The sequence below is a fragment of the Hyla sarda genome, chromosome 2 (genome assembly GCF_029499605.1).
Source record: "Hyla sarda isolate aHylSar1 chromosome 2, aHylSar1.hap1, whole genome shotgun sequence".
In the NCBI taxonomy this organism is placed as follows: Eukaryota; Metazoa; Chordata; class Amphibia; order Anura; family Hylidae; genus Hyla; species Hyla sarda.
Genome location: NC_079190.1, coordinates 122,561,662 through 122,633,750, shown reverse-complemented (window position 1 = coordinate 122,633,750; position 72,089 = coordinate 122,561,662). Strand labels below are relative to the sequence as shown.

At 41.8% G+C, this 72,089-nt stretch overlaps 1 protein-coding gene across 4 annotated transcripts; it reads left to right on the top strand.

Annotated features, from left to right (window-relative positions):
- The first annotated feature begins 17,873 nt into the window (after positions 1–17,873).
- DNAJC15 (DnaJ heat shock protein family (Hsp40) member C15) lies at positions 17,874–60,273 on the top strand. 4 transcript variants are annotated; one of them, XM_056555438.1, is made up of 8 exons: positions 17,874–18,856; positions 43,536–43,587; positions 44,566–44,639; positions 44,789–44,865; positions 47,476–47,546; positions 57,467–57,486; positions 57,556–57,621; positions 59,648–60,273. In XM_056555438.1, the coding sequence occupies exons 1-8, from the start codon at positions 18,752–18,754 to the stop codon at positions 59,663–59,665; spliced, it is 483 nt and encodes a 160-aa protein (XP_056411413.1). In that variant the 5' UTR covers positions 17,874–18,751; the 3' UTR covers positions 59,666–60,273. The 4 variants fall into 4 exon arrangements, 3 of the variants coding, with proteins under 3 accessions (XP_056411413.1, XP_056411415.1, XP_056411414.1); XM_056555440.1 differs by lacking the exon at positions 57,556–57,621 and having other exon boundaries at positions 17,887–18,856; XR_008888492.1 differs by lacking the exons at positions 57,467–57,486; positions 57,556–57,621 and adding an exon at positions 56,226–56,371 and having other exon boundaries at positions 17,891–18,856.
- The last annotated feature ends 11,816 nt before the right edge of the window (positions 60,274–72,089 follow it).

Genomic DNA, 72,089 nt, shown 5'->3' with positions numbered 1-72,089 from the left:
GCAGCCACTGACCCGCCGATAATGGCGGACATCAGCGATCGCGCTGATGTCTGCCATTAACCCCTCAGATGCTGTGATAACGGCGTTTAAATGGATGATCGGATAGCCCGCGGCAGTGCCGCAGGCATCCGATCATCCAACATGAGGGCCGGAGATCCTGCTCCGGCCGTCATCCTGGGGTATTCTGCTCTGGTCTGACATTGAGCATACCAGAGCAGAAGATCGCTGATAATACTGATCCGTGTTATGCCTATGCATAGCACTGTTCAGTATATGCAATCTAATGTGTTAAAAAAAAATACTATAAAAAAGGTTAAAAAAAAAGTGAAAAAGCCCCTCTCCCAATAAAAAGTTAAATGGCCCCTTTTTCCTATTTTATCCCAAAAAAGTGTTAACATTTTTTTTATAAACATATTTGGTATCGCCACGTGCATAAATCAAATTATAATTATCCCGTATGGTGAACGGCGTAAATGTAAAAAAGAAAAGTCCAAAATTGCTGCTTTTTTGTCACATTTTATTCTCAAAAAAAAAGTGATTAAAAAGTTAAATATAAGCAAAAGTGGTACTGAAAAGTATACGGAAAATGTTATAGGTTGTCAAAATATGGCAAGTTTACTATACTAATTTTGTTTTAAAAGTTTGAGATTTTTTTAAGCGGTAAAATTATAGAAAAGCATACAGTCATGGCCGTGAATGTTTGCACCCCTGAAATTTTTCAAGAAAATGAAGTATTTCTCACTGAAAAGGATTTCAGTTACACGTTTTGCTATACACATTTATTCCCTTTGTGTGTATTGGAACTAAACAAAAATGGGAGGAAAAAAAGCAAATTGGACATAATGTCACACCAAACTGCAAAAATGAGCTGGAAAAAATTATTGGCACCCATAACTTAATATTTGGTTGCACACCCTTTGTAGAAAATAACTGAAATCAGTCGCTTCCTATAACCATCAATAAGCTTCTTACACCTCTCAGCCAGAATGTTGGACCACTCTTCCTTTGCAAACTGCTCCAGGTCTCTCTTATTGGAAGGGCACCTTTTCCCAACAGCAATTTTAGGATCTCTCCACAGGTGTTCAATGGGATTTAGATCTGGACTTATTGCTGGCCACTTCAGAACTCTCCAGCGCTTTGTTGCCATCCATTTCTGGGTGCTTTTTGACGTATGTTTGGGTTCATTGTCCTGCTTGAAGACCCAAGATCTCGGATACAAATCCAGCTTTCTGGACTGTACTGGGCTGCACAGTGTGACCCAAAATCTGTTGGTAATCCTCAGATTTCATGATGCCTTGCACACATTCAAGGCACCCAGTGCCAGAGGCAGCAAAACAACTCCAAAACATCATTGAACCTCCACCATATTTTACTCTAGGTACTGTGTTCTTTTCTTTGTAGGCCTCATTCTGTTTTCGGTAAACAGTAGAATTATGTGCTTTACCAAAAAGCTCTATCTTGGTCTCATCTGTCCACAAGACATTTTGCCAGGAGGATTTTGGATTACTCAAGTTTATTTTGGCAAGATGTAGTCTTGCTTTTTTATGTCTCTGTGTCAGCAGTGGGGTCCTCCTGGGTCTCCTGCCATAGCGTTTCATTTAATTTAAATGTCGACAGATAGTTCGCACTGAAACTGATGCTCCTTGAGCCTGCAGGACAGCTTGAATATCTTTGGAACTTGTTTGGCGCTGCTTATCCACCATACGGACTATCCTGCGTTGACACCTTTCATAATTTTTTTTCTTCCGTCCACGCCCAGGGAGATTAGCTACAGTGCCATGGGTTGCAAACTTCTTGATAATGTTGCGCACTGTGGACAAAGGCAAATTTAGATCTCTGGAGATGGACTTGTAACCTTGAGATTGTTGGTATTTTCCACAATTTTGGTTCTTAAGTCCTCAGACAGTTCTCTTCTCCTCTTTCTGTTGTCCATGCTTAGTGTGGCACACACAGACACACAATGCAAAGTCTAAGTGAACGTCTCTGCCCACACTTGTTGCCCCAGGTGAGTTCAAAGGAGCATCACATGCTTGCAACAATCTTATTTTTTCCACAATTTTGAAAGGGTGCCAATAATTTCGTCCAGCACATTTTTGGAGTTTGGTGTGACATGTCCAATTAGCTTTTTTTCCTCCCTTTTGTTGGTTTAGTTCCAATACACACAAAGGGAATAAACATGCATATAGCAAGATATGTATTTCTGCAATCCCTTTCTGTGAGAAATACTTCATTTTCTTGAAAAATTTCAAGGGTGTCAACATTTACGGCCATGACTGGTATAACATGGGTATCATTTTAATCGTATTGATCCATAGAACCAAGAAAACATGCCATTTGTACTGTAAAGTGTATAGCGTGAAAACAAAATATTTCAAAACTTGCTAAATTGCGGTTTTCTTTATATTTTTTTGGTTGCACCATACATTTTATGGTGAAATGAATGATATCATTACAAAGTAAAATTGGTCACGCAAAAAACAAGCCCTCATATGGGTTTGTGGATGGAAATATAAGGGTTATGATTTTTAGAAGGCGAGGAGGAAGAAACAAAAATGCAAAAATAAAATAGGCTTGGTCCTTATAGGGAACCAATAATCAGATTTTACCATATATAACGCTTGGCAAAGCATTATTCAGGGTAAAATCTTTATCCTCAGCATCCCAGGGGACACTCCTGCCCCCAGGGATGGTGAGGATATGAACTTATAAACCAGTCACCGCCGCGCCTGTAAGTAGTCCCCTGGGCAGGGAGCTCCTCTCACCAAGTCCCCTTCTTTGGCCGGCAGCGACGCCCCCTCCGCTTGATTGATGGGCTGCGTCATCGATCTGCTCACGGAACAGACGGAGCAGAGCGATGACGCGGCCTGTCAATCAAGCGGAGGGAGCGTCGCTACTGGCCAAAGAAGGGGACTTGGTGAGAGGAGCTCCCTGCCAAGGGGATTACTTACGGGTGCGGCCGTGACTAGTTTATAAGTTCATATGATCACCATCCCTGGGGGCAGGAGTGTCCCCGGGGATGCTGAGGATAAAGATTTTACCCTATATAGCGCTTTGCCAAGCGTTATTTAGGGTAAAATCTGATGATTGGTTCCCTTTAAGGGGTTAAAGGAAGAATATTCTTCACTTGTGCCAGGCTTCATTTACAGTATAAACAAAGAGTCATGCAATATTGCTTTGAAAAGGAGGGGTGGAATTAAAAGAAAAACGGTGAAATAAACAGGGCAAAAAAAATAAAATTAGAAATAGTTATGCAGCAGACAGCAGCCAATAGGCATTGCATAATGGAGCTGAGCATGGAAACCTCCTTTTCTGGTTTGGGGATGTTATGCCATGAAACAGCATGAGTAGGTGGACATTGACTTGATTTTTCTTATGGGACTTACAATGGCCCTCATCTCCTGCAGTGAGACAGAGATTGCAGTGAGCTGAGCAGTAACGTGCACAGCCTTGCACTTCTCATGCCTTGTTCTAATGATCATGGGGACTGGCTGCTCAGACCCCCACCGATCAAAACTTTTGACATGTCTCTGTAATTCGGTATCAAAGGTTTTTTCAACTGACAGGGACATTTTAAGGTCATTCATCTAATCATATACTCATCAAAACCTGGAAATACTTTACTATACATGTTAGGGGTATCAGATTTTTTCTTATAAACTAGTAAAATAGAGAATCTAAGAAAAGGCTGGACAAAATCAGTGTTGCTTTCCTGTTCCCCAGCTGTATTAAATAATGTAGGGCATAGTCTATGTTAATTTTGTGTCCTTTTTCTGATTACAGAAACTAGTGAATGGGATTCTCTCAGATCCTCAGCTGGGTTTCTGATTTTTACATTTCAGTCAAGAGTACCACCTATGAGCAGAAAAGCCAAGTGGCTTGAGACTCTGCAGAAGCAGGTATTAGCTGCCCCACAGCATTAGCGTCATCCTGAAGATAATTGTGGGTTTGTTCAGGATGTATTTGACAATTATTTCTTTGTTGTATAATACTCTATATACTACATACTCATATATAAAAAGGTATTGAGAACTAGTCACAATATCACTGAAAGAGGCAATAGCAGATGGAGGATATTTTTTCTACTATTTTGCTGGGTAAAACACGGCACACAGATTATGTACAGTGGGGATCAAAAGTTTGGGCACCCCAGGTAAAAATTTGTATTAATGTGCATAAAGAAGCCAAGGAATGATGGAAAAATCTCCAAAAGGCATCACATTACAGATTAGACATTCTTATAATATGTCAACAAAAGTTAGATTTTATTTCCATCATTTACACTTTCAAAATAACAGAAAAAAAATATGGTATCTGCAAACGTTTGGGCACCCTGCAGAGTTAATATTTTGTACTGCCCCCTTTGGCTAGTATCACAGCTTGTAAACGCTTTTTGTAGCCGGCCAAGAGTCTTTCAATTCTTGTTTGAGGTATCTTTGCCCATTCTTCCTTACAAAAGTCTTCCAGTTCTTTGAGATTTCTGGGCTGTCTGTCACGCACTGCTCTTTTAAGGTCTATCCATAGATTTTCAATTATGTTGAGGTCAGGAGATTGTTAAGGCCATGGCAAAACCTTCAGTTTACGCCTCTTGATGTATCCCCCGTGGATTTCAAGGTGTGTTTAGGATCATTATCCATTTGTAGAAGCCATCCTCTCTTTAACTTCAGCTCTTTCACAGATGGCATCAAGTTAGTATCCAAAATTTTCTAAAATGTTATTGAATCCATTTTTCCTTCTACTTGTGAGATGTTCCCTGTGCCACTGACTGCAATACAACCCCAAAGCATGATTGATCCACCCCCATGCTTAACAGTTGGACAGAGGTTCTTTTCATTAAATTCTGTTCCCCTTCTTCTCCAAACATACCTTTGCTCATTCCGGACAAAAAGTTCAATTTTAACCTCATCGGTCCACAGAACTTGTTTCCAAAATGCATCAGGCTTGTCTATATGCTCATTTGCTAAGTTGAAGACCATATTTGTACAAGTATCTCTTTATAGTGGAATAGCATACCACAACTCCAGTGTCTGCCAGATCTTTCTGGAGGGATTGTGCAGTCAAATGTGGGTTTTGAATTGTTTTTCTCACAATCCTGCGAGCTGTTCTGTCTGATATTTTCCTTGGTCTTCCAGATCTTGCATTAACTTCCACAGTTCCTGATGACTGCCACTTCCTAATTACATTCCGAACAGAGGGTATTGACATCTGAAAACATTTTGCTATCTTTTTATAGCCTTCTCCAGCTTTGTGAGCGTCAACTATTTTCAGTTTCAGATTTCTTGACAACTGCTTAGAAGAACCCATGGTGCTGATTGTTGGGGAAATTTCTGATGAGTCTGGGCATTTAAAACCTTTGAGATTGACATCACCTGATCTTCCCAGATGATGATTGAGAACAATCCATGACACTGGCAGGTCTCAGCTTTGCAAAGGGGGCAGTGCATGCTATAAATTCTGCAGGGTGCCCAAACTTTTGCAGACGCCATTTTTTTGTTTTCTGTTATTTTGAAAGTGTAAATGATGGAAATAAAATCTAACTTTTGTTGACATATTATAAGAATGTCTAATATGTAATTTGATGCCTTTTGGAGATTTTTCCATCTTCCCTTGGCTTCTTTATGCACATTAATAAAAATGTTTACCTGGGGTGCCCAAACTTTTGATCCCCACTGTATGTAACAGTGGGAGATCTTTTTTTTTTTTTTTATATATTTTTATTAAACATTTTCACAATAAACAAAAACATAAAAACATTTGAGTAAGCGGAAAGGGAGATCATTTTTAAAGGGGCTACCCTGATCGAAAGGGAGAGGCATGCCCAATGGGTTCCACAGCCTAATCTGCATACCTTTTTCAACTCAGATATCTTGTTGCTAGAGGAGTCAATTACAGGGGTTATCTAGAATTAGAAAGACATAGCTCCAGAAACAGCACCTCTCTTGTCTTGAGTTTGTGTGTGATCTTACAGCTCAGTTCCATTGAAGTGAATTGAGCTCAGCTGTTAAACCACAAACAACCTAAGGACAGGTATGGTGCAGCCATGTTTTTCTAATCCTGGATAACCATTTTGACTAATAAGAGGTCTGGGTCCAAAGTCCTATAGAAACATGCCTATACTGAAAGTTTCCTGACAAGTTCCCTTTAGGGTCTATCACACGTACAGTATCCTGTGCATATTTGATAAGCAGGAATTGAAGCTGCAGATTTGAAGCTGTGTTCACTCATTTAGTTTACAATAAATCTACAGCTCCAAATCCTGTGCATCAAACATGCGCAGCATATTGTACATGTGAATACACACTTATGTGTTACAGGATCATACTCCTACTAATCAAAAAATAATAATATTCTGCCATTTGACTAACAAAAGTGCTGGAAGATCAATGTTTACACCAAAAAACGGGTGAAAAAAGTCACAAAAAATTTCCCAACAGTCTTATTCTTTGTGCAAAACACAGAAAGATACCATTCATTTGAATGGGTCTGCAGACAGTCCTAAAATTGTTTTTTTTATAAATTTTTTATTTATTATTTTTGCATTATTGCGGACTGTCCGCTGACCCACTCAAATCAACGGTACTGTAACTCGCAGCGGGTTTCTCACAGCGGGAAACCCGCTGCTAGTAATAGCGTGTGAACACACCCTAAAAGAAGGACATATGTACAACTGAAAGCTGAATTGCTGGCACTGGGTGTAAGGGAACACTTGGCTTCCTGACTTCTGTTGAGCTCTCCCTGAGAGATGCATGCGGTGTGAGTACAGGCCTGACTAGCAGAACTCAGAGAGGTCAGCATCCCTACCTGACAATGCAGGAACTGGGATAGATGAGTATATATTGCTTGGGCAGAGTCCACTGCTAATCTCAAGGGACACAATGGCAACGTATATAAAATATGGGATACAGTATATAACTCAGTATATAAAATTCAGGGTGGGTGCATAGTATATATTAAAATGAATTGAGGGGAACATTATACAGTATATTATCGTTAATACTGGGGGCAGAGTGTATATTAACCCCTTAAGGACGCAGGGTTTTTCCATTTTTGCATTTTCATTTTTTCCTCATCACCTTCTAAAAGTCATAACGCTTTCAATTTTGCACATAACATTTCATATGATGGCTTATTTTTTGAGCCACCAATTCTATTTTGCAGTGACATTAGTCATCTTATCTTAAGTTTTGGGGGCTTCCGTTTCTACGCAGTGCATATTTCGGTAAAAATAACACCTTATCTTTATTCTGTAGGTCCATACGGTTAAAATCATACCCTACTTATATAGGTTGGATATTGTCGTACTTCGGAAAAAAATCATAACTACATGCAGGAAAATTTATATGTTAAAAATTCTCATCTTCTAACCCCTATAACTTTTTTGTTTTTCCGCGTATGGGCCGGTATGAGGATACATTTTTTGCGCCCTGTTCTGAAGTTTTTATCGGTACCATTTTTGTATTGATCGGACTTTTTGATCGCTTTTTATTCATTTTTTCATGATATAAAAAGTTACCAAAAATACACTACTTTGGACTTTGGAATTTTTTTTGCGCGCACGCCATTGACTGTGCGATTTAATTAACAATATATTTTTATAGTTCGGACATTTTCACACGCGGCGATACCACATGTTTATTTTTATTTACACAGGTTATTTTTATGGGAAAAGGGGGGTGATTCAAACTTTTATTAGGGAAGTGGTTAAATGACCTTTGTTAACTTTTTTTTTCACTCTTTTTTTTTGCAGTGCTATAGCTCCCATAGGGACCTATAACACTGCACACACTGATCTCCTATGTTTATCCCTGCAAAGCCATAGCTTTGCACAGATCAGTCAGATAGGGGCTCGATTACTGAAACCTGTAGCTCAGGCTTGGAGCAATCAATCGACGATCGGACGCCGCGGAGACAGGTAAGGAGACCTCCGCCTGCGTCCCAGCTGATCGGAACATCGTGATTTTTCGCGATGTCCCGATCAACCCGATTGAGCTGCCGAGAAGCGTTTACTTTCGTTTTCAGACGCGTCTGAAGGGTTAACAGCGCGCGGCACAACGATCGATGCTGCGCGCTGTTAGCCCAGGGTCCCAGCTATGATTACCAGCCGGGACTGACCCGGTGTGATGCGGGGTCACGGCGTGATCCCGTTTTTAAACACCGGGACCGGGCGTACAGGTACACCCTACGTCCTTAAGGAGTTAAAAGGAGTTCAGGGGGCACATTGTATATCAGTTTATATTACGAATAATTTCAGGGCCTCGATGTGTATTATTATTCATTTCAGGGGGCTCAGTGCAGATGATTGCATGTAGCGTGGTCCCTCAACATACGATGGTAATTCGTTCCAAACGAGCCATCGTTTGTCGAATCCATTGTATGTTGAGGGATCCGTGCAATGTAAAGTATAGGAAGCTGTACTCACCTGTCCCCGCCGCTCCCGATGGTGATCCAGGGCCTCCGCTGGGCTCTCCGCTGTCTTCTCCTGTCCTCTTCTGTCTTCTCCGGTCCTCTTCTGTCTTCTCCGATCCTCTTCTGTCTTCTCCGGTCCTCTTCTGTCTTCCGCAAGGCCTTACTGGGCCTGCGTAGCGACGTCATTACGCCGCTGCGTACGCCATTCCTATTGGATGGCATGCGCAGCAGTGTATTGACGTCATCGGAGATGGCCGAGAAGACGCCGGAAGACCAGCGCTGGACCCGGAGGGCACCCCGGAGCATCGTGGAGGGGTAAGTAATACTTACCGCACCACACGGGGAACATTAAGCTGCTATCCGGCAGCAGCTTAAGCATTTGGCGCTGCCGGATAGCACTTAATGCGATGGCCCCGACATAAAAAAGCATCGTATGTCGATGCTGACATCGACATGCGATGGTCTTTGAGAGGCCATCGTATGTCGATTTCATCATATGTCGGGGCCATCGTAGGTTGGGGGGTCACTGTATATTGTGTCAGGAGCAGGAGTATGGAGAAAGCTCTGAAGCCAAGCCCTTTTCATATAAGGCAGGTGCCAGCTGCTATCTGCAGCTCACACCCATTGTCTATGACCAGCATTTGAGATCTATCTGATGACAACCATTTAACTGTCTACATGCTGTGATCAATAGCGATCGAAGCATCTAGACCTTTGTATTGCATGTCAATGGTAGTTCAGAAGTGACTTATTTCCCTCCCACACATCGGTCACCCATTGCAGCATAGCCAAGCTCCCTTTGATCACATGACTTGCCTGACATAACAAGCTGTGGATCTGCATGATGTTGAATGCAAGCACATGTGCGCCTGTAATCTCCTAAAAGGCTACCTCACACACAACAGACAAAGCCCCCTTTCAGTACCTTGAAAAAAATGAACTTCCGGGGAAAGACAAGAAATACAAACACATTCGATACCAGCCATCAAACATAGGTAAGTGAAGTAAATTAGTAACTAGACTAACTTTGTTGCCCCTTTCTTACATTAAAGGAACCAAAAATCCCAGAAAACCCCTTTAACCCCTTAAGGACCAAGCCCATTTTCACCTAAAGGACCAGAGCATTTTTTTGCACATCTGACCACTGTCACTTTAAGCATTAATAACTCTGGATTGCTTCTACTTATGAATTTGATTCTGAGATTGTTTTCTCGTGACATATTCTAATTTAACATAGTGCTAAATTTTCACTGATGATTGCATAATTTCTTGGTGAAAAATTTAAAAATTTGATGAAAATATTGAAAATTTAGCATTTTTCTAACTTTGAAGCTCTCTGCTTGTAAGGAAAATAGACATTCCAAATAAATTACATATTGATTCACATATACAATATGTCTACTTTATGTTGGCAACATAAAGTTTAAATTTTTTACTTTTGGAAGACATCAGAGGGCTTCAAAGTATACCAGCAATTTTCCAATTTTTCACAAAATTTTCAAAATTGGAATTTTTCAGGGACCAGTTAAGTTTTGAAGTGGATTTGAAGGGCCTTCATATAAGAAATACACCATAAATGACCCCATTATAAAAACTGCACCCCTCAAAGTATTCAAAATGACATTCAGTAAGTGTGTTAACCCTTTAGGTGTTTCACAGGAATAGCAGCAAAGTGAAGGAGAAAACTAAAAATCTTCACGGTTTACACTCACATGTTCTTGTAGAACCAGTTTTTGAATTCTTACATGGGATAATAAGAGAAAAATCCCCCCAAAATTTGTAAACCAATTTCTCTCGAGTAAGGAAATACCTCATGTGTGAATGTCAAGTGTTCGGCGGGAGCAGTAGAGGGCTCAGAAGGGAAGGAGCAACAATGGGATTTTAGAGTGAATTTTCTGGTATGGTTTTTGGGGGGGCATGTCACATTTAGGAAGCCTCTATGGTGCCAGGACAGCAAAAAAAAACAAACAAAAAAAAAACACCTGGCATACTATTTTTGAAACTACACCCCTCAAGGAATGTAACAATGGGTACAGTGAGCCTTAACACCACACAGGTGTTTGACGAGTTTTCGTTAAAGTTGGATGTGTAGATGATTTTTTTTTTTTAAGTAAATGTTTAATTGAAGTTTAAACTGTATCAAGTACAGGCTAAATATAGGAACAACATAAAAATAAAGTCTCCATAATCAGCCGAACCACAATGAGCAAGTAATATATCACAATGAGGTCAAGCCTCCGTATGCTTCAGGGTGGAGCAAACAGAACTGTAGAAGAGGCTTGCATAGAAGTGTTAAATCAGGGTCGAGGAGGTTTGAGAAGCCTAAAAGATTAGAGCAAAAGGGGAGAGGGAAGGAAGGTGGCGGGAGAAGCAAGAGCGGAGGGAATCATGAGGGGAAGGAAAGAGAGGAGGGAGGGAGAAAAGGAGGGATAAGAAAAGGTGCAGATTAACTACAGAGGTAACTCACCGTGTAGGTCAGTCGCGTCTCTTGCGCCCCAGAGCTATAGGGAAGGCTATGTGGAAAGGGCTTGGATCGGGTCATGTAGGTTCAGAGGGAGGGGGGGGAGAGGCGGAGGGTAATACAGTCTGCGGGCAGAGCTATTGAGAGTGTAGGTTGCTAAAATCAGGGGATGAAATAAATTACTGCCAAGGGGACCAGATCCTAAAAGTGTTTGTCTACTCTTCGTTCTGAGTCCGCCAGTAGTTCTTCCATTTTGTGGAGGTTGGCCACCTCCCGGAGCCAGGAGGAGAGGGTGGGTGGAACTGTAGATTTCCACAGCCTGGGGATTACCGACCTAGCAGCTAGGAGAAGAAAGCGGATAAGGGTGCTAGACCATTTGGGCGAGGGAAGGATAGACAACAGGAGGGGTTTTGGTTCCAGAGGGAAGATGATTTTTTTTTTTCACTAAAATGCCGGTTTTCCCCAAAATTTTACAGCCCCCCAAAATTTGTAACCCCATCTCTTCTGAGTATGGAAATACCCCATGTGTGGATGTCAAGTGCACTGTGGGCACACTACAATGCTCAGAAGAGGAGGAGTCACATTTGGCTTTTGGAAACTACACCCCTCAAGGAACGTAACAAGGGGTACAATGAACCTTAACACTCCACAGGTGTTTGATGACTTTTCGTTAAAGTTGGATGTGTAAATGGAAAAAAAAAATTATTCCCAAAAATGCTGGTTTTCCCCCAAATTTTAAATTTTTACAAGGGGTAATAGGAGAAATTAACAAGCAGTACAGTGAGCCTTAACACCCCACAGGTGTTTGATAAATGTTCATTAAAGTCGGATGTGAAAAGGAAAAATTAGATTTTTACACTAAAATGCTGGGGTTACCACAAATTTTTCATTTTCACAAGTGGTAACAGGAGAAAATGTCCCCGTAAATTGGTAAATAAATTTCTTCGGCGTAAGGACATACCTCATATATACACATAAACTGCTCTGCGGGTGCACAATAGGTCTCAGAAGAGCAGGAGCACAGTCAGGCGCCTTGAGCATTTACTGAGCTTCTATGGAGCCAGAACAGCGGGACCTACCCTCAAGGAATTACATGGGGTACAGTGGGCCGTAACATGACAGAATAGGCTATGTTTCCAGAATGATGACCCAGAGTATAGCCAAAACTAAAAAAAAATATGCCCACCCCAAACCCTATGCTTTGAATCATCATTCTGGGAATGTGATGTGTGAGGCCGTCCCTAACCTGTTGCCTCAAATGCGCACCCCGCTCAGGTGGAGAAAGAGCGCTTAACTTTTTTTCCACTTTTTTTTGCAATGTTATAGCCCCTATAGGGGACTATAACATGCAGTACATTGATCTTTCATACTGTTCAATGCTATGCCTAAGCATAGCATTGATCAGTGTTTCTGCCGCTTCACTGTGTATGCCTGGATCTCAGGCACTGAGCAGTCATTCAGAGATCGGACATGGAGGAGGAAGGTAAGGCACCTTCCTCGTGTCCTTCAGCTGTTCAGGACGCCGCGGCAGTCCCGAACAGCCCAGTGAGCTAACCGGCCCTTATTAGCTTTCACTTTAGATGCGGCGATCAACTTTGAACGCCGCGTCTAAAGGGTTAAGAGTGTGTGGCACAGCGATCAGTGTTGCGTGCTATTAGCTACAGGTCCCGGTCGTTGCTAGGTGCCGGGCCCGACCGTTATGATGCGTGGCCATGCCATGGCCCTGCGTTATAGAAAGGGAAAGGACCCAGGATGTAGCAGTACGTCTTGGGTCAGGAAGGGGTTAAAGTTTTGAAACAACAAAGTAAACAAAGCTCGTGCATTCAGGTACTGGACCGGTAAATTGCATTAAGAGTATATAAAACTGAGGTCAACTCGAGTGGAGGATCAAGGTTCAGGAGCAGCCAGCTTGAAAAAAGGCATTGGTTACCTCTGTATGTGCTGGTAGTATGATCCAGGGAAGGGGGGGCCGATGGGCCACTCGACCAAGTCCAGTGTATCAAGTGGTATAAAATAACAGACAACAAGACATACAGCATTGGGGGAGGGAAGAGGGGAGTTAGTGGTAATTCCTACCTCTGCATGGAGGTTGTACATAGTAAAGTAAGGAGGTGCGTCTAAGGGGAGTTGCCTAGATACCGTATTGTCCGGCATATAAGATGACTGGGCGTATAAGACAACCCCCAACTTTTACAGTTTAAATATAGAGTTTGGGATATACTCGCCGTATAAGACTACCCCTCTGCTGTGATACGGTACCTTACCATTGTTCCCCCACACTAGGTTGTCACCATAGTTCCCCCCACACTAGGTAGGCAGCATAGTTCCCCCCACATTAGGTTGTAGTTCCCCCACATCAGGTTGTCAGTATAGTTCCCCCACATTAGATTGTCAGCATAGTTCCCCCCACATTAGGTTGCCAGCATAGTTCCCCCCACACTAGGTAGGCAGCATAGTTCCCCCCACATTAGGTTGTAGTACCCCCACATCAGGTTGTCAGCATAGTTCCCCCACATTAGATTGTTAGCATAGTTCCCCCCACATTAGGTTGTCAGCATAGTTCCTCCCACATTAGGTTGGCAGTAGAGTTCCCCCACATTAGGTTGGCAATATTTTCCCCCCACATTAGGTTGTCAGCATAGTTCCCCCACATTAGGTTGGCAGTATTGCTCCCCCACATTAGGTTGTCAGCATAGTTCCCCCACATTAGGTTGTAGTTCCCCCACATTAGGTTGGCAGTTTAGTTCCCCCCACACTAGGTAGGCAGCATAGTTTCCCCCACATTAGGTTGCCAGCATAGTTCCCCCCACATTAGGTTGTAGTTCCCCCACATCAGGTTGTCCGCATAGTTCCCCCACATTAGATTGTCAGCATAGTTCCCCCCACATTAGGTTGTCAGCATAGTTCCCCCACATTAGGTTGTCAGTATTGCTCCCCCACATTAGGTTGTAGTTCCCCCATATTAGGTTGGCAGTTTAGTTCCCCCCACACTAGGTAGGCAGCATAGTTTCCCCACATTAGGGTGCCAGCATAGTTTCCCCCACATTAGGTTGTAGTTCCCCCACATCAGGTTGTCCGTATAGTTCACCCACATTAGATTGTCTGCATAGTTCCCCCCACATTAGGTTGGCAGTATTGCTCCCCCCACATTAGGTTGTCAGCATAGTTCCCCCACATGAGGTTGGAAGTATAGTTCCCCCACATTAGGTTGTAGTTCCCCCACATTAGGTTGGCAGTTTAGTTCCCCCCACATTAGGTTGTAGTTCCCCCACATTAGGTTGGCAGTATAGTTCCCCCACATTAGGTTTAAGTTCCCACTCATTAGGTAGGCAGTGGACCCCACAGACATACAGCCTTCAGCCATATACAGCGTATGGCTGGAGGCTGTATGTCTGTGTACTGCCCCACTTCAGTGCTCCGACCACCGCTCCTCCGGCCCAGGGTCATGATCTACTGCTATGGCCCATAGGCTCTGGGACCGGAGGAGTGGTGGTCGAAGCAAGGAAGATGACGTGCTGGAAACTTACCAAGCCCACGCGTCCTCGCTGCTCCGCTGTTGCTATGGGCACACGAACGTGACGTCAATGCATTTTTAAAGTTAACGCGGCGCCGCAGAAAGGTAACTGGGACATCCCTGTGTCTCGAAAAGATCTTTTTCGGGACACAGGGGTGTCCCGAATGTGACAGTGGAAGTTAATCTCGGCTGGGACGCCCGGTGTATGGATAATCCATACGCCAGGCATCCCGGCCGGCTGCAGCACCCGGCGTATAAGACGACACCCGACTTTTGAGAACATTTTATGGGGTTAAAAAGTCATCTTATATGCTGGAAAATAGGGTACTCCTTCCATGGCAGCCAAGTAGCGTCAAAAGCTTTTTGATTATCCATAAGGATACTAGTCAATTTGTTATTAGCCATAATCCTATTCAGTTTGGATCTGATCAAGTGAAGGGGAATCGATTGAGTTTTCCAGCTCATGGCTATAGCAATTTTGGCTGCCAAGAGGTGGTAGATAAGTTTCTGGTTCCTCCTTGAGTCCAAAAACGCTGAACCTGGGGGCACTCCCACCAGATATGGAGCATAGTGCCCGTTTTGACATTTGCGGAAGCTTAATGGGGAGGCAGAGGGAAACATCTTAGCTATCCTTGTCGGGACTAAGTACCATCTAAGCAAAACCTTTCAGCCTGCCTCCTGCAAGCTCACATTAATAGAAAGTTTAGAAGTGGTGGTAGCCATTTGGGCCGAATCTTTTGGGTCAAAGAAGAGGCCCAGGTCTGATTCCCAAGCCAACATATATGAAAGCTTGTTGGACAACTTCAAGAGGACTCCATAAAGGATGGAAATGAAATCTCTATTCCCCGCTGAATTGAGGCATAGTGACTCATCACATCCACCTCAGTCTTAAGTGTCTTTACAGTGTCACTGATACATGCATCATTGAATAGGCTATTCGGCGGTAGGTAAGGGGACCCTCTGCTGCCATTTTAGCTCATCGAACCACTGTGATCATGTCCCTGGGGTCCAATAAGCGCCCTGTGCTAACCAGCACCTGTGACTTAATACTTTAGATGCCATGATCGGCATTGATGATGGAGTCTAATGGGTTAACTACAGGGAGCAATGGGATTGTCGCTCCCCATCACTACCAGTGAGTGTCCGGCTACTGATAGTAGCTGTCACTGCAGTCATTTAACAGTCCAGGGTGTACATGTACGTCCTGGTGTATTAAGTCCCAGGCTTGGATAGAAATAAGTTTACGTTTTTGAGCCAAAACCAGAATTGTATTCAAAATTAATGGGAAATATAAATGAAGGATCCACTTCGGACTTTGGTACAAAAACTGCCGTGGCAATTTTCCAAAAAGTGACATAAATATACCTATGTGGAAATCTACACATCGTGGCCTAACAATCTATATATATAAAAAACTCAATGGGGGATATTTCTCAAAACCTGTGGAAAGGAAATGTTGCTTAGTTGCCCATAGCAACCAGATTTCTTATTTCATTTTTCAGAGGCGTTGTTAAAAATGAAAGAAGCGATCTGATTGGTTGTCATGGGCAACTGGGCAACTTTTCCTCTGCACAGGTTTTGATAAATCTCTCCCAATGAGTGTATGTTCCAGCATCACGTCCAAACGGCTAAAGATATTAACATGAAACTTGGCACACATGTTACTTATATGTCAACAACAAACATATTATAGGTCATTTAACCCTTAGCGACCCCCATTTGCCAGGGTCGGGTTTTCTGTTTAAAGTCCCATACAAGTCTATAAGAAATATATGTTAATATACTACGAATAAAACACAAAACTAGACTTGGATTGCCAAAAATATGATACATTTTATTGAAAAATACATAATAAACACAAAATGCTAATGTTAAAAAGGCAAAAAAGGCACCCAACAAAAAAATGTGGGGAAAAGAGGTGCAGTCTTATAATCATATATAAGGCCAATTAATGTAAAGTGCTTGTGCTGCTGGAAAGTGCTATAATAGTGAACTGCTCGTGGGCCTAGCCTCAGCTAAGATTACCAGAGCGTCCCCTCTATTACTAACCTACAGTTCACTAAATAATAGTAACAACATCCTGCCATACAGATATCAAGGAAAAAGTGTCTTAGGGTGGGTTCACACTACGTTTTCTCCCATACGGGAGCGCATACGGCAGGGGGGAGCTAAAACCTCGCGCTCCCGTATGTCACCGTATGCGCTCCCGTATGTCATTCATTTCAATGAGCCGGCCGGAGTGAAACGTTCGGTCCGGTCGGCTCATTTTTGCGCCGTATGCGCTTTTACAACCGGACCTAAAACCGTGGTTGACCACAGTTTTAGGTCCGGTTGTAAAAGCGCATACGGCGCAAAAATGAGCCGACCGGACCGAACGTTTCACTCCGGCCGGCTCATTGAAATGAATGACATACGGGAGCGCATACGGTGACATACGGGAGCGCGAGGTTTTAGCTCCCCCCTGCCGTATGCGCTCCCGTATGGGGGAAAACGTAGTGTGAACCCAGCCTTACCCATATTGGACTGCACCGCTTTGCCTCCACAACTTTATGATGCAGACATAGTAGACATATTGTATTTGTGAATCAAAATATAATTTATTTGGAATGTCCATTTTCCTTACAAGCAGAGAGCTTCAACGTTAGGAAAATTCTAAATTTTTTCATAAAATTATGGAATTTTTCACCAAGAAATGATGCAAGTATCGACAATATTTTAACACTAACATAAAGTAGAATATGTCACGAAAAAAACAATCTTGGAATCAGAATGAAAGGTAAAAGCATCCCAGATTTATTAAAGGAGAACTCCGGAATATAAAAATTGTCCCCCATACTGCCGGCAGTAAAAAAATAAAGATGTACATACCTTCCTCCGCTCCCCCGGTGCCTCCGGTAACCCACTACGGCCTCCGCCGTGATCCTCTTCCTGGTTGCCGGTGGTCGGCGAGTCATAGTGCGCTCAGCCAATCACCGGCCGCACTGAAGTCCCGACTTGGCCGGCGATAGGCTGAGCGGCAGTGTGAGAACGTTTCAGGACACAAATTCTTCACTACACCGGCACCTGCTGCCGAGGCCGAAAACGTCACACTGCCGCTCAGCATATCGCTGGCCAAGTCGGGATTTCATTGTGGCCGGTGATTGGCTGAGTGCAGTATGACTCGCCGACCACCAGGAACCAGGAAGAGGATCGCGGCGGGGACCGGAGCCGGTTACTGGAGGCCCCGGGGAGAGGAGGAAGGTATGTACATCTTTATTTTTTTTTTTTACTGCCGGCACTATGGGGGACAATTTTTATAGTCTGCTTAAAGTGACAGTGGTCAGATGTGCAAAAAACGCTCTGGTCCTACAGTGAAAATTGGCCTGGTCCTTAAGGGGTTAAAAGTTAAAGTGGCCAGAACTATTATTGGGGGCACGGTCTGATGGGGACTATTGAAAAGTAAATTGGCCGGAAAAATTTAGAAATAAAAAAAAAAAAAAAATAAAAAAAAAATAATTAAAAAAGCCCCTTCCCCAATACAAATTTTAATGGCCCATTTTCCTATTTTATCCCAAAAAACTTAAAAAAAATATATATAAAAATTTAAAAACATATTTAGTATCGTCACGTGCATTAATGTCCGAACTTTGTCACATTTTATTTCCCAAAAATTTTTCAAGCGATTGAAAACTTAAAGAAAAAGTGTTACCGATAAAAACTACAGATAACAGCGCAAAAAATGAGCCCTCATACCGCCCCGTAATGAGAAAGTTATAGGTGGTCGAAATAGGGCAATTTTAAACATACAAATTTTGTTAAGAAAGTTAGAATTTTTTTTTTTTTTTAAAGGTCTACAATAGAAGAGCATGTAATCATGGGTATCATTTTAATCGTATTTAACCAGAATTAAGAAAACATGTCATTTTTACCGTAAAGTGTACAGCATGAAAAACAAAATCTTCCAATTTCCCCACATTAAAAATGTCTTTGGTTGCGCCATACATTTTATGGTAAAATGGGTGATGACACTACAAAGTACAATTGGTCACACTAAAAAACAAGCCCTCATATGTGAATAGAAACGCGAGGAGGAAAAAACGACACACGCAAAAATAAAAGTGGCCTGGTCCTTAAGGGGTTAATGGGGGCACGAGCAATGAGGGCATCGTCTGTTGCACTCTGGCAATATACATCAGGCACTGATAACAGGGGCATTCTGTGACACGTACGATGAATAGGCGTCCTGTCAGGCGGGCACTCTGGTTTGTAGTCCTTTGACTACAGCAGCACTGTCTCCCTGAGTTTCTACTCACGCAGTTACTGAACGACCACTTCCGGGTGTTTTGCAATCGCTTAGTTTTGACCTCCGCGGCTACCGTCCTCTCCAGTCTGTCATGGTAACCTCCAGCGGCGGCATGGCGTCCTCAGATTCTCTGTACTATGCAGAGTATAGGAACGGGAACACGGCTGCTCCGGCGGCTGGCATCGACCGGAGGCTGGTGAGTATACAGTGTTGGTGGGCAGAGGTGCCATGGTATACCCGGGGGAGCACATCCATAGTCGTGACGTTGCTCGCCTCTTACATCAGACGTGCCTGAGAGCCGGTGTAATGAAAATAGGGCAGACACATGTATGGGGATGTGTGGAGATATAGACAGAGGAGTAATCTGTTCTCAGAGATGGGCATATGACGTCAGCAGAGCTGCCCTGTATGTTTCATCATATGTCATAATGCAGCGCCCCCAACAGGGGCCTCCAGCTGTTGCCAACTACACAGGATTGCTTTTAATCTTGAGATAACACCTTGTCGACCTCGACCATTTATGTTCAGAGGATCCTTGCTGGGAGCATCTGGGATCGAAGACCCCAGCATCTTAGGCAGTGTTTCCCATGTAGGGTGCCTCCAACTGTTGCAAAACTACAACTCCCAGCATGCCTGAACAGCCTTCTGCATGCTGGGAGTTGTAGTTTTGTAACAGCTGGAGGCACCCTGCTTGGGTAACACTGCCTTATAGCACTTGTCTCTAAAGTGTAGACATCTAGCTGTTGCAAAATTACAACTCCCAGCATGCTCAGACAGTCTTTGGCACCCTGTTTGGGAAGGACTAATCTGAGGGGTTAAACGGGAGTGGGAGCTAAAAAAGGACTTATTCTAGGCTCACATCTTGGATATGTTGGGAAACCATTCATTTCAATGGCTTGTGTAGTCTGCTGGTATCTACATTCCAGTCATTTTCCAAACATATCCGAGCTTTGTCACAGACTTGTATACGTTTGGAAAATAACCCCAACACAGTCACTTGCTAAATACACTTTCGCCATTTAACTACTTAAGGACTAGCAGGCACCCCGCGCAAATGCCCAGGGGGGGTCATTAGACCCCCACATGTCGGCGATCACAGCAAATCCGGGTCTATGGTGACCTGGAATATAAGGGGGGTTGTGGTTGTCTAAGACACCTACGATCCCCCTGAAGGCATAGGAGTGAGGCGGCAGGGGTGCCACCCCTCCTATCAATGCTATTGGTCGCCAGAAGCGACGACCAATAGCAGATCAGGGGCGGGAAGGGGGGGGGGGGTTAACTTTCGGTTTCCCCATTCTGCCCACCAACAATAGGCGGGGCAGAACAGGGAAACCGAAGGGGACCGACGGCAGAAGATCAACTTACCCATCCGGAGGCAGCGGGCGGCGATGTTGTGTGCCTGGATCGTACGGAAGTCGGTGAGTTGCCTAGCAACATCTGGAGGGTTACAGTCTGAGACCACTATACAGTGTTCTCTAAACTGTAGCCTTTCAGATGTTGCAAAACTGCAAATTCCAGTATGCCCAAACAGCTGTCTCGGCATGCTGGGAGTAGTAGTTGCGTACCTCCAGCTGTTGCATAACTACATCGCCCAGCATGCCCTTTGGCTATCAGTACATGCTGGGAGTTGTAGTTTTGCAACAGCTGGAGGCACACTGGTTGGAAAATACTAGAACCTAACTGAAGATTTTCCACCCAGTGTGCCTCCAACTGTTGCAAAAGTACAATTCCCAGCATGCACAGTCTGTCAGTACATGCTGTGAGTTGTAGTTTTGAAACAACCAGAGGTTTGCCCCCCCCCCCCCCCCCATATGAATGTACAGGGTACATTCACACGGGCAAGTTTACAGTGAGTTGAGTTTCTTGCTTCAAGTTTGAGCTGCAAACTCCTACCCTAAAAACACTACACTAACGCATAATAAAGGGTAAGACACTACATATACACCCCCTTACACTGTGTCCCCCCCCCCCCCCAAATAAAAATGAAAAACGCATTGTATGGCAGTGTTTCCAAAACGGAGCTCCCAGCATTTCCGGACAGCCACTGACTGTCCAGGCATGCTGGCAGTTTAGCAGCAGCTGGAGGCACCCTGTTAGGGGTATTCTATGCCAGTGATTCCCAATGTCCACCCGTATGCAATCCCTAATTTAGTCCTCAAATGTCCTCTCACTTCAGAGCCCTGTAGTATTTCAAAGAAACAGTTTAGGGCCACATATGGGGTATTACCGTACTCAGGAGAAAATTTGGGGGTGCTTTTTCTCCTTTTACCCCTTATGAAAAGAAAAAGTTGGGGTTTACACCAGCCTGTTAGTGTAAAAAAATAAAAAATAAAAAACATTACATTAACATGTTGGTGTTGCCCCATACTTTTTATTTTCACAAGAGGTAAAAGGAGAAAAAGACCCCCAAAATTTGTAACACAATTTCTTCTGAGTACGGAAATACCCCATATGTGGGCGTAAAATGCTCTGTGGAAGCACAACAAGGCCCAGGATGAGAGCACACTATGTACATTTGAGGCCTAAATTGGTGATTTGCACAGGGATGGATGATTTTACAGCGGTTCTGACATAAACGTAAAAAAAAAAAATACCCACATGTGACCCCATTTTGGAAACTACACCCCTCACGGAACATAACAAGGGGTATAATGAGCCTTAACACCTCACAGGTGTTTCACAAATTTTTGTTAAAGTTGGACGGGAAAATGAAAAAAAAAAGTTTCTCTAAAATGTTGGTGTTACCCTAAATTTTACATTTCCCCAAAATGTGTAACCCCATTTCTTCTGAGTAAGCACATACCCCATATGTGGATGTAAATTGCTCTTCTGGCGAACTACAATGCTCAGAAGAGAAGGAGCGCCATTGGGCTTTTGAAGAGAAAATTTGTCCGTAATTGAAGGCCATGTGTGTTTACAAAGCCCCCCCGTGGTGCCAGAACAGTGGACCCCCCCCCCACGTGACCCCATATTGGAAACTACACCCCTCATGTAATGTAATAAGGGGTACAGTGAGCATTTACGCCCCACAGGTGTCTGACTAATTTTTGGAACAGTGGTCCGTGAAAATGAAAAATTTAATTTTTCATTTGCACAGCCCACTGTTCCAAAGATCTGTCAAACGCCAGTGGGGTGTAAATACTCACTGCACCCCTTATTAAATTCTGTCAGGGGTCTAGTTTCCAAAATGGGGGTCACATATGGGGGAGTCCACTGTTCTGGCACCACGGGGGGCTTTGTGAACGCACATGGCCCCCGACTTCCATTACAAAATTCTTTCTCCCATAAGCTCAATGGCGCTTCTCCTTTTCTGAGCATTGTAGTGCGCCAGCAGAGCACTTGACGTCCACACATGGGGTATTTACATACTCAGAAGAAATGGGGTTACAAATTTTGGGAGTCATCTTCTCCTATTACCCCTTGCAAAAATGTAAAATTTTGGGGAAAAACTTCATTTTTGTGAAAAAAAAAAAATTATTTTTCATTTACACATCCAACTTTAACAAAAAGTTGTGAAATACCTGTGAGGTGTTAAGGCTCACTGTACCCCTTATTATGTTCCTTGAGAGGTGTAGTTTCCAAAATAGTATGCCATGTTGTTTTTTTTTTTTTTTTCGCTGTTGTGGCACCATATGGGCTTCCTAAATGCGACATGCCCCCCAAAAACCATTTCAGCAAAATTTGCTTTCCAAAAGCCAAATATGACTCCTTCTCTTCTGAGCATTGTAGTTTGCCCACAGAGCATTTTACGTCCTAACATGGGGTATTTCCATATTCAGAAGAGATGGGGTTACAAATTTTGGGGGGAATTTTCTCCCAGTACCCTTTATGAAAATGGTAAATTTGGGAAAAAAACTGCACTTTAGTAAAAAATTTTTTTTTTCATTTACACATCCGACTTTAACGTAAAGTCGTCAAACAACTGTGGGGTGTTAAAGCTCACTGGCTCCTTGTTACGTGCCTTGAGGGTTGTAGTTTCCAAAATGGTATGCCATGTGTTTTTTTTTTCTCCTGTTCTGGCACCATAGGGGCTTCCTAAATGTGACATGCCCCCCAAAAACCATTTCAGTAAAACTCACTCTCCAAAATCCCATTGTCGCTCCTTTCCTTCTGAGCCCTCTACTGCGCCCGCCGAACACTTGACATACACCTATGACATATTTCCTTACTTGAGAGAAATTGGGTTACAAATTTTGAGGGGATTTTTCTCCTTTTACCCCTTGTAAAAATTCAAAAACTGGGTCTACGAAAACATGCGAGTAAAAAATGTAGTTTTTGAATTTTGTCCTTCGTTTTGCTGCTATTCCTGTGAAACACCTTAAGGGTTAACACACTTACTGAATGTCATTTTGAATACTTTGAGAGGTCCAGTTCTTATAATGGGGTCATTTGTGGGGTATTTCTAATAGGAAGGCCCTTCAAATCCACTGCAAACCTGAACTGGTCGATGAAAAATTCAGATTTTGAAAATTTTGTGAAAAATTGGGAAATTGCTGCTGAACTTTTAAGCCCTCTGATGTCTTCCAAAAGTAAAAACATGTGAACTCTTTATGATGCAAACATAAAGTAGACATATTGTATTTGTGAATCAAAATATAATTGATTTGGAATGTCTATTTTCCTTACGAGCAGAGAGCTTCAAAGTTAGAAAAAAGCTAAATTTTCAATTTTTTCATAAAAATTTTCAATTTTTCATCAAGAAATGATGCAAGTATCGATAAAATTTTGCCATTAACATAAAGTAGAATATGTCACAAAAAACATTCTCGGAATCAGAATGAAAGGTAAAAGCATCCCAGAGTTATTAATGCTTAAAGTGAAAGTGGTCAGATGTGCAAAAAATGGCCTGGTCCTACAGTGAAAATTGGCCTGGTCCTTAAGGGGTTAAATGAATAAGGTCGGTCACCATTACAGTAGTACGGTGTCCATATTAGGACATCATCAGGCGTCAGACAAACCTCCCTCACGCCTAGGGCTGGGCAGTATGACCAAATCTGCGTATCACGGTACTTTTGTAACTTTCGGCGGTTCCACGGTATATAACGGTATTTCCTCCCCCCCCCCCCCCAAAATTAATTATCAGCCCAGCGCTGCGCTATTCTGCGGCCCCCCCCCCCCCCCAACAAAAAAACAAAAATTATCAGCCCAGCGCTGCCCCCATCGGGGTAAATACTCACATGTCACCCGCTGCCCTCCTCGTGCTGTTTGTTGCCGGCGCAGACACAAGGTAAACAAAACTAACGCATGTTCCGACGTCGGCCTTACGCTAGGGACGGGAACGTCAGACAGCCGTCAGCCTATCACCGGTCGCAGCGATGTTCCGCCTCGGCCGCTGATAGGCTGAGCCCACTGTCATGTAAGAAGCTCTGGGGTGACATGCGGGTGACATATCAGTATTTACCCCGATGGGGACAGCACTGGGCTGATAATTAATTGGGGGGCAGAACAGCACTCGTGGGTGACTTGTGATTAGTTCCATGATGTGGGGACAGCGCAGTGCAGCTCTGGGCTCATTCATTCCCAAGGGGGAGGGGCCCAACCGATATTGCGGTATTGTTTAAAATTCATATCGTGCAGCACAAAAATGTTGGTATTCGGTATGAACCGGTATACCGCCCAGCCCTACTCGCGCCTCAGACAAACCTCCCTCACGCCTCAGACATCAGCAGGACAGCCATTAAAGTGGCTGAGGCGTGAGGCAGGTTTGGCTGAGGAAGGTTTGATTGAGGTGTGACGGAGGTTTGTCTGATGCCTGATGATGTCCTAATATGGACACCATACAGTAGGACTGTCTCCCAATGTATTTGTGCCTCACGGTGACAAATCGTGATGTCGGCATTGCCTTAAAATGATAAAAATAAGAGACAAAAATTCAAAACACCTTACTTTTTACATTTGTCATATAAAAATCTAAACAAAATAAAAAAAAAATAAATGTGGCATCGCTGCACTTAGAAATGTACAAATTATCGAAGTATTTTTTGGGCACTTTGAACATTGTTTAAAAAAAATAAAAAAGTCATCCTGGCACTTTTTTTTGTGGTCATTTTCTCTCTGAAGGCTGGAGTTTAAACCAAAATTTTCTGCACATAGGGGGAGATTTATCAAAACTTGTGCAGAGGAAAACTTGCCCAGTTGCCCATAGTTGCCAATCAGAATACTTCTTTCATTTTGCATAGACCCTTTAAAAAAGAAGCAATCCAATTGGTTGCTATGGGCAACTGGGAAACTTCCTCTGCGCAGGTTTTGATAAATCTCCCCCATTATGCTCAATTTCAATGGTATTCCGCTGTTCCATTCACACTGCGGAAATTCTGCAAAAATATAAGACCTGTGGAATTTCACAGCAGACTCTCATTGAAGTCAACAGGCTTGGAATTTAGATGGAATTCAGTATTTTGAGTGCGCCAGAATTCCTTCCAAATTCTGCAAAACTGCAAAAAATTAAGTCTGCTTCTATGTAGAAAATTAGATATTCCCCCTTGTAAACATAGCCTAAAACTTCAAAATGGAGAAAGGCTTTTGTACAGTAAATGGTCCCAAAGAAAACTAGAGCTCCCCCTGCTATAAAGCAACTCTTAGGCTATGTTCACCTAAGAAAAAATTTCGTGTGGACCTTGCGCCGACAGCAGAGAACAATCCGGCACTTAGGACTGCTTGAAGATGAGCCATCTCATAGATTTCCATTTAGACATTCCCCTGCAAAATCCCAATGTTATGCTGCTACAGAATTCCATACGGAAATTCTATTGTGTGAACATACCCTAAGGGTCTATTCACACGGCAGAATTTCCGCACATCTGCACCAATTCCGCTTCCACATTCATTTGGGTGGTTTCTGGCTTGTGCGAAAGTGTGAATGGGAGTATGGAATACCATAGAAGTCTATTGGGCTTTAACCCCTTAAGGACCCAGCCAATTTTCACTGTAGGACCTGGCCATTTTTTGCACATCTGACCACTGTCACTTTAAGCATTAATAACTCTTGGATGCTTTTACCTTTCATTCTGATTCTGAGATTTGTTTTTTCGTGACATATTCTACTTTATATTAGTGGTAAAATTTTGTCGATACTTGCATCATTTCTTGGTGAAAAATTCCAAAATTTGATGAAAAAATTGAAAATTTCGCATTTTTTTTTTTCTACTTTGAAGCTCTCTGCTTATAAGGAAAATGGATATTCCAAATAAATTATATATTGATTCACATATACAATATGTCTACTTTATATTTGCATCATAAAGTTGACATGTTTTAACTTTTGGAAGACATCAGAGGGCTTCAAAGTATAGCAGCAATTTTCCAATTTAAAAAAAAAAATTCAAAATCGAAATTTTTGTTTTGAAGTGGATTTGAAGGGCCTTCTTATTAGAAATACCCCATAAATGACCCCATTATAAAAAACTTCACCCCTCAAAGTATTCAAAATGACATTCAAAAGGTTTGTTAACCCTTTAGGTGTTTCACAGGAATAGCAGCAAATTGAAGTAGAATATTCAAAATCTTCGAATTTGTTGAATTTTTGCAAGAGGTAATAGGAGAAAAAGCCCCACAAAATGTGTAACCCAATTTCTCTAGAGTAAAGAAATACCTCATGTGTATGTCAAGTGTTCGGCGGGCGCAGTAGAGGGGTCAGAAGGGAAGGAGCGACAATGGGATTTTGGAGAGTGAATTTTGCTGAAATTGTTTTTGGGGGGCATGTCGCATTTAGGAAGCCCCTATGGTGCCAGAACAGCATAACCCCCCCCGCCCCCCCCCCCCCCCACATGGCATACCATTTTGGAAACTACACCCCTCAAGGCACCTAATAAGGGGTACAGTGAGCCTTAACGCCTCACAGGTGTTTCAAGACTTTCCGTTAAAGTCGGATGTGTAAATGAAAAAACTTTTTTTTTTCACTAAAATGCTGTTTTTTCCCCAAAATTTTTTTACATTTTTACAAGTGGTAATAGGAGGAAATACCCCATAGTGGATGTAAAGTGCTCTGCGGGCGAACTACAATGCTCAGAAGAGGAGATGCGCCATTGAGCTTTTGAAGAGTTCTATAGTTACATAGTTAGTACGGTCGAAAAAAGACATATGTCCATCAAGTTCAACCAGGGAATTGAAGGGTAGGGGTGTGGCGCGATATTGGGGAAGGGATGGGATTTTATATTCATAAGCATTAATGTTATTTTGTTCCAGGAATGTATCTAATCCTGTTTTAAAGCTGTTAATTTTTCCTGCTGTCACCAGTTCCTGAGGTAGACTGTTCCATAAGTTCACAGTTCTCATGTTAAAGAAGGCGTGTCGCCCCTTGAGACTAAACTTTTTCTTCTCCAGACGGAGGGAGTGCCCCCTCGTCCTTTGGGGGGGGGGGGGGTTTATGTCCCTGTCCCTTGAGTCCATGCCTCTTTTGATACATGACAATATCCTGCTGGCTTTGGAAGCAGCAGCCTGACATTGCATGCTATTCTATAGTCTGTGATCTACAAGTACACCCAGATCCTTCTCTACCAATGACTCTGCCAGTTTAATCCCCCCTAAGACATACGACGCATGCAGGTTATTAGTACCCAGATGCATAACTTTACATTTATCCACATTAAACCTCATTTGCCAAGTGGATGCCCAGACACTTAGTCTATCCAAGTCATCTTGTAACCTATGCACATCCTCTATAGACTGTACCGTGCTACAAAACTTGGTGTCATCTGCAAAGATAGAAACAGAGCTGTTAATGCCATCCTCTATATCATTGATAAATAAACAACAGCGGGCCCAGTACTGAACCTTGGGGTACACCACTAATTACCGGGGACCAATCAGAGTATGAATCATTGACCACCACTATCTGGGTACGATCCATGAGCCAGTGTTCAATCCAGTTACAAACTAAAATTTCCAAACCCAAAGACCTTAACTTACCTGTCAGACATCTATGAGGGACAGTATCAAATGCTTTAGCAAAATCCAGAAACACTATATCCACAGCCATTCCTCTGTCAAGGCTTCTACTCACCTCTTCATAAAAGCAAATTAGATTGGTTTGGAATGGAAGTCAGGGGCCATGTGCGTTTACAACACCCCCCGTGGTGCAAGGACAGTGGATCCCCCCCCCCACATGTGACCCCATTTTGCAAACTACACCCCTCACAGAATATAATAAGGGGTGCAGTGAGTATTTACAGTGCAATGAGTATTTACACCCCACTGGCGTTTGACAGATCTTTGGAACAGTGGGCTGTGCAAATGAAAAATTACATCAGACACCTGTGGAGTGTAAATGCTCACTGTACCCCTTATTACATTACATGAGGGGAGTAGTTTCCAAAAGGGGGTCACATGTGGGGGATCCATTGTTCTGGCACTATGGGGGCTTTGTAAACACACGTGGCCTTCAATTCTGGACAAATTTTCTCTTCAAAATCCCAATGGCGCTCCTTCTCTTCTGAGCATTGTAGTGTGCCAGCAGAGCACTTTACATCCACATATGGGGTATGTTCTTACTCAGTAGAAATCGGGTTACAAATTTTGGGGGCTTTTTTCCTATTTTCCCTTGAGAAAATGAAAAATTTAGGGTAACACCAGCATTTTAGTGAGAACATTTGTATTTATTTTTTTCCCATCCAACTTTAATGAAAATTCGTCAAACAACTGTGGGGTGTTAAGGCTCACTATACCCCTTTTTACATTCCATGAGGGGTGTAGTTTCGAAAATGGGGTCAAATGTGTTTTTTTTTTTTTTTTTGTGTTTGTCAGAACCGCTGTAAAATCAGCCACCCCTGTGCAAATCACCAATTTAGGCCTCAAATGTACATAGTGCACTCTCACTCCTGAGCCTTGTTTTGCGCCCGCAGAAAATTTTACGCCCACATATGGGGTATTTCCATACTCAGGAGAAATTGCGTTACAAATTTTGGGGGTCTTTTTTTCCTTTTAACGCTTGTGAAAATAAAAAGTATGGGGCAACACCAGCATGTTTGTGTAAACATTTTAATTTTTTAACACTAACAGGCTGGTGTAGCCCCCAAGTTTTCCTTTTCAAAAGGGGTAAAAGGAGAAAAAGCACCCCCAAAATTTGTAGCGTAATTTCTCCCGAGTACGGTAATACCCCATATTTGGCCCTACACTGTTTCCTTGAAATACGACAGGGCTCTGAAGTGAGAGGGCGCCATGCGCATTTGAGGACTGAATTAGGGATTGCATAGGGGTGGACATAGGGATATTCTATGCCAGTGATTCCCAAACAGGGTGCCTCCAGCTGTTGCTAAACTCCCAGCATGCCTGAACAGTCAGTGCTGTCCGGAAATGCTGGTAGTTGTTGTTTTGCAACAGCTGGAGGCTCCGTTTTGGAAACTCTGCCGTGCAATACGTTTTTCATTTTTATTGGGACGGACAGTGTAAGGGTTGTAAATGTTGTGTTTTACCCTTTATTATGTGGTAGTGTAGTGTTTTTAGGGTACATTCGCACTGGCAGGTTACGATGAGTTTCCCGGTAGGAGTTTGCACTGCGGCGAAACATTTTCTGCAGCTCAAACTTCAAGAAACTCACTGTAAACTTGCCCGTGTGAATGTACCCTGTACATTCTCATGGGGGGGGGGCAAACCTCCAGCTGTTTCAAATCTACAACTCCCAGCATGTACTGACAGACCGTGCATGCTGGGAGTTGTACTTTTGCAACAGCTGGAAGCACGCTGGTTGGAAAACCTTCAGTTAGGTTCTATTATCTAACTCAGTATTTTCCAACCAGTGTGCCTCCATCTGTTGCAAAACTACAACTCCCAGCATGTACTGATCGCCGAAGGGCGTGCTGAGAGATGTAGTTATGCAACAGCTGGAGGTACGCAACTACGACTCCCAGCATGCCGAGACAGCTGTTTGCTGTTTGGGCATGCTGGGATTTGCAGTTTTGCACCATCTGGAGAGCTACAGTTTAACACCACTGCACAGTGAGCTCCAAACTGTGACTCTCCAGATGTTGCAAAATTACAAATCCCAGCATGCCCAGACAGAAAACAGCTGTGTGGGCATGCTAGGAGTTGTAGTTTTGCCAGATCTGGAGGGCCACAGTTTGAAGATCACTGTGCAGTGGTCTCAAACTGTAGCCCTCCAGCTGTTGCAAAACTACAAGTCCCAGCATGCCCAAACAGCTGTCTGAGCATGCTGGGAGTTGTAGTTTTGCAACATCTGGAGGGCTACAGTATAGAGACTACTGTATAGTGGTCTGACTGTAGCCCTCCAGATGTTGCTAGGCAACTCACCGGCATCTGTAGGATCCAGGGAGCTGCATCGCGTTCTTCTTCTGTCGCTGATCTACGTCCCCGATCGTCGCTCCGCTGCCACGAATGGGTAAGCGGACTTCGTCGCCGGTCCCCTTCGGTTTCGACATTCTGCCCGGCCTATTGTGGATGGGCAGAACGGGGAAACCGAAAGTTAAGCCCCCCGCTTAATCTGCTATTGGTCGCTGCGTCTATACGACCAATAGGAGGGGTGGCACCCCTGCCACCTCACTCCTATCCCTACAGGGGGATCGTAGGTGTCATGGACAACCCTGATCCCCATTATTTTCCGGGTCACCATAGACCTGTATGACCCGGAATTGCGCAAATCGCAAGCGGGAACACTTTGCGCAGGTCGCCGACATGGGTGGGGGGGGGGGGTGTTGTCTGATGACCCCCCTGGTCATTTGCACGGGATGCCTGCTGAATGATTTCAGCAGGCATCCCGGTCCGATCCCCGCCCAGTGCGCGGCGGAATTCTCCATGACGTACGCGTATGTCATGGGTCCTTAAGTACCAGGGTGTCATGACGTACGCGTACGTCAAGGGGTTAATACAAATTTTTTATTCATTTATTTATTTTTATTACTGTTTTTCCATTTTTATTTTGCACAGCTAGTAAAACACTAACCCACTTATGCTGTAGGTATCTTGTCTCCTGTTGCTAGGATTCCTGGTAGGTAGCTTACTACCTATAGGCTATATTTACAAGGCAGAGTTTTGGCACAATCATCATTCATTTGGGTGGTTTCTGACTTGTGCGGATTCCATGCGGAATCAATGTTGAAATTCTGAATTTTGAATGGGAGTGCAAAATCCCATTAAAGTCTATTGGTCTTCAATTTTCTGCGGAATTACGCATGCGAAAATTCTGTCGTTTGAATATAGCCTAATAGTATACTTTGTGTCTCTAATTCTACCCAGAGTAAGGGCTTGTTCACACATCTAATAGTCAAAAATCAAACGGCTGTCATACCCCCTCCCATTGTCTTGCATTGAGGGGGCATGACCATGACATCACGAGGGGCGTGGCCAACCCCCGCAGCACTAAAACAGCGTTCGGAGCATTTACTTCCGAATGCTGGCCAGTGAAATATTCTTTTAATGGAAGGCGGGGGACTACACAGAAAAAATATACTTGTCACTTCTTTTCTGCATAATTACTTCCGTTGAAGTAAAGCATAGTGCCTCCTTTGTGCCCCTGCACAGTAATAGTTTTCTATTTTCATTCCGACATAGTAATAGTACAGTATAAATTTGGCTATTTATGCAGTGTAGAGCAATAGTAGAGTACCTTGTTACCCTTTAAAGGAGTGGTCTAGTGCAGACTATTCCTCCTCAGTTGTGCCTGAGCTAAAAAAAAAAAAAACAACAACAACAAACTTTATCGCACCTTCCTGCGTTCCACCGGAGCGCTGCTACAGCTGATCGGTCCTCCGGTCCCATCTTCTTCCGATATCACTGGCCGAGGTGCATAATCTTTAATACATACCACCGATCCATGGTCCTGTTCATCAGTTATCATCTTTAAGGGTTTATTCACACGTACAGTATTCTGCGTAGATTTGATGCACAGGATTTTCTGCTACAGATTTCAATGTAAACTGAATGACTGAACACAGCTTCAAATCCTGCACGTGAAATCTGAACATCAAATCTGTGCAGAATACTGTACGTGTGAATAGACCCTAAAGGAGTACTCCAGTGGAAAACATTTTTTTTCATATCAACTGCCTTCAGAAAGTTAAACAGACCTGTAAATTACTTCTATTGAAAAAAATCTTGATCCTTCCAGTACTTATCAGCTGCCGTTTACTACAGAGGAAGTTGAGTTGTTCTTTTCTGTCTGACCAACTGCTCTCTGCTGCCACCTCTGTCTATGTTAGATACTGTCCAGAGCAGAAGCAAATTCACATAGCAAACCTCTCCTGCTCGGGACAGTTCCTGACATGGACAGAGGTATCAGCAGAGAGCACTGTGGTCATACTGAAAAGAACTATACAACTTTCTCTGGAGCTTACAGCAGCTAAGTAGAGGAAGGGTTAATATTTTCAAATAAAAGTCATTTACAAATATATTAAACTTTCTGGCACCAGTTGATGTGAATTTTTTTTCTTTTGACCGGAGTACCCCTTTAATCTGGCGGCAGGAGCATACTGGCTTCAGTGTCACCTGTACAAACAGGTTAGTGCAGGTGACACTTATTACAGTTTCCCTTTAACTACTTAAAGACAAGCCCATTTTAGACTTAAAGGGGTACTCCGCCCCAGACATCTTATCCCCTATGCAAAGGAATAGGAATGTCTGATCGCGGGGGTCCTGCCGCTGGGAACCCCTGCAATCTCCCCTGCAGCACCCCATCATCTGCTGCACGGAGCGAGCTTTGCTCTGTGCCTCATGACGGGTGATACAGGGGCCAGAGTATCGTAACATCACACCCTGCACCCTCAATGTAATTCTTTGGGAGGGGACATGAAGGCTACTACGCCCCCTCCCATAGACTTGCATTAATGGGCGGGGTGTGACGGCACGAGGGAGCGGGACAGTGACATTTTTGGTGTTTATTTTTTTCACACTTTTCATGTCCCCATAGGGCACTATTTATTGCAATCATTTGATTACTAATACTGTTCAGTGCATATGCATAGCACTGATCAGTGTTATCAGCAATCTTCTGCTCTGGTCTGATCGATCTCAGACCAGAGCAGAATAGCCTTGGAGATGACTGTAGGCAGGTAAAGGGACCTCCGGCCACCATGTTGGATGATCGGATCCCCGCGGCAGCGCCACAGGCGATCCCATTATCTATTTAAATGTCTGCATTGCTGCAGATGCCGTCATCTGTATTGATCACAGCATCTGAGGGGTTAATGGCAAACATCAGCACGATCGCAGGACCTGCCGTGCATGATGCGAATACCGGTCCTGTGCTCGTATCATGTACATGATGTAAATTTACGTTAAAGGGTTAAATTTGTTAAACTGGCAATATGTTGCAGTAGGAGTTGACAAGCATATTCCAGGCATACCTTTGTCGATTTGGTGGCTTTGTTTCAATAAAAAGAAAACTTAGCCCCGAATGTAAGTGAGGCATAGCCCCAGGTCAGCCATGCCCCAAGGCTGCAACACCTCTCTCCACTAATGTCACGTCCCAATCTACCTGATTGACTCACAGCTAGCTTGCAGCAGTCTTGTGTGGTTTAGCAAAAATATGAAAGATGAAAGTAGTCGGCAACTCACCGGTGCTGCTCACTCTTCTTTATTAAAGACAATGCTCACATTGCACAAACAGCGGGGAGGGACACAGTAGGGGGGGGGGGTATTTGGAAGCCGACAGCAGCCGTTTCGCACGGGTTACGTGCTTCGTCTGGCCTTAATAGCATAGGATTACATAAAGGTATATATACAGGTGTATACATGTAGCTCCACCAATCACTTTACTAACAAGGAACACCATGTGATTAAAACGTAACCTGTGGGAGGAACCAAGTAAGTCAATTTGGTTGGCTAAAAAAACCTATCTTACTTAAAAACATACTGACATATCCACTCTGTCATTAAGACCAAGTACACCTGTGGCTTGTGTTTTCAGTATCCATTGCGTTTTTCTCATCAACAGGTGCTTGTCTGTTTGTATTCCAAAAAAAAAAGTATATAGTCTCCCAGTTAAAAAGATGAGAGGCCTGTAATTTTCACCATAGGTATACCTCAACTATGAGTGACCTAATGAGCAAAAATAATCCATAAAATCACATTGTCTGAATTTTAAAGAATATATTTACAAATTATGGTGGAAAATACGTATTTGGTCACCTACAAACAAGCAAGATTTCTGGCTCTCACAGACTTGTAACTTCTTCAAGAGTCTCCTCTGTCCGCCACCCGTTAATCTGTATTAATGGCACATATTTGAACTTGTTATCAATATAAAAAACACCTGTCCACAACCTCAAACAGTCACACTCCAAACTCCACTATGGCCAAGACCAAAGAACTGTTGAAGGACACCAGAAACAAAATTGTAGACCTGCACCAGGCTGAGAAGACTGAATATGCAATAGGCAAGCAGCTTGGTGTGAAGAAATATACTGTGGGAGCAATTATTAGAAAATGGAAGACATATAAAACCACTGATAATCTCCCTCGATCTGGAGCTCCATGCAAGATCTCACCCCTTGGTGTCAAAATGATCACAAGAACGGTGAGAAAAAACCTGTCTAACCCAGGAAGAAGTACAGAACCACCTACATAAAAATCAAAATAGACAAATCACCAGGTCCAGATGGCATTCACCCCCATGTTCTAAAGGAATTAAGTAATGTTATAGACAGACCCCTATTTTTAATATTCCGGGACTCTATAGCAACAAGGACTGTTCACCTGGACTGGCGCATAGCAAATGTGGTACCAATATTTAAAAAGGGAACAAAAGGTGACCCACAGGAATTATAGACCTGTTAGTTTAAAGGCGTATTCCAGGCAAAAACTTATTTTTATATATCAACTGGCTCCGGAAAGTTAAACAGATTTGTAAATTACTTCTATTAAAAAATCTTAATCCTTCCAATAGTTATTAGCTTCTGAAGTTTTCTGTCTAACTGCTCATTGATGATGTCACGTCCCGGGAGCTGTGCATGATGGGAAAATATCCCCATAGGAATTGCACAGCTCCGGGACGTGAGTCATCAGAGAGCAGTTAGACAGAAAACAACAACTCAACTTCAGAAGCTAATAACTTTTGGATGGCTTAAGATTTTTTAATCAAAGTAATTTACAAATCTGTTTAACTTTCCAGAGCAAGTTGATATATAAAAAAAAAAAGTTTTGGCCTGGAATGCCCCTTTAACCCCTTAAGGACGCAGGACGTAAAAGTACGTCCTGGTGCGGTGGTACTTAACGCACCAGGACGTACATTTACGTCCTGTGCATAACCGCGGGCATCGGAGCGATGCCCGTGTCATGCGTGGCTGATCCCGGCTGCTGATCGCAGCCAGGGACCCGCCGGCAATGGCCGACGCCCGCGATCTCGCGGGCGTCCGCCATTAACCCCTCAGGTGCCGGGATCAATACAGATGCCGGCATCTGCGGCAGTGCGCGATTTCAATGAATGATCGGATCGATCGCAACGCTGCTGCGGGGATCCGATCATTCAGAACGCCGCACGGAGGTCCCCTCACCTTCCTCCTTCCGGCTCCCGGCTTCTCCTGCTCTGGTCTGAGATCGAGCAGACCAGAGCAGAAGATGACCGATAACACTGATCTGTTCTATGTCCTATACATAGAACAGATCAGTATTAGCAATCATGGTATTGCTATGAATAGTCCCCTATGGGGACTATTCAAGTGTAAAAAAAAATTTTTAAAAATGTGAAAAATCCCCTCCCCCAATAGAAAAGTAAAACGTCCGTTTTTTCCTATTTTACCCCCAAAAAGCGTAAAAAATAAATTTAAAAGACATATTTGGTATCGCCGCGTGCGTAAATGTCCGAACTATTAAAATAAAATGTTAATGATCCCGTACGGTGAACGGTGTGAACGTAAAAAAAAAAAATCCTAAATTGCTACTTTTTAAATACATTTTATAAAAAAAAAATTATAAAAAATTTATTACGTTTTTTATATGCAAATGTGGTATCAAAAAAAAGTACAGATCATGGCGCAAAAAATGAGCCCTCATACCGCCGCTTATACGGAAAAATAAAAAAGTTAGAGGTCATCAAAATAAAGGGATTATAAACGTACTAATTTGGTTAAAAAGTTTGTGATTTTTTTTTTAAGCGCAACAATAATAGAAAAGTATGTAATAATGGGTATAATTTTAATCGTATTGACCCACAGAATAAAGAACACACGTCATTTTTACCGTAAATTGTACGGCGTGAAAACAAAACCTTCCAAAATTAGCAAAATTGCGTTTTTCTTTTTTATTTCCCCACAAAAATAGTGTTTTTTGGTTGCATTTTATGATATAATGAGTTATGTCATTACAAAGGACAACTGGTCGTGCAAAAAACAAGCCCTCATACTAGTCTGTGGATGAAAATATAAAAGAGTTATGATTTTTAGAAGGAGAGGAGGAAAAAATGAAAACGTAAAAATTAAATTGTCTGAGTCCTTAAAGGGTTAACCTCTGTTGTATGTAAATTGTTAGAGGGTTTTCTAAGAGATGCTATTTTGGAATATCTTGATAAAAATAAATTTAACTAACCTGATCAGCTTCTATGAGGAGGTGAGCTCCAGAGTGGACCAGGGGGAATCTCTGGATGTCGTATATCTGGATTTTTCCAAAGCATTTGATACGGTGCCACATAAAAGGTTGGTGCATAAAATGAGAAGGATCGGGCTGGGGGACAATGTGTGTAAGTGGGTAAGTAACTGGCTCAGTGATCGGAAACAGAGGGTGGTTATTAATGGTACTTATTCTGATTGGGTGACTGTTACTAGTGGGGTACCACAGGGGTCCGTCTTGGGTCCTGTTCTAATATATTTATTAATGACCTTGTAGAGGGGTTGAATAGTAAAGTAACAGTCTTTGCAGATGATACTAAACTCTGTAAAGCGGTAAACACAATTGAGGACAGTGCACTGTTACAACTGGATCTGGATAGGGTAGAGGTTTGGGCTGGGAAGTGGCAAATGAGGTTCAACACTGATAAATGTAAGGTATTGCACATGGGGAGGAAAAATCCGGGCTGGTATTATGTATTAAATGGGAGAACACTTGGGATGACTGACATAGAAAAGGACTTAGGAGTCTTAGTTAACAGTAAATTTAGCTATAGTGACCAGTGTCGGGCAGCTGCTGCCATGGCTAATAAAATCATGGGGTGCATCAATAGGGGCATTGATGCCCACGACAAGGAAATAATTCTACGGCTGTACAAATCACTAGTCAGACCACACATGGAATACTGTGTACAGTACTGGGCACCAGTGTACAAGAAAGATATAGTGGAGCTGGAGAGGGTTCAAAGACAGGCAACCAGGGTAATACGGGGAATGCGAGGACTACAGTACACATAAAGATTATCAGAATTAGGGTTATTTAGTTTAGAAAAAATAAGGCTTAGGGGCGGCATAATAACTATGTATAAATATATCAGGGGACAGTACAGAGACCCATGATCTATTTAAACCCAGGACTGTATCTATAATAAGGGGGCATCCTCTACGTTTAGAGGAAAGAAGGTTTCTACACCAGCACAGACAGGGGTTCTTTACTGTAAGAGCAGTGAGACTGTGGAATTCTCTCCCGGAGGAGGTTGTCACTCTGTAAAAGAGTTCAAAACGGGTCTGGATGCATTTTTGGAGAGTAATAACATTGCTGGTTATGTATACTAGATTTATAGGGACAGAACATTGATCCAGGGATTTATTCATATTTAGAGTCGGGAAGGAATTTTTACCTCTAGTATGAGAGTTTTTTGCCTTCCTCTGGATCAACTCAGTAGGGATATGGGTTGAACTTGATGGACTTGGTCATTTTTCAACCTCATGAACTATGTTACTAGTATTGGGAGAATGTCGTATGGTCAGATGAAACCAAAGTAGAACTTTTTGGTAAAAGCTCAACTCGTCGTGTTTGGTGCAGAAAGAATGCTGAGTTGCATCAAAAGAACACCATACCTACTGTGAAGCATGGGGGGGACATCATGCTTTGGGGCTGGTTTTCAGCAAAGGGACAAGACGAAAAGAATGAATGGGGCCATGTATCGTGAGATTTTGAGTGAAAACCTCCTTCCATCAGCAAGGGCATTGAAGATGAAATGTGGCTGGGTCTTTCAGCATGACGATGATCCCAAACACACCGCTCGGACAACGAAGGAGTGGCTTCGTAAGAAGCATTTCAAGGTCCTGGAGTGGCCTAGCCAATCTCCAGATCTCAACCCCATAGAAAACCTTTGGAGGGAGTTGAAAATCCGTGTTGCCCAGCGACAGCCCCAAAACATCACTGCTCTAGAGGAGATGTGCATGGAGAAATGGGCCAAAATACCAGCAACAGTGTGAAAACCTTGTGAAGACTTACAGAAAACCTCTGTCATTGCCAACAAAGGGTATATAACAAAGTATTGAGATTAACTTTTGTTATTGACCAAATAATTATTTTCCACCATAATTTGCAAATAAATGCTTTAAAAATCAGACAATGTGATTTTATGGATTTTTTTTTTCATTATGTCTCTCAAAGTTGAGGTTTGCAGAAACAGAGAACAGACAGAAGCTGCACTCACCAAGAAGGTCTTTATTGCATTCCGGTCATGCTGACGTTGACAACAGGCGAGGGAGGTAGGTGGAGGACGGGTCCCCGTCCTCCACCTACCCCCCCCCCACCCCTGTTGTCACCGTCAGCATGACCGGAATGCAATAAAGACTTTCTTGGTGAGTGCGGCTTCTGTCTGTTCTCTGTTCTTGCATTGTGCTATCTTTTTGGCTATGCACTTCCGCTATAGGCTTTACGTGGAGTCCCGTCCTGTGTGTCGCTACATGTTACATCAGCTGCCTAGTTTCGTATGTGCCGGCGCTTTACCCCTTTTCCTGCCCATAGTTGAGGTATACCTATGATGAAAATTACAGGCCTCTCTGAACTTACACAATTGGTGGCTGACTAAATAGTTTTTTTTACCCCACTGTAGTAGTAGCAAACCGAAACATTCTTTATACATTTTCTATTTTGCTAAGTGTTTGAAAACTGTGACTGTGTGAATAAACCCAGAAGAATGAAACTCAACTAAGCTTCAAAAATGTTTTTGTTCTATGTATTTGTTTATTTTCTGTTGATGGTTTTTACTGGAACTGTCAGACTGCTTGGTTCCATGTGAATAAAGCTTGAGGAACATCATCTGAAACGGACATTTATAAGAATTTTTCTAAAGGTCAGCTCTGTCTTGGTAAACATTCACCATATAACTTATGTAAGTTGAAGGCCACTTAAGTTACTAAGAACAGCCCTTCCCCTTCTTTTTAGGAAATGGCATGCAAAGAAAACCTGTGGTGCTTCTCGACCTTGTAATTTAGTGGTGCAACTCAGCCATCCTAGTCCTTTCTATCTAAGAAGAATTAACTTACAAGAGGTTAAAAATCCTATTAATGTTTAACCCCTTAACGACACAGGACGTAAATGTACATCCTGATGCCCTGGTACTTAAAGCACCAGGACATACATTTACATCCTGTACATGACGCAAGCTCCGGAGCGGTGCTTGCATTACGCACGGCAGTTCTCAGCTGCTATCAGCAGCCAGGGACCCACCGGTAATGGGCGGACATCAGCGATCCGGCTGATGGCCGCCATTAAACCCTTAGATACCGTGATCAATACAGATCACGGCATCTGCAGCAATGCGGGCGTTAAAATGGATGATCAGATCGGCCACGGGGATCCGATCATCCAGCATGGCGGACAGAGGTCCGCCTCCAGCTGTCTCCAGGGGTCTTCTGCTCTGGTCCGAGATCGAGCAGACCAGAGCAGAAGATCTCCGATAACCCTGATCAGTGTTATGCATATGCACTGAACATTATTGGCAAACAATTGATTGTTATAAATAGTCCCCTATGGAGAAAAAAAGTTTTTAAAAAAAATAACAAAAAATTTGAAAAATCCCCAAATAAAAATGTAAATCATCCCTATTTCCAATTTTACCTCCATAAAGTGTAAAAAATAAAATGTAATAAATATATCTGAAATCGCCGTATGCGTAAATATCCAAGCTATCAAAATATAATGTTAATGATCCCGTACGGTGAATGGTGTAAACGGGGGAGGGGGGGGCGGGGGGAGTCCAAAATTGCTTCCTTTTTTGTGGCATCACATTCCAAAAAAAAGTGATTTAAAAGTTACATATACGCATGTGTGGTACAGATAACATGATAACAAATTATCCCTCATACCGCTGCGTATACGAAAAAATTTGAAAGTTATAGGTCGTCAAAATAGAGGGATTTTAAGCAAACTAATTTGGTTAAAAAGTTTTTTTTTTTTTTTTTTTAAGCTGTACAATAATAGAAAAGTATGTAGTCATGGGTATCGTTTTAATCATATTGTCCAACAGAATAAAGAAAACGTCATTTTTTTTTCCGTAGAGTGTGAAAACGAAACTTGCAAAATTTGCTAAATTGCGGTTTTCTTTTTCAATTTCCCCACACAAATATTTTTTTGATTGCACCATACATTTTATGTTAAAATGAGTGATGCCATTACAAAGTACAACTGGTTGCGCAAAATACAAGCCCCCATATTGGTCTGGGGATGAAAATATAAGAGTTATGATTTTTAGAAGGCAAGGAGGAAAAAATTTAAATGCTAATATAAAATGGGCTGTGTCCTTTAAAGGATACTCCAGAATACAAAAATTGTCCCCCATACTGCCGGCAGTAAAAAAAATTAATAGATAAATACCTTCCTTTGCTCCCCTGGTGCCTCCGGTAACCCACTCCGGTCTCCGCCGCAATCCTCTTCCTGGTTGCCGGTGGTCGGCGAGTCATACTGCACTCAGTCATTCACCAGTCACATCGAAGTCCCGACTCGGCCGGCGATAAGCTGAGTGGCAGTGTGACATTTTCGGGCCCCAGCAGCAGGTGCTGGTGTAGTGAAGAATTTTGTGTCTTGAAGCGTTCTCACACTGCCGCTCAGCCTATCGCCAGCCAAGTCGGGACTTCGCTGCGGCCTGTGATTGGCTGAGTGCAGTATGACTCGCCGACCACCGGCAACCAGGAAGAGGATCGCAGCGGAGACCGGAGTGGGTTACCGGGGGAGCAAAGGAAGGTATGTATCTATTTAATTTTTTTTACTGCCGGCAGTATGGAAGATCATTTTTGTATTCTGGAGTTCACTAGAGATGAGCGAACTTACAGTAAATTCGATTCGTCACGAACTTCTCGGCTCGGCAGTTGATGACTTATCCTGCGTAAATTAGTTCAGCCTTCAGGTGCTCCGGTGGGCTGGAAAAGGTGGATACATTCCTAGGAAAGAGTCTCCTAGGACTGTATCCACCTTTTCCAGCCCACGGGAGCACCTTAAAGCTGAACTGGAAAGGAAAAGTCATCAACTGCCGAGCCGAGAAGTTTGTGACGAATCTAATTTACTTTAAGTTCGCTCATCTCTAGAGTTCACCTTTAATGGGTTAAAAGTTTTTTCTATGTTGACCATTTTCTTTGTTGTCTGGGGCCATTGCTGTTCGATGCCAAGTACAATGTTTTCTGCAGCCCTATTTTCAGTGTCAGAAATTCCCAAATCTAATTGGCTCCAATTGTAAGCCAGTCAGATCAACCATGATTCATAGGGATACATTTGAATACAGACCGATATCTGTCTGACACTAAAAGAAGAGACCTTCTTGCAAACTGCCCATCTGTCCACTATAAAAAACAAAAACAAAACACTGGCAGTATAAAAGTTACCTATGTCATCTGCTACAAGAAAAATCCCATTAATCTCATATAAAAATTAAAGGGATACTCCGCCCCTAGACATCTTATCCCCTATCCAAAGGATAGGGGATACGATGTCTGATCCCGGGGGTCCCGCCACTTGGAACCCCTGCGATCTCTCCTGCAGCACCCCTTGTCATCTGGTGCATGGAGCGAAGTTCGCTCTCTGCCTGATAACTGGCGATGCAGGGGACGGATGTTGTGACACGCCCCCTCCCATAGACTTGCATCGCCAGTCATCAGGCATGGAGTGAAGTTCGCTCCGTGCACCAGATGTGAGGGACTGCTGCAGTAGAGATTGCGGGGGTTCCCAGCGGCAGGACCCTTGCGATCAGACATCTTATGCCCTATCATATGGATGGGGATATGATGTCTAGGGCCAGAGTACACCTTTAAGGAAGAGAATTGGAGCAAATGCTGTTGCAGCCAGAGCCCTTTATTTACTGGTGAATGTAACTATTTAGGAACATTTGCATAGACACTGTTTACCCCATTCTTTAGACGATTCCCTCCTACATTTTAGCAAGCTTGATTCTGCTGCGCCATAGCTGCATCCTGATAAGTGTGACTCCAGGCGTTCTACTTACCTAGTATAATGTTCTACTTGTGTAATGTTTTATTTATTTGGCTTTGTTCTCTTGGTGTTCCCATTCCTTTTTTAGGCAGTGTCTGTGATGAGTCAGCATATTATATTTTCAGTACATCAAAATAAAGTCAAAGCGCTTTGCTCACAGAATTTGAAATAAACTATAGAAGGCATAAAAGATAGCACATAAAAATACACAACAAACACCTCAGCAGAATGGAAGATGTCACTATTTGGGATTGGGACGTGAATCATTTCTGTTCGCTGGAGAAACTTGACAGTCTTCATAACAATTCCTGCTGGGGTTGAAGCAGATGGTTTCTGTCCTGCTCTTCCTCACTGCTAATGTGTAGTACATGTAACTAATACTCACCCAGAGAGATCCGAGGCTAGAAGAGAGGAAGTGATATGACAGGCTGATGCATATTAAGAAAATGCCTTTCAGAACTTTAAAGGAGTACTCCGGTGGAAAAAAAATAATTTTCAAATCAACTGGTGCGAGAAAGTTAAACAGATGTGTAAATTACTTCTATCAAAAAATCTTAATCCTTCCAGTACTTATCAGCTGTTGTATACTACAAAGGAAGTTGTATAGTTCTTTCCAGTCTGTCCACAGTGCTCTCTGTTGACACCTCTGTCCATGTCAGAACCAGTCCAGTGCAGGAGAGGTTTTGATATGTGGATTTGCTCCTACTCTGGACAGTTCCTGACACAGAGGTGTCAGCAGAAGCACTGTAGTCAGACAGAAAAGAACAACTTAACGTCTTCTGAAGTTGACAGCAGCTGATAAGTACTGGAAAAAGTAAGATTTTTTTTAATAGAAATAATTTACAAATCTGTTTAACTTTCTGGAGCCAGTTGATTTTTTTTATTTTCCCCACCAGAGTACCCCTTTAAATTCGCATAGATCGGATCTCTATTTTTACTATTTAACTTAATATCTGATCTGCGGAATTATTTAGTCCACAGTAAACATTGGTTTAAATGAAGCAGCCTCTTTCCTCCCTTGACAGTGTGAACAGACAGTCTAAAAATGCTCAAAATTTATCTTTGTGGCTCAGGCTGTTTGATAAATTTGACACATCTTACATGGGGAAGTTATCAGCTGACCATGTCGATATAGGAATTGTGTGGCCAACAAATGATGGAAGTAATTGTTCACGCTGCCCTTTCCGAACAGTATCCGAGCTAAGTCATAGGCACATTAAATGTTCGCCCATCTACTTGTTTGGCATTGGGCAGGATTATGTGGGTCTAATATTGACCATACATTGTCTATGTCTTACTTTAGAATGTTGGCCACAATTCTGGCCATACCTAATTTCCCCCTAAGACACACACCTTTTTGAAGTGAGGTGCAAACTTGTCTAAAACTTGTGCAAATGACGGCCTCTCCAACAACCGTATTCACAGGTTGGAAACCACTGACCTACAGAATGTGCATTTTTATGCCTAGTGCATAACTATAATAGTGGGGAAAGGAGGTGGTGTCTCACAAACTGTACTGTATATCTAGATTAGTTACGTAGGGGGGTATGTTGCTTTTACATATTCGTACATGTATCCATATATGGTGCTTTGTTTTTATTCTTTTACCGTAGGGTGGAACAATGATTGCAGTGGGACTTGGAGTTGCAGCAGCAGCTTTTGCAGGTATGTGTTTTTTTTGTTTTTTTTTCTAGGCTAGATGTAGTGTTTTTCAGCACTTTGGGTTTTTTAAAGGGGAACTCTGCCCCTAGACATCCTATCCCATATCCAAAGGATAGGGAATAAGATGTCTGATCGCGGGGGCGAATGGAGGGGGCATGACGGGCGACCACAGCGTTCATGCCCCCTTTATTCATGTCTATGGGAGGAGGTGTGATGGCTTTGTACTAGCCGTCACACCACCACCACCACCCCCATAGACATGAATGCAGGGGTTGTAACGTGACATCACAAACACGGAAGCTCCAAGTTTGTGTTCAAAACACTGCTGTGTCTTCCCCAAGATCCCGGGGGTGGGGTCCCGTCGACCGGTACCCCCTCATCCACCCCGCCCCGCAATCTCCGGGCCTGCACCACAGCGTTTTGAACATGGAAGCTTGGAGCTTCCGTGTTTGTGACATCATGCCACGCCCCCTCCATTCATTTCTATGGTGGGGGGGGGGGGGTGATGTTGACTGCCAAAGGCCTTTCTGTGAGATCGAAACGCGTCACCTGTACCTGAGTCTGCATTATGTCTTGTGTGGCTCTTAAATAAACTCATCACCGTTCCCGAGTTCTGCACTGGACATTCCTGTTTCTTTTTGTACTGTATTTCTAAAATGTAAACTAAATTATATAAAACTAGTGGTAACTTTTTTTCTAAATTCTTAGTTACTTTTTCTCCATCTTGTTGCAAATATTTTTATTTTATTTCCACAAGACTCAATATGCATTTATGTTAAAGTCCCTGAGGGAATAAATGTGAGACTTAAATTGCTTGATGGAAGACTGCAAATAGCTAGAATTTAGTTAGTGCTATTACCTGCGATCAACAAACAAAATAGCAGATCTGTCACATCTATTCAGATTGTCATTATAGGGTTTAAATTATTTTCAGTAAGCAAATTGCTGTGTAGAATCTGTAAATTGTATGCATTTTTATAGGTCGCTTCGCTTTCCAGCTGTGGAAGCCTTTGGGTCAAGTTATTGTGGAAAACGCCAAAAAAATCTCTACTCCAGTAAGTGTGAATTGACTTCTTCTGTAAGTAAGGCTAGCTTCGTGATTGTTCAGTGTAATTGTCAGCTTCAACTTCTGGTCACATCCAAAAGTGTGATATTGGAATATTGCTGTTATTTCTGCAATATTACGTGTTTTCTGTTTCTGCAGAGCCTTTCTTATTATTACAAAGGAGGATTCGAGCAGAAAATGAGTAGGCGAGAAGCGAGTCTTGTTTTAGGTGTCAGGTGAGTGTTCTGGACTTTGTAATAAAAGAAAATAAAGTAAATGTTTATAGGGCCACCAGGGTATAGAATGACACTGGACAAGATGGCTGCCATAGTTGCTGAAGAAAAGCAGAACAATTTGGTAGAGCACTTAAGATTCCAGTAGCTCAAGGAAAAAAACTGTCAGTTTTGTTCCTTTGAAATATAAATATGTATGGAAGTATAAATGGGATTTTTCCACAATTTTTGTTTTTGTAATATAAATGGTCTTTTCTCAGAATAGGCTATCCATATATGGTCAGTGGGGTATTGTAGTGCCAGAAACACAGTGAAAGAAGCTGGAAGCAGACAGGTATAATGCATTGTGTAAGAACTGTGATGGGTCACTGCAGCTCTGCTCCCTTTAAACTGCACAATATACAGATCTTTACACTTCTGCCTCTGTGCACTGTGTGTTGCCAGTGCCGCAACTCTGGTGATTGACAGGAGGGCAAGATGTCGGCCCCCCACCAATTAGATATTAATAAAGAAAGACCATCAATACAAAAAGTCCTGTGAAACCCCTTAAAATGTCAATAGATGGGTAATACACTCTGATTTTTATTATTTCTAATTCATAAATACAACCAGTTAATTTTTACTGCAGCCAAAAATCTCCCAAGTCCTCATGTTTTCCAAGAAACACTTAGTCTGAAAAGGGATGTATTGTATTTTTTATTAATTTTACATAGCGTGTGGAGCCCATACAGGCATAAAAGACCGTTAGGAAACATTGCGACTGTATAGTTATGTAGTGATGAACAGATTGAGTCTTCACATATTGCGGTTAATCTATGTCAGCTTTCACCTGATTGCTGGGAGTGATACAGTACAGCACTCGAGATGTAACATTTCTAGAAATTTTGAAGCCATCGAAAAAACAATTTACCAGTCAGCCAGAACCATATCTGTGATGGGGGAGAACCATATCTGTGATGGGGGAGAACCATATCTGTGATGGGGGAGAACCATATCTGTGATGGGGGAGAACCATATCTGTGATGGGGGAGAACCATATCTGTGATGGGGGAGAACCATATCTGTGATGGGGGAGAACCATATCTGTGATGGGGGAAAACCATATCTGTGATGGGGGGGGGGAACCATATCTGGGATGGGGGCGGGAACCATATCTGGAATGGGGGGGGGGGGGAGAACCATATCTGCAATGGGGGAGAACATAAACTCTGGGGGAGAACACATAATCTCTTGTGGGGGGGGGGGGGACAGAACATAATCTCTCATGGGGAGAACATCAGCTCTCATGGGGGAGATCTGAGAGGCCGATCTGAGAGGACAGAACAATCAACCAGTCAAATCCTGTAATACCAACAAGATGGAGCCCAGCCACAACCAAACTAAACTGAAGAATTTCCCTGCAGCGCCCCTAGAGGCAGAAATGCATATTGCTCTTTTAAAAATTGTATTTCAGAATTTTCTTGTTTTCACCTGAAACTGGAAAACTTACAAAGATTCTCAGATGTCTTTCATGAATGTTTAAATGTTATATAGTTTGAATACCATGTTATAAACCTATTATTTATCATTGGAAAAGAAAATATTCCAAACTTTTTTTTTTTTTTTTCAATTTTTCCAGAAAAAAATAGGCTTTGAAAAAAATAGCTGTTTCCATTCCAAATTTTTCATTTTTTTCCCCCCCATTTTGTTTAGTTTTTTTCAGGCCCTCCTTTTTCTGTACAGCGCTCAAGATCAGTTAATTAACCACATCTGCTTTTACCATGGAAAGTCTGAATGCTGTCTCTTAACTATGCATTGACACACAGTGTAGCACCATGTAAAGATCAACCTGCAAAGTTATAAACTGATCAAAAATAAGTTTCATTTGACCTATGACTTAAAAGTGTGACTTACTTTAAATGTTTGGTAAAATCTTGTTATTCGTAGCTATGAACCAAAAGGTTCAGAATGTTGTGAAGGTATCCGGGGCTTTACATTGTAGGTTGCATCATGCTTTTTATTAAAGGTTTGAATAAAGTCAGGTTTTGCTAGGAGGTGCTGGATCGAATCCTGTTTATTTTTGGATGGTTTACAAGACAGCCCAACAAGGAATTTGTGCACTGTGAATGTAATGTAGAACACAATGTGATGTTCTAAGACTTTATGTGCAGACCAGCCGAATGTTTAGAGGCGTTGGGTGTTCCACAAGGGGTTAATTATATGATGATTATTTGGTAAGTAAGCTAAAATAAGCCATTATGTATTCAATTCATGAATGGTTATAACAGGTCCAGTTTGCATCATTAACTTTGTCAAAATGTAATGCATATGTCCTAATGAGTCTGAGTGGATAAGCCAGCAATTTGTCCTTCATACTCAGAGTTGCAAATATCCCCTTCTTTCATCTGGACAGAATAGCATTAAATGAATCGCTAGAAGAACAATTACTGAGTCAACTAATGAATAGTTCAGAGCCGACGCATTTCTTAATAGATTTGTATTTAAGTAACTTGTGCAGTTCTAGATCTCCCCCACAAGATGGCAAAAGTCCTGCTTCATTTGGAATACAGGGCTGTAAAATGTAATTTACACTGAGTAGTTGATGCATTTTAAAGTAAAACTTTACTTTTACAGTCCATCTGCTAGCAAATCCAAGATCCGGATGGCACATCGGAAAATCATGATTTTAAATCATCCAGATAAAGGTAAAATAACTTTTTTTTTTTTTTTTTTAAATAGTATTCAGCAATAAAACAGCCTGAAAGTATTGACTATTTAATATAGTCAACATTGTGCTATTTGTATCTTTATATTATATATTTGTATCCATTGGCTTCTCACCCTCATATCGGAATAGACCTTAAATCAATATTCTGGCACCTAAAAATGTACCCCCTGCAATCTCCAGAATGCAGCCCATCTGCAGGGACTGGTCGGTCTGCACGCGCTTAATGCATTGTCCGTGGAAGCAACGGAGATACCTGATACCGCTTAAACATATAATATAATGTTTTTTTGTGGGTACTTAGGCATGTAAACAAGCGGTTTGGGATACAAAAAGCATGCCAATTTCTGCATCCAAAACAGTAAGGTGTCACTGCTCTAAACCTTGCTCCCATTGACTTTAATAGGAGCAGGAGAAACACAACATTGTCACTTCTCTTCAGTGCAGTTCAGCGCTGAAGCTCTCATTGCTTCCGGGCTCTAAAAGCATTGTATGTGTATACATGTACATTTTTTTATGGTGAAGAGTTCTCGGGTCAGAAATTTAATCTTCCATCTTCATGTCTTCTAGATTGTTTTTGTCTCCTTTTTTTAATTTATTTTTTTTATTTTTTATAGGGACCCGTTTTGTAATGTTTACAATGTCAGATTGAACACTAGCTATTTTATTGGTTCACTTTTTAACATTACCATAAAACAAGTCATACTGCATGATTCTGTAGTTGAAGGGAATCTGTCACATTGAAAATGCTGTCCAGTCTGCAGGCATAATGCTATAGAGCAGGAGAAGCTGAGCAGATTGATATATATTTTGATGGAAGAAGTTATAGGTTAGCTTGTCATTTATTTATGGAAATCTCTACTTGTTCTGAGCTAAGCAGTCATGTGGGCCCTACATAGGGATTAATTATCAGTGTATATGTGTATAGAGAGAAAGCTATCAATCACAATCAAGTAGGATCCCCTCAAGAATGAGCTGAGATTTTTATGATAAAATTACTAATGATCCTGAAACTTTTCCCACAAAACATAATATGAATGGTCTCGGCTCCTCCTGCTGTATAACCTGACTCCAAAGGGATTAGACTGCATTTTCAACTTGATTGGTTTGCTTTAAGACAAAGCTATGGTACCAACATAGCTTCCATAAAAATGAAACCATGCAGTTATGGTGTGACTTTCATTGTTCCAGTAGAAATATGTGTAGAAGCAATAAAGTCATAGCTACTGACTTACTGCTTCACCATCATCACGTGAGCACATCCCATATAGCTTAAGATTGCTCTATAGTTGTGACTATTCTTATTCCATCCGTTTTCACCAGTGCTGAAAGGGGTACTCCGCCCCTAGACATATTATCCCCTATCCAAAGGATAAGGGGATAACATGTCTGATCACGGGGCTCCCACTGCTGGGGACCCCGGTGATCTCCCTACCTCACCCGGCATTAGTTTAGAGCGTCGTGTGCAGCGCCAGAGGCTTGTGACTTCATGGTCACGGCCATGCCCCCTCAATGCAAGTCTATGGTACAGAGTCATCCGGCACAGAGTGAAGTTCGTTCTGTGCACCAGATGTCTGGGGTGCCGCAGCACCCCTAGACATCTTATCCCCCTATCTTATCCCCTCTGGATAGGGGATACGATGTCTAGGGGCGGAGTACCCCTTTAACGTCAGCTATATTGCACATTCTGTCTCTGTTTGCAGTGAACCTGCTCGGTTTTGATTCCCATCTCACACAAAGTTAGTTGTCCAGGTCTGCTCATGTCTACATTATTGTAAACCAGGCTGTGCTTAATCATTTATAACCGTGGATGCTAAAAGTAGGTAAAAAGTCTGCTCGATCACTTGCATTTTGGTAATACACAAGAAATAAAAGCTCTTCTGAGTAAGATTGCCTTCTGTAAACTTGCAATAAAATATTAATGCCATTCAGAGTTTGGAAATTACAGGCTGCAGAACCGGAGCACAAATGCTGTAACTAGCCAGGTTTTGAATGTAAATGATTTATTTTACAGAAAGACTATTATTATAACTTCTAAGTAGACCGCATCTGCTGGAGAAAAGCACACCCATATGCTCATTCCTGCCTCAGCTTAAAAATAGCAGATGGTAAAACATTACGCTGTATTTCAAAAGTCAAACAGGAAACTATTTTTTGCTTTCCTTGTAGTAAGATTTATACCAGTCTCCACATTTGATAACACTGTGCTGACATTTACCCATCCTATCAAATATAACCTGTTAACTTTGCGATTTCCAGGATTGGGTGAATGCGATGTCACTAACAGAGTGGTCTAATTCTGTTCCGACTGTGCATATAATAAAGCCATTTCCATATGCACATTTATTAAAAAGCTCTTTGTAATAACATACAGAATCAAGTATCTGTCTGGTCTATTGGCCTTGAACTGAATACTTGGCATTAAAGCTCCTGGCCTGCATTGTAATATCTGTGCGTATACATAAGAAGCAGCAAGGGAATACTCTTTTATATGATGGCAGCTTTACCCATGTGGATAAAACCGTGACTGTTATAAAGCCTTTAATGGACCAAATGTAGTTAAATAGCATCAGTCAATTTCCTGAAGTATTCTCAAAAACACAGCAGAAGGCTGGAACTCCACTGAGGTTGTTGCCCTGCGATTTTTGTGGCATAAAAATGCCAGAAAAACTGTCACAGTTTTTCCCTGCGTTTTGGCGTTTTTTCTGGCGTTTTTACCTTTGTGTGGAATTTGCCGTTTTTGGCCCCTTTTGCTTTTTTTTTTTTTTTTTTACAAAATAGTTGGGTACCAAAAAAAAAAAAAAAAAAAGTATGCAGTAGGGATTTAAAATGTATTTAACTGAATGTTTATTTTTTATAACAAAATTTTAATACATTTTTTTTATAAAGTGTGTGTAACTTTTTTTTTTCTCTTTTTTTTCACATTTTTTATGTAGTACTACTACTCCCAGCATGAAACAAGACTGTTCCATGATAGGAGTAGTAGTACCTGTACTATAGACATATCACCACGGGTGTCAGTCTGACACCCAATGCGATCGTCCATAAAATAGCAGTGATGTGGCTCTATACAGCGCTCACATCTCTGCTCTATTCACATCACTGGCCATTCATATTTTCCGCCCAGAGCTGTGATTGGCCGGATGGTTGCAGCCAATCACAGCTCTGAGGAAAATATCAATGAATGAGCGGCCGGCCTGGAGTATAGTGCAGAGCAGGGATGCGAGCGCTTTATACAGTCGCTCCATCTCTGCTATAGACAGGACGATCACATCGGGTGTCAGTAGTGTTACCGGCTGTGATGTGTCCTTTAGCAGGCACTACTACTCCCAGCATGGAGCACACTCTGCTCCATGCTGGGACCTGTAGTACCTGCATTAATAGACAGATCGCAGCGAGTGTAACTTCTGACACCCGCTGTGATCTGTCTATTAATGCAGGTACTACAGCTCCCAGCATGGAGCAGAGTGTACTCCATGTGGGGAGTAGTAGTACTTGTAGTTAAAGGGGTATTCCAGGCAAAACCTTTTTTATATATATATATATATATATATATATATCAACTGGCTCAGAAAAGTTAAACAGATTTGTAAATTACTTATATTAAAAAATCTTAATCCTTTCAATAGTTATTAGCTTCTGAAGTTTTCTGTCTAACTGCTCAATGATAATGTCACGTCCCGGGACGTGAGTCATCAGAAAGCAGTTAGACAGAAAAAAACAACTCAACTTCAGAAGCTAATAACTATTGCAAGGATTAAGATTTTGTAATCGAAGTAATTTACAAATCTGTTTAACTTTCCAGAGCCAGTTGATATATAAAAAAAGTTTTGGCCTGGAATACCCCTTTAAGGAAAGATCACTGCGGGTATCACTACTGACACCCGCTGTGATGCTCCTGTATAATGTATGGATGCAGCGGCCGGCGCTCTCCTATGGTCCCCTGCACGCCGTATATATACACATTCTGATTTCTCTCAGAGAGCTGTGATTGGCTGGAACCATCTGACCAATCACAGCTCTCTGTGGGAAATATGAATATGTGTATATATACGTCAGTGCAGGGGACCAGAGAAGAGCGGCTGCCGCATCTATACATTGTACAGGAGGATCGCAACAGGCGATCTGTCAATAAGTACAGGTAACTACTACTCCCATCATGGAACAGTGTGTTCCATGCTGGGAGTAGTAGTACTACCTACATTTTTAGTGCTTTACTCGCTCACATAAATTGATCCCTGTTTAAAAATTAATAAACATTTCGTAATAAAAAAGATACATTTCGTTAGGTACAATTTTTTCCATCACTACTGTATCTTTTTTATATATTTTTTTTATGGTGCCCTAAGAAATTTTAATAAAAAAGGTATCCGTAATTTTTTTGGATTGCTAAAGTCCAAAAAATTATAAAAAAGGCCTTCAAAAACGCAAAATTTTAAACCAACATGGCGTTTTTCTTGGCGTTTTTGCTCTCCCATAGACTTCTATGGGATGAAAACGCCACGATTTCAGGGCAAAAAAATTTCAGGCCAAACTAGGTTTTGGCAGGTGTTTTGAAAATCCAGCCTCTGAGCCCGAAATTGCTGAAAAACGCCAAACTGAAAAACGCCAAGTGAATCTGGCATTTTGCAGTTTACCATTGACTTGCAGCTAACATCTGGATGCAGCGTTTTTTCACTGAAAAAATTTTGTGTGGGAAAATTTGTGTTTTTGACTGCGTTTTTGCAAAATAAAACCTCAGTGGAGTTCCATCCGAATAGGCATGTGAGTTCTGCGCAAATACGGGTTATGACGTCACGAGCTCCCTGCGCCGGCTCCAGAGTGTGGAATAGTTTGTTCCAAAAGCTGAGCAGAGGAGTACCCCTTTTAAGTCTTTCTTATGATGCATATGAGGATACACTTGGTGTTGTATTGCTGTTTTACCCTCTTTTTCTTGTGAATAAGAATAAATCTTGCACCATTGCAAACTGTCATCTTGTATTCTCAAAACAGATACTAGGAGTCTAAAGCATCTTGCTGGAAAACACTAGACATGAGCAGTGAGCAATTGACAATATGCTTTGCACTGATGGCTAAGGGCTCGTTCACTTTCGGTAAATGGAGCTCCGCCAGCTAGTCTGTTGGATAGATGGGAGTTGAGTGGAGAAAAATATAGTACATGTCCTATACTTTTTCTCGGCTCAACCTCGGTAAAATACCGAATCCCCGATGGACCCAATTCAACTCTAGTGATCTGTCGATCTGTCTGTTCTGTGCAAAAAAAAAAGCCGAACTGACCCCGAATGGGACAGAGCACAATGGCAATGTGAACTTAGCCTTACTTGTCACACTAAGATTTAAAGTTTTAAGTCTTATTACAACTGCTACTGTATTTATACTGTATTCATACTGCGTGTGACGTGTGTTTTGTATTTGTCTACCTTTGGCACAAGTACCACTGGCTTCAGTATTTTTATATTCATTCATTTTTATATAGTGAATGCGCTGTCTAGGTGATTTGTAGGTTCAGTTGCTTTCCTTTTTTGTTGTAGAGAATTCTGCAGTCCCCAGTGGATGTAAATACACTGCTCAAAAAAATCACAATGTCCATTTAGGAAGCAACACTGACAATCAATTTCACATGCTGTTGTGCAAATGGAACAGACAACAGGTGGAAATTATAGGCAATTAGCAAGGAGTGGTTCTGCAGGTGGTAACCACAGACCATATCTCAGTTCTTATGCTTCCTGGCTAATGTTTTGGTCACTTTTTTAAATGCTGCGGTGCTTTCACTCTAGTTGTAGCATGAGACGGAGTCTACAACTCACACAAGTGGCTCAGGTAGTGCAGCTCAGCCAGGATGGCATATCTATGTGAGCTGTGGCAAGAAGGTTTGCTGTGTCTGTCAGCATAGTGTCCAGAGCATGGAGGCACTACCAGGAGACAGGCCAGTACATCAGGAGACGTGGAGGAGGCTGTAGGAGGGCAACAACCCAGCAGCAGGACCGCTACCGCCGCCTTTGTGAAAGGAGGAGCACTGCCAGAGCCCTTTAAAATTACCTCCAGCAGGCTACAAATGTGCATGTGTGGTGTGATGAGGGTGGTATGAGGGCCCATGGTCCACAGGTGGGGTTTGCGCTTACAGCCTAACACCGTGCAGGATGTTTGGCATTTGCCAGAGAAAACAAAGATTGGCTGACTGAGACTAAGATAAGATCTTCAGACACCTTGTGAGACCATATGCTGGTGCGGTTGGCCCTGGGTTCCTCCTAATGCAAGACAATGCTAGACCTCATGTGGCTGGAGTGTGTGAGCAGTTCCTGCAAGAGGAAGGCATTGATGCTATGGACTGGCCCGCCCGTTCCCCAGACCTGAATCCAATTGAGCACAACTGGGACATCATGTCTCGCTCCATCCACAGACTGTCCAGGAGTTGGCGGATGCTTTGGTCCAGGCCTCGGAGGACATCCCTCAGGAGACCATCCGCCACCTCATCAGGAGCATGCCCAGGCATTGTAGAGAGGTCATACGGGCACATGGAGGCCACAAACACTACGGAGCCTCATTTTGACTTGTTTTGAGGACATTATATCAATGTTGGATCAGCCTGTAGTGTGGTTTTCAACTTTGATTTTGAGTGTGACTCCATATCCAGACCTCCATGGGTTGATACATTTTTTCCATTGATAATTTTTGTGTGATTTTGTTGTCAGCACATTCAACTATGTAAAGACAAAATTATTTCATGCGATTAGTTCATTCATTCAGATATAGGATGTGTTATCTTAGTGTTCCCTTTATTTTTTTGAGCAGTTTAGTAATATTTACAGTGTTAATATAATGTGTCCTTTGCAATGTTATAAAACCATTGCTGACACACATAGTCTTTATAAGCCATAGGAAACCTGACGGATTTATTTCATGGCTTGTTTGTTATTACTCATCTTATCCAATGGAATTTACAACCTAGTAACTTAATCAAGTTGGAAAAAGACATAAATCCATTCAGTAAAACCCATTATCCTGCAGTGTTGATCCATAGGAAGGAATTGCAACCCAAATGAGGCAAATTTTCCTAATCTAGGGGAAAAAATCCTCTTTGCCTCCAAATGTGACATTCACAATAAATCCCTGGATCTTCATCCTGTCTCCAATAATCTTGTGCACACAACTTGCAATAATATTCTGAGAATCAATGGTGACAATTTCCTTGGGCAGAGAGTTCCAAAGTCTCAATATTTTTATAGTAAATAATCCCGTTTGCTGATGATGTCAATATTCTCTAGCTGCTATGCATTACCTAAGGAAGGCAAATGTATCTGGTACAGATGCTTTCACCAAGACAATGATCAGCGTTGATGAGTGCTCCTCTACACCAAGACATTTATTATATACTCTGCTTAAATATAATGCGAGAATAATATCCCTAAATGTAGGCCCCCTTAGAATTTCAGGAGGCCCCTATAAATATTAGGGATCGACCGAATATCGGTTTGGCTGATATTATCGGCCGATATTTACGATTTTGGACATTATCGGTATCGGCAATTGCCTTGCCGATATGCCGATAAAGCCCCGCCTCCCCGGCAAGAGACCACTGCCGCCGCTGTCCCATTGCCTCCCCCATCCCCGGTTTTATAATTACCTGTTCCCGGGGTCCGCGCTACTTCTGGCTCCTGCGGCGTGCTGCGCTGCACAGAGCAATGACGAGTGACGTCCTCAACGTGACGTCACCGTCAATGCGCACAGTGACAGCTCAGGACGCCGCCAGAGCCAGAAGTAGCGCGGACCCCGAGCCCCGGGAACAGGTAATTATAAAACCGGGGATGGGGAGGCAATGGGGCAGCGGCAGTGGTGGTTATACTAGGGAGGATCCCAGGACAGGCAGGGGGAGAGAAGCGGGCGGCGGTCTCTGGCCCCGCAAAAGCCACTGCAGTTCATTGATTTAAAGCGCCCGCTTTAAATCATTGATCTGCAGCAGCTTCTGCGGGGCCTGGTGGGGGTGGAAATAGCCTATAACTTATACCAGAATATCGGTATATAAGTTATCGGCTATCGGCCTGAAAGGTCACAGATTATCGGTATCTGCCCTACAAAATCGATATCGGTCGATCCCTAATAAATATCTCATGGTTGTCTGCTCCTGCTGAATTTTGTAGACTCAGCCAACAATACTCTAATGTATATGGCTAGTTGAAGTCATGTAATGAGATATGTCAGGGAAGACGAGATGGTTGTTTTAGTCAGCCAGACACCAGTTATTTGTCTTTATGGCCTGCATTTGTTATAGGGTAATAAAACTGTGCTATAAAATCTTACAGCTTTATCAACTTAGTTTTAATCAATGCATTTTACTTAGTGAATGGAGAAACAATAGAGTCGTGGCCAAGTGCAGTTGATTATGGCTTTGGGGAAAGTGGAGTTTTTCTTCTAATAATTTTTGTGCGCCTGTTTTGTGTTTATTAAACAACTATCTGAAATGTGATTTGCCAGAAGAAACTATGCTTTTGATCAGTAAATACTGAGCATTAATGTCTTTTTACACTGTGCGGTTATTGGCTCAGCAGTCTTGTTCATTGGCCCTAAAAATTGTTAGTGAGCAGCACATCTATGTGTGTAAATGGGTATGTGCTGCCGACAATGATGGAGGTGAATGACAACCCAGCGTTTCTTTGTGCAGGTGTTCACTCACAATAATTGGGCCATGTAACGGCAACTTTTAGCGAAGACCATTCGACTTGTTCATAGCTGATCAGCGCTCATGTCTGGAAGCTGGTTGACTGTCTTAAAGCATCCTTATTTTCTTATTAAATAGTCTTCCGTATGGTAAGCATGCTTGTTCCCCAGGCTGGCAGCTGCTTCTAGTGCAAAGTCATGAAGCAGAGACTTTCTGCAATCGGTATAAGGGTATGTTCAAATGGTTGGAAGCTTCTTAAAACCCACCCACAAAAACTGGCTTTGTTTGATGTGTTTTTTTTAATGTGGCTTTTCAATGTTTTTTTTAAATTTTTAAATTTTTTTTTTTAAAGCTCCTATTGATTTCAATGTGAACTGCTCTAAAAAAAAAGAGAGAGATTTTTTTTGACCAGCACATGCTTTTTTGAGCATTCCCCGTTGAAGTCAAGAAGATCCGGAAATCGCATGCTTTGGGTCATTTAATCAGCATGTATTTTTACCCCCTGTAAATATCCCTATCTCTAATAGGAACTGAACAGGATACTGACAAAGTCCCTAATATAGTTAGTTACACTTGATTCCTGAAATATCTCCACATGGTACATATTTATTTTTTATGTTTAGTAGAACTCTGGGTTACATGGACATAATTCTCTGTATACATACAAAAATTAAAGAAACACAGTGTGGGATACATAGTGGTTACTTGATCAAACAATTATATTGCAATCAGTGTGATTAAACCTTGAACAAATTACATTCTCACCATTGTAGGTAGTGGATACAAACAAACTAGTGCATTGCTTGTAAATTATGTCATTATATCATCATATTATGTACATAAGGTGTCATCTTTATCTAACTGTAGGGGCCACTTGGTGTAGGATTTGATGAGTTTAAATTCCCAGGCTGGGTGGACCCACTGATATGGAGTAAGCTCTAGCCTGAAAGCTACTATAAGGGCCCCATTACACAGGGTGATTGTTGGCAATGTGCAGCTGAAAAATTCTGGAAGTAAAGGTCTGCACAAATGATCCAGTGATCATTCATGTTTTAAGCAATGAAATTGGGCCCTGACTGAGCTGTTCAATCATACCTAGATAGACATTATTTGTGCCTGAATAGGTGTGATTACAGCCCGAGGAGCCATGACTACTTAAGCACGTGCATGCCCAACTGACTACTTAAGCCTCATTTACATACTGCGTGTGACATTTATAAAAGTTGTTTTCTCCACATTTTTAGATGTACCAGCAGAAATCCAGGTATGGTAGGACATGTGATATTAACCTCTTATGTGTCACCACACATTATAAGGAAAAAATTAGTGACAGGTTCCCTTTAAGTCCATGAGAGTGAGAAAATGTATTGGCCTGCCTAGTCAACAGTTGAACTTGCAGGTAAACAGTTACATTAAATAGCAAAGCAGGGATTGCTGGAAGCATGTGCTACCAGCCAGTCAATAGCAAATGTTTCTTTTGGTATGTCATCAAGCCATGTAGAGCCTTTTATGCACAGTTCTGTATTACATTGTAAAGTAGTGAGTGCACAGCCTATATGACAGTGTTTAATGTTGTGTCACCTCAAAGTAACTCAAAACACAGCCATTAATGTCTAAACCTTGACAACAAAAATGAGTACACCCAAAGTGGAAATGTTTAAATTGGGCACAAATAGCCATTTTCCCTCCCCATTAGTATTGCAAGTTCTCAGGTGTGAATGGGAAACAGGTGTCTAAAATTTGATGTTACTGCTCTCTCACTCTCTAATACAGGTCACTTGAAGTTCAACATGGCACCTCATGGCAAAATTTGTTCTACAGATAGATTGCCAGGACCCTTAAACTGCAGCACCGTGGGCAAGACCATACAATGGTTTCACAAAAACGGTTCCACTCAGAACAGGCCTTGCCATGGTTGACCAAAGAAGTTAAGAGCATATAGCACCCAGTGGTTGTCTTTGGAAAATAGACGTAGGAGTGCTGCCAGCATTGCTACAGAGGTCAGCCTGTCAGTGCTCAAACCATACACTGCATCAAATTGTTCTGCATGGCTGTTGTCCCAAAAGGAAGCCTCTTTTAAAAATGAAGGACAATAAAGTCTGCAGTTTGCTGAAGACAAGCAGACTAAGGACATGGATTACTGGAGCCATGCCCTGTGGTCTGATGAGACCAAGGTAAACTTATGTCATTCAGATGGTGTCAATGTTGTGTGTGGGAGAAGTACAAAGACAAGTGTGTCTTGCCTACAGTCAAACTTGATGGGAAAGTGGGGAAGCGCAAGGTTTCCACCAGCTCTGTGATGTTGTCATGGAGAAGTGGAGAGGACTCTAGTGGCAACCTGTAAAACTCTAGTGAACTTTATGCCCAAGAGGGTTAAGACGCTGCTGGAAACTCAACTCAGTTTAGTTGCCAAGGTTTAGACATTAATGGTTGTGTGTTTTGAGGCGCACAACATTAAACACTGTTATACCAACTGTACACTCTTTTCTGTCATTTCTTCAGTGTTGTCGCATGGAAAGATACAATAAAATATTTACAAAAATGTGAGGGTTGTAATTACGTATTTGAGATACTGTACCTACAACTACTACCCACAAATTGCAAAACAACTATTAAATTCATTCTTTTATTGATTTATCATTATATGTAAACATAAATGACAAGAAACTCCCCCCTCACCCGATAAAAGTACATATAACTCTAATCAGGGAAAAGTTCTCTTTTTATGAAATGAAACTAATCTAAATCTAAAATTACCATGTTAACATTTATATTTCGATAGGTGCAGTATAATGACTCTGTACAAGTTGGGTGCTGGATTAAATAGATTTTTACTAGTGAAAACTATATTCAGGTATAAATCTGTGTACATACATACATAGGAGGTATTTATTAAATTTACACTACTTTTTACTTATGCCCAAAAAATAAAGGGGGGGGGGAGACTTTGTAGGGGGTGAAAATCTATGTCCGCTCATAGACGGCATAGATTTCAGTATCTTGCACCCTTAAATAAGCAAAAAATGCTCCATTAAGGGGTTTGCTGCCCTTGATACATTTGGTGCATCTCACAATTTGCATTAAGTCTGGAATATGAAAAAACAGTCTTGATTAATTTTCCCTATAAACTTACAAGGATATGTTTACCGTTTATTGCTGCTTCCTTTTTTTTTTCTTTTTAAAAATCCAACCGCTGTCTGTGTTTTTTGATTTAAAATTGCTTGTGGATATTATGTGCATGGATGCTCCGCTTAATTTATAAACAGCAGTTGTCTGTCCTGTCACTCTTAAAAGGAAGAAGCTTCAGAACCCCTACCACTACTCACAGCAAATCATATTTTTGGAAATTTAAATAACTAACTACATGCATTTCATCAATTTAATTGTCATTAAACCGATTACATCTTTTGTGTTTTTCATTGCAGGCGGATCACCTTATATAGCAATGAAAATAAATGAAGCAAAGGACTTACTGGAGTCTAGTGCAAAACAATGACATAAGAGAGATGAATAATTAATTTGTATTAAGCTCTTTGCTGCCAGGAAAGAGAGTGCGCCTGCCTGTGCCTGCATACCTGTTAGCAAAGAGTCATTTTCTAAATATGTTATTTATACAGTTCATAAACATGTTTATTTAATGAAGCAAACCATCCACCATTGTCCCTTTATTTTAATATAGCATCAAGAATATAAGTGCAATGGTAAAAGGGCAACCTGGCAACACACCAGTGACCTCAATGATTTTCACATTGTGTCGATGTATATTGCATTTGTATGTAGATGTTTCTCCAGAAGCTGAATGGTTTTCATCCTATTTTTGAGTATTTGCCTAGTCAAATAGACTTTGCTGTAACCTTGGCAAACTCACAAGAGCTGGAGCTGTAGAAACTTCATCACATTCTGTGCCTAGATCCCAGCTGTTCTTATAAGGGGCCATCAGCCGGCTTCACAATCATCTCTCTCTTTGGACCATCGTCTTTATACATTGGATGCAGAGCACGTCCATGTAATGTGGAAAAAAAATAAATATGTAATAAAATGTTGTAGTCGCTGCCAGCTTCTCCCTGCAATCAACGGCTACTGGCTGAATAGAATGGAAAAAATCACAAGCATCCGCCACATACAAATTCAACAGGAGGGGAGAGAAATCTATTTGTTTTATTTAAAAGGAACTGTAAGAGCTGGCAGTTATATAAAATGTAAATTGTATGTGTAGCACATTAGAAATGACATTTATGGGACTCATCAAGGACCCCATGAGCTTTAATAAGCTGTAGGTTCAAAAGATCAGTCTATGCGAGTGGGCAGAAAGACAATGCCTGGTTTCATTATGAATTTTTAGCCCTGGCTGTGAGCAGAGAGATGCATAATATTCAAGCACAAATTAAAGGGGTACTCCACTGGAAAACATTTTCTTTTAAATCAACTGGTGCCAGAAAGTTAAACATATTTGTAAATTATAGTAAACGATGTGGAAAATAGGCGATCCTGGTGTGGCGCTCACCCGTGCGGCAGAAATTAATATCGAAATCCTTTATTCAGGATTCCTGAATAAACTCCACCTACTTTTACCATCGGATTTTGATATTCATTTCTGCCACACGGGTGAGCGCTACACCAGGATCGCCTATTTTCCACATCGTTTACTCTACACAGACCGTCCTGCCAGACGGGAGGATCCAGGCAGCACACCACGACCACGGACCCACACCAGTTGGGCTCCTATAGCAGCTGTAGATGTTATGCTCTAAGCATAACACTACCAGATGAGCACATTTCTTCTTTGTGATTACCTTGCCTTGTTGGTTGGGAGTAACGGCACATAGACGGGCGCATTGTCCTTTTTTTGTTTTACATATTCCATAGATTTGTAAATTACTTCTATTAAAAAAAATCCCAATCCTTCCAGTACTTTTTAGATGATGTGTACTACAGAGGAAGTTCTTTTCTTTTTGAATGTCCTTTTGTCTGACCACAGTGCTCTCTGCTGACACCTCTGTCCGTGTCAGGAACTGTCCAGAGCAGGATAGGTTTGCTATGGGGATTTGCTCCTACTCTAGACAATTCCTAAAATGCACAGAGGTGTCAGCAGAGAGCACTGTGGCCAGACAGAAAGTAAATTAGATTGTGCTGTGAGGTCAATGAGTCCTGTGATATATTGTGTATGTAGGACTACAAATGTGGAGGGGCTCAGCTTTTTCTAAGTCACAACTGGGGTGCACACAGTGGGCAAAATAACAAATGCATGAAAAAGAAAACAGAGGCTACCACTGTAATGTACTGCACACCCAAAAAGAATAAATAGAAGTCAATAATGTCATAGAAATATCAAGTTTATTTAGCTTCCTTCACATATAAACAGAAACAATCTAAAATCACATAAAAGATGTCCTAAAAAGGTACACCAAGACAAACACTGGAGGGGGCCAGACGCTCTCCCTGGAGCATGGATTAAAACAGTACAAAAAACACAAAAATATAATTAGCCATAGGTCAAGGAATACAACACTGTAAACATGAATCCCTACACAATCACAACGCTAAAGTATCTCCCAACTGCCTTTTAGGTTAAGAATATTTATGTAATGAAGTAGTAATCGGCAGATACTAGCAGAGTGTGAATAAAGTGCATCCAAAATATGGAAAAAACCTGATATCCCAATGGCAATAACAAAATAGGGATGAAATGTATTATGAAGAATTCATGCTCCACCAGACCCCACGCATTCCATTGCTATGAGCAACTTCCTCAGGGGTGACTGAGGAAGTTGTTCTACTTCATTACATGAAGATTCTATACCTATAGGCAGTTGGGGGATACTTTAGCGTTGTGATTGTGTAGGGATTCATGTTTACAGTGTTGTATTCCTTGACCTATGGCTAATTATATTTTTGTGTTTTTTGTAATGTTTTAATTCATGCTCCAGGAGGGAGAGCGTCTGGCCCCCTCCAGTGTTTGTCTTGGTGTTCCTTTTTAGGACATCTTTTATGTGATTTTAGATTGTTTCTGTTTATATGTGAAGGTGAATAAATAAACTTGATATTTCTATGACATTATTGACTTCTATTTATTCTTTTTGGGTGTGCAGTACATTACAGTGGTAGCCTCTGTTTTCTGTTTCATGCATATTGTGCATGTAGTGACCTACAACCACAAGCAGGCTGCAACAGGACAACTCTATAGAAGGCCTAAATGTTGTGTTTCCTGCTATTTTATTTCAATCCTCTAATTTATCAATTTGTTCTTCAATTCATTTTTATCCATGGCAAATTACCTTCACCATTTATGCTTTTTAAAACACAGCGTGGAAGCGGCTATTTTTGTGGATTGAAGAGTAGCGTAACCTTTTGTCCACATAATATGCTCTGGTCGGGCTTGGTACACACCATGTTTATGTTCTGCTTCTTAAGCTATACTGGCAACAAAGCTTGCCCATGTATACCCAGTGGGCCCATTCACTGTAACCCCTTGAGGATACAGACCATTTAAATTTTTCCTTTTTTGTTTTTTTTCTCCTCGCATTTTAAGAGATATACGGTAACTGATTTACTTTTTCATCCACATTGCCATAGGAGGGCTTGTTTTTTGCGGGACCAATTGTACTTTGTAATAACACCTTTGAATTTTACCATAAACCGTATGGTGAAGCAACAGAAATATTTTTTGTTGGGGGAAATTGCACTTTACTGTAAAACTGACATGTAATCAATACATGTGGGTCAATGCGAATAAAACCATACCAACATTTGCATAGCTTTTCTATTGTACTACTCTCTTGACAAAATAAGTATGCTGCAAAAGAAGATTGTAGATGCTGCTTTCCGGAGAGGGGTAAGAGAATTCCGAATGTCATTTTTACTGTTTGGACCCCCACGATGTAACTTTGGAGTCCGAATAGCGCGCTCGAGCCCACCACCACCTCCATTTTCCCTACAGGTTATGTGATCTGCATTGATCACTACATTTAAAGGGTTAAAGGTGGATATAAGCACGAGGTAGCACATTCCAGCACCAAACATTTACAGCGCATATCCTAAAGGGGGTAGTGAACCTAACATAATCTGCTAGTGACCCATTTTCCACATGTATACTTTTATTGTTCAGGACTCAAAAGCATGGTCCTGCACAATAAAACTATATGTTTGGGCAGTGGGCCCTTTTTGCGAGTGTCCTGATATACTGACGTCATAGCCTGAATGCATTGTGAATTTATCCTCTGTCTTACATTTGTAAAAAGCTTTCTTCAGATTCATTGTCAGATACTGTAACCTCTGTACAAAGTCTCTACAGATGTTCTTACATCTTTACAGGCGTATTGCTTCATTGGTTGTCAACCCCATATCAATACCGAGCCCTCATTACAGCTTAATATGTGTTTCTGTTCAGGATCACAGCATGTTAAAGGGGTACTCCATCAATACCTGTTCTCTGTCCTCTGTAGTTATCCATGTGGTTTTTGTAGCTCCTTTGGCCCCTGATGTCTCCTAAATATTTTTTCCTTGTTTTCAGCACAGACTACAACTCCCAGAAGTCAGTGCAGCTCTGTGTAATGGTTGCCAGCCAACTGTTTTCACTATCTGTGTGCATGTTCACATTGCATCTCACACACTGTACATGTATTTTCTTTCAGATTATCCTTCCCCCCCACCAATAAATCATGCTGTGCTCTGAATAGCAAAAGTCAGTGATTAGATTTCCATCAGAAAAACAGCAGCTATGTGCTCAGTTGTGAGTGAGAATCTTCACTACTCTTCTCTCACAGCTCCCAAGCTCCTCACACAGGGAGGGGAGGTGTGGCTGTATAGCCAGAGCTCTAGACCAAACAGAAATCAGGTTCTGTTGTCTTGAAGGGAGGGGGCTAGGTCTCACTGAGGAGACAAAGTCTGTCTAAAAAATTTTCTTTCACTTGCTGCAAGTAAGTGACAGCTGAAAGAGGGAAACTTCTCTATATAGCTAATTAATCATATTTAGACAAATACAGTCATGGCCGTAAATGTTATCACCCCTGAAATTTTTCAAGAAAATTTAGTATTTCTCACAGAAAAAGATTGCAGTAACACATGTTTTGCCATACACATGTTTATTCCCTTTGGGGGAGATTTATCAAAACCTGTCCACAGGAAAAGTTGCCCAGTTGCCCATAGCAACCAATAAGCTTGCTACTTTCATTTTAACAAGGCCGCTGCAAAATGAAAGAAGCGATCTGATTGGTTGCTATGGGCAACTGGTCAACTTTTTCTTTGCACAGGTTTTGATAAATCTCCCCTTTTGTGTTTATTGGAAGTAAACCAAATAAGCGAGGAAAGAAAGCTAATTGGACATAATGTCATACCAAACTCCAAAAATAGGCTGGACAAAATTATTGGCACCCTTAACTTAATATTTGGTTGCACACCCTTAGGAAAAAATAACTGAAATAACCATCAATAAGCTTCTTACACCTCTCAGCCGGAATGTTGGACCACTCTTCCTTTGCAAACTGCTCCAGGTTTCTCTTACTGGAAGAGCGCCTTTTCCCAACAGCAATTTTAAGATCTCTTCACAGGTGTTCAATGGGATTTAGATCTGGACTCATTGCTGGCCACTTCAGAACTCTCCAGTGCTTTGTTGCTATGCATTTCTGGGTGCTTTTTGATCTATATTTGGGGTCATTGTCCTGCTGGAAGACCCAAGATCTTGGATGCAAACCTAGCTTTCTGACACTGGGCTGTACAGTGCGACCCAAAATCTGTTGGTAAGCCTCAGATTTCATGATGCCTTGCACACATTTAAGGTACCAATTGCGAGAGGCAGCAAAACAACCCCAAAACATGATTGAACCTCCACCATATTTCACTGTAGGCACTGTGTTCTTTCCTTTTGTAGGCCTCATTCCATTTTCGGTAAATAATAGAATGATGTGCTTTACCAAAAAGCTCTATCTTGGTCTCATCTGTCCACAAGATGTTTTCCCAGAAGGATTTTGGCTTACTCAAATTCATTTTGGCAAAATGTAATCTTGCTTTTTTTATATCTCGGTGTCAGCAGTGGGGTCCTCCTGGCTCTCCTGCCATATCATTTAATTTCATTTAAATGTCGATGGATAGTTTGCGCTGACACTGATGGTCCCTGAGCCTGCAAGGACAGCATGAATATCTTTGGAACTTGTTTGAGGCTGCTTATCCACCATCTGGACTATCATGCGTTGACATCTTTTAACAATTGTTATCTTCCGTCATGGGTTGCAAACTTCTTGATTAATGTTGCGCACTGTGGACAAAGGCAAATCTAGATCTCTGGAGATGGACTTGTAACCTTGAGATTGTTGATATTTTTCCACAATTTTGGCTCTCAAGTCCTCAGTCAGTTCTCTACTCCTCTTTCTGTTGTCCATGCTTAGGGTGGCACACACAATGCAAAGACTAAGTGAACTACTCTCCTTTTTATCTGCGTTCAGGTGTGATTTTTATTTTAAACAAAAAGAAAAATAGCCAGCACAACTACCTAATACACGGGTGCACGCTGCTGTGGCAAATACAGAGTAAACAGAAAAAGAAGGTTGTAGCAGCACTCTTGGTCAAAAAATGGAGGCTCTTAGCGCAGTTTTTGATCAAAATGTGTGTCCCCCCCCCCATCCACTACGCGGAGGTGTGCCTCATTTCGGATGGGACCCTAATACACATTCTAAGCCTAACAATCATAACGCTCACCTCTGCTGGGCATATAGCCTCTGACTGGGTGACATTCTGGATCCATTATTAATTTAAAATACCTCCTGTGAAAAAGGGGAGGGGTGCATGGCTACAGAGGGGGCCATACCCCCTAAGTTGCACAAAACAAAAAGAAAATTAGCCAGCACAACTACCTAATACACAGGTGCACGCTGCTGTGGCAAATACAGAGTATACAAAAAAAGAAGGTTGCAGCAGCACTCTTGGTAAAAAAAAAATGGAGGCTCTTAGCGCACTTTTTTAACAAAACGTGTCCCCCCATCCACCACGCTGAGGTGGCCTCATTTATAATGCCCACACCTGTACTTGCCCCAGATGAGTTTAAAGGAACATCACATGCTTGAAACAATCTTATTTTTCCACAATTTTGAAAGGGTACCATTAATTTTGTCCAGCCCGTTTTTGGAGTTTGTTGTGACATTATGTCCAATACACACAAATTGAATAAACATGCGTTTAGAAAAACATGTGTTACTGCATGAGAAATACTTCATTTTCTAGAGAAAATTCAGGAGTGCCAACATTTACGCCCATTACTGTACATAGGTTGGTCAGAGGGAAAGGATGGGCTATGGGATTAGTTCCCCGAAGTACCTCTTTAACCTTTTAAGGTCGCAGGGTTTTTCCGTTTTCATTTTTCCGGCATCACCTAAAAATCATAACGCTTTCAATTTTGCACATAAAATTCCATATGATGGATTATTTTTTGCACCACCAATTCTACTTTTCAGTGACAAAAAAAAATTCATTGTGTGACAACATTTAAGAAAAAATGTAGTTTTGTAACTTTTGGAGGCTTCAGTTTCTACGCAGTGCATTTTTCGGTAAAGATGACATCTCTTTATTCTGTAGGTCCATATGGTTAAAATGATATCCTACTTATATAGGTTTGATTTTGTTGTACTTCTGAAAAAAATCATAACAACATGCAGGAAAATTTATACGTTAAAAATTCTCATCTTCTGACCCTTATCACTTTAAAATTTTTCCATATACGGGCCGGTATGAGGGCTAATTTTTTGTGCCGTAATCTGAAGTTTTTATTGATACCATTTTTTTATTGATCTGACTTTTTGATCGCTTTTTATTAAATTTTTTCATGATATAAAAAGTGACCAAAATAACGCTATTGTGGACTTTGGAATTTTTTTTGTGCATAAGCCATTGACCGTGCGGTTTAATTAACTATATTTTTATAATTAGGACATTTCTGCACGTGGCGATACCACATATGTTTATTTTTATTTAAGCTTTTTTTTATGGGAAAAGGGGGGGGGGTGATTCAAACTTTTATTAGGGAAGGGGTTAAATATCATTTTATTTACTTATTTTTTTCACTTTTTTTGAGGTTATAGCTCCAATAGGGGACTATAACACTGCACACACTGATCTTTTACACTGATCCCTGCAAAGCCATAGCTTTGCATGGATCAGTGTTATAGGCGGTCGATTACTCAAGCCTGTATCTCAGGCTTGGAGCAATCAAACGCTGATTGGACGCGACGGAACAAGGTAAGGGGACCTCCGCTCGCGTCCTAGCTGATCGGGACATCACAATTTTATCGTGATAGTCCCGATCAGCCCGACTGAGCTGCCGGGAAGCTTTCACTTTCATTTTAGACGCGGCGATCAACGATCGGTGCCGCACGCTATTAGCCCAAGCTCCAGACTATCATTAGCCGCTGGGACCGACCCGGTATGACGCGGGGTCACGGCGTGACCCTGTTTTAAATACCAGGCGTAGGGCGTACAGGTACGCCCTACGTCCTCAAGAGGTTAAATGTCAGAGATCACTTCTAGCAAGCTGTGCATCGATTTGTGTGACCATATATATCACATATATCCTAATCTTGCTCAGTATATACTACCTGTTATCTCACTCCAACTCCTGGACACAGTCTTATTTGCCTTATTTAAGGCAAGCAGTGGACTTGTGTATTTCATGGCATGGAAAGTTGAATTTGGGGGAGGGGGAGTCTTAAAAAAAAATAAAAATGAAATGAAAATGTGCTCATTTGTTTGCTGAGGTTCCAGCCATTAATGTCCTATTTTTCCTATACATATCAATTACAATGTTAACTAGTATGGTAAGCTCTATAGCAGTCTTTTTTGGCAACACAGCCTCAGCTGACAGATGGTGTTTACATCTTTATCAATGTCCAACTCGCTGTTTTTGCCGGAATAGGACATAGCAATAAGTTTTTGCCCATAATGTCCAATGTCTGGGGTTGCATTTCTAATACAGTTAAGACTAAGTAAATACCCTGTACTAACACCATTATACAACAAAATGCCATCAACGTTTTGCAGCTGTTCCCAATGCCAGCTTTCATATTGCATAGCACATAGGGAATGTTTCTAAATGATAGCAGCACAAGATTTCATATTGCATAGCACATAGGGAATGTTTCTTAATGATCTTTTCTTTCAGTAAAACTGCAGTCTGTTCATTCTTGCAAAGATACAGCTGTTTCATCATGAAGATGGTTTTTGAATTCCCCGTGTCCCAAAACTGAGCAAAAATACATTTTTCAGGATGCATAATTAGATTCCAGATTCTAAAACATGTGCGAAGATGTGTCTACTTTGCTAAATTTTGTTACTTACATTATACTCAATAGTGCTGAATTTTAAATCCAACAGAATTACTTCCAATATACATTTAATCACTAAAAGGCTAACAAGATTGCCATGTTAGATGGGAAATTGCCTGCTTAGCACTGAAATAGTATGATTAAAATTCAAATTAATTTATTACCTAGCAGATTGTTTCATTAGCTGTCTGTTTAAGCCACCCAGCCAGCATACCCTTCTTTTTGCCAAGCAAATTGTGTTAATGGTCTAGGGAAAAATGGAGGTTTACAAGAAATACTAAGTAATCAGTGTGATGAAAAATTTATGACAACTAGTTGGAGATTACTCAAAATTACAATAATTTGGGAATTTGTAGTGTCACGATAGTTCTTCTATTGGTTTTGTCAAAGTGCCCCTTGCAGTTGTACTTCTAGCAGAATCACTATGATAGAACAGCTGAATGACATACACAAACTGAATACTGGTGAAAAAAAGTAGGAAAACAATCATCTGACAGTGAAACATGTGTTACAGCAAAGCAAGAGAGACATAGTGAAACTGGAGCGGATTCAAAGGAGGACAGCCAAAGTGATAAACAGAATGGGCAGACTACAGTACCCGGAAAGGTTATCAAAATGTGGAGTTTTTTACTATTGAAAAAAGGCAGTTTAGGGGTGGCCATTAGAGATGAGTAATTTTTTAAAAAATTTGATTTGGCCAATTTGGCGAATTTTCCGAAAAAATTGGGTTCAGTCTGAATTTATTTGTGGCAAAATTTCTATTTCTGGCCTACAGAGAGGCTCAATAGGGGTGTAGAACACTTTGCATTGCTGTAATATGCATAGGGTGTGTGCTGAAATAATACTGTTATTCAGTATGACATACAGATTAGAAGCGTGGCTATTAGAATCACTGTCCCAGAGCGGCAGAAGGACAGCATGAAGGTGGCATCAGTATGAGGAGAACATATAGTGGCTGAATGACACAGCGTGGAGGTGGCGGCAGCATGAGAAGACCATAAAGTCCCTGAATGACACAGCGTGGAGGTGGCGTCAGCAAAAGCAGACCATATAGTGGCTGAATGACAGCATGGAGTTGGCGGCAGCATGAGGAGACCATATAGTGGCTTACTGACGCAGCCTGGCGATGGTGGCAGCATGAGGAGGCAATATAGTGGCTGAATGACACAGTCTGGAGTTGGTGGCAGCATGAGGAGACCATATAGTGGCAGAATGACACCCTGGAGTTTGAGGCAGCATGAGGAGAACATACTGTGGCTGAATGACACAGCCTGGAGGTGGCAGCAGCATGAGGAGAACATATGGTGGTAGAATGAGACAGCCTGGAGCTGGCATCAGCATGAGGAGAACATATGGTGGCAGTATGAGACAGTCTGGAGGTGGCATCAGCAGCATCAGGAGTCCTGAAAGTGACCCGGTAACATAGTGGGGCGGTGAGTGACAATACCAGTACCCGGTGACAAAGGTGGGGGAGAAAAGGAGAATTTGGCATCAGGCACGTGGCAGGATCAGAAGGTCTCTTTTGTAAAAGTGTTAGTGTGCACAAGTAAGTTTTGAGGATATGCATTATGTAAGACTTGCTTTTAATAATATTCTTAGGATAAAATATATGTACCCTACACCACCAAGTATTGATGTGATGCATAGGATGGTTCATTGTAACCGGTGGGGGTAAAAACTTCCCCTGTAAGGCCCTACTCTCGCATTATTAATTCCCTTCTTGGCAAGTGTTACTTGCCCTAAAAAGGGGGCCCCCACACAGGAATCTCTCCCTATTTCCACCTGCAAACACTGCCATTTCCCAGGGTTTTTAGGTGGAAATAGGCAGAGGTTCCTGTGTGGGGCCACCCTTTTTAAGACGAGTAACCCTTTCCTCGAAAAGGTGAAAGGGAACAACGTATTGTCCATTGTAGCAGGTGGGGGTAAAAAAATTCCCCAGTAATGCCCTACTCTCGCCCTATTAATTCCCTTCTTGGCAAGTTTTACTTGCCCTAAAAAGGGCAGCCCCACACAGGAAACTCTCCCTATTTCCACCTAAAAACCCTGGTAAATGATAGTGTTTGTAGGTGGAAATAGGGAGAGGTTCCTGTGTGGGGCTGCCCTTTTTTTGGGCAAGTAACACTTGCCAAGAAGGGAATTATTAATGCCAGAGTAGGGTCTTACAGGGGAAGTTTTTACCCACACCGGTTACAATGGACCATACATTGTTCCCTTCCACCTTTTTAGAAGTCTTTGTATCACATGAATAGTTGGTGGTGTAGGTGGCACATGGTGTTTTTGCACACCTTTCCTTTTGTTTGATTTCAAAAAAATTTTGGGTACATATATTTTATCCTAAGAAAAGTTACATTTTAGCTAATGCATATCCTCAATACTTTCTTGTGGTCTGAGGCGGAGGAATGTTTGTAACTGGGGAGCAGCACCTTAACCCCTTAAGGACCCAGCCAATTTTCACTGTAGGACCTGGCCATTTTTTGCACATCTGACCACTGTCACTTTAAAAATTAATAACTCTGGGATGCTTTTACCTTTCATTCTGATTCAGAGATTGTTTTTTCGTGACATTCTACTTTATGTTGGTGGTAAAATTTTGTCGATACTTGCATAATTTCTTGGTGAAAAATTCCAAAATTTGCATTTTTTTTACTTTGAAGCTCTCTGCTTATAAGGAAAATAAATACTCCAAATACATTATATATTTATTCATATATACAATATGTCTACTTTATGTTTCCATCATAAAGTTGACGTGTTTTTACTTTTGGAAGACATCAGAGGGCTTCAAAGTATAGCAGCAATTTTCCAATTTTTCACAAAATTATCGAAATTTTTCATGGACCAGTTCTGTTTTGAAGTGGATTTGAAGGGCCTTCATATTAGAAATACCCCATAAATGACCCCATTATAAAAACTGCACCCCTCAAAGTATTCAAAATGATATTCAAAAGGTTTGTTAACCCTTTAGGTGTTTCACAGGAATAGCAGCAAATTGAAGGAGAAAATTAAACATTTTCATTTTTTACACTTGCGTGTTCTTGTAGACCCAGTTATTTAATTTTTACAAGGGGTAAAAGGAGAGAAATCTTCCTAAAATGTGTAACCCAATTTCTCTCGAATAAGAAAATACCTCATGTGTATGTCAAGTGTTCGGCGGGCGCAGTAGAGGGCTCAGAAGGGAAGGAGCGACAGTAGGATTTTGGAGAGTGAGTTTTTCTGAAATGGTATTTGGGGGGGGCATGTCACATTTAGGAAGCCCCTATGGTGCCAGAACAGCAAAAAAAAAAACACATGGCATACTATTTTGGAAACTACACCCCTCAAGGCACGTAACAAGGGGTCCAGTGAGCCTTAACACCCCACAGGTGTTTGACGACTTTTCGTTAAAGTTGGATGTGTAAATGAAATTTTTTTTTTTCACTAAAATGCTAGTTTTCCCTCAAATTAAATTTTTTTACAAGGGATAATAGGACAAAATGCCCCCCAAAATGTGTAACCCAATCTCTTCTGAGTATGGAAATACCCCATGTGTGGACATCAAGTGCACTACAATGCTCAGAAGAGA

What these genes read in the sequence shown, in the direction of transcription:
- DNAJC15 (XM_056555438.1), top strand. Translation starts at nt 18,752, where the DNA reads ATGGTAACCTCCAGCGGCGGCATGGCGTCCTCAGATTCTCTGTACTAT. An exon ending in TTTAAATCATCCAGATAAAG is followed by an intron (nt 47,547 to 57,466) that starts GTAAAATAACTT and finishes CCACATTTTTAG; the next exon opens with ATGTACCAGCAGAAATCCAG. An exon ending in ATGTACCAGCAGAAATCCAG is followed by an intron (nt 57,487 to 57,555) that starts GTATGGTAGGAC and finishes AATTAGTGACAG; the next exon opens with GTTCCCTTTAAGTCCATGAG.